The following is a 72,089-nucleotide window of genomic DNA, read 5'->3' as shown; positions in this document are numbered from 1 at the left end:
ATATATTTTTCTTCCATACTTTTCAGTAAGAATATACAGACATATACAAACTTATCAACCTATTAAGAGAACTAACAGAATTAAATATTAGGTACTATCCAACACTTATGGATACTCAGCCGTTTGTCTGCAAAGAGTGATGTCACTATTTTGACCAAATCGTTTTCTTTAGAACACCTAAATTAATGGCTATTTCTAGAGAGAAGGAAGCTTTGATTTTACACTGAATAAGGCTGTGAATTCTGGTGTCTTGTGAGCTCTGAGGGTCTCAAGAAGGCTTCTCCCATTAAACTCAGTGAACCATACTCGGTGAGCAGAAGTGCTGGTGAATATTAGACTATCTATCCTACCAATTATACTACCTAGAAAAGTCTCTAAACAAGGAACAGATGGGCATTTTTGTGGCATGGCTTTAATAAATGCCACTATAGGCCTCAAACACCATGCAGGGATACACACGCTGTGCTGACTTAGAATAACATTCTCTGATACATAGCCTATAGCAGGCTAAAGGTAATATTTTTAATGCATTGCAGTGGTGAGTGCCTCATATAAGCCAGAGGAAAGACTCCTTCTAGTAATATCAGGTTTGGCATAAAGATGCAATAAAACAATAAAAAGTTAACTCAGTTTTGATGAGCACTTTCAGCGTTACCATGTCAGTGAGCTGGTCTATATATTCTTCTGTACCAAAGAAAAATTACATTTAATCAATAATGGTTATTATATTGTGACTGTTATTTTAAGGCTTGACAGCAGTTGTTTACAAGAAGGAATTCCATACAGACAGATGCCACTGGCTGTTGATAATTCTGTTTGAGCCTCTCAAAACTGCCATTACTCATTTAAAATAGTCGCTGTTTAATTTTGTAAACAGTTCTATTGTTATTAGGTACATTTTAAGTTGGAATATATTTGTAATAGTCTAAAGGTATATGCACATTGCTCTAGTGAAATAAAAAACTTGGTGCTTTTACTGCCAGGGACATAACCCATGTTTTTGGAATTGTACGCTGGCTTCCAATGTTCTCTCCCTTGACCAAAACTGTAGCCATCCCAATAAATGCAAATTCCTGAAATGACAACAATGACAAAAAAAAAGGGGGTCAACCAGAAGTTTTGAAACAAAATTAATTTTTTACAAAACACATTAGTGCTTTTATAAATTTGTATTAAAAAATCAAATTCTAGCACACCTCTGTGCAAAATAAATACATAAATTATTTTTAAGCTGTGTACACCCTAGCATATGTGGTGTATACCTAGCTACACCAATGATTGTTACCACTGATGGTGTGACTGTTGAGATCTGAACAATACCTTTAAATTTAACATGTTTTATTGTTGAGCAGGTACATAATATAGCTCAGTGAGGTGGAGAAGAATGAATGCCTGATTTATTTAGCTTTTGTTTCTTTTTCCTTAAAGAACAATATTTTTTGCCTGCCATTGTTGGAATAATGGTAGCAAGCTGAAATTTATTGTTTCAAGCTGTTTTCTCTTTGCTCCCCACTATATTTAAAATAAAATTAAACGCTGTGACTCACCTCAAGCAGTCAGAGTAAACAGAATACGTGTTTCTATCCTACACATTCTACATCATTGATTGTCTTTGGTGAAAAAACATCTGAGCGGGCAGAACTACATTCCATTGAAATACCTGATTGCCCCTCCCGTCAGCTCTGCTGGTATCCAGCTAGTATAGCTAGTATAGCTGATGTGGCTCCAATTTTAAAATCAGTGTTGGTCCCACAGATTTTTACCCCACTTGCTCAGCTCTTCAAGTGAAGACAATAAAAAAGAGACTTCTGCTTACTATAGAAAGGCTTCTGGCTCTATACAGTAAAACCAGCCATGCATGCACCACCAAATATATGCCCTTCCCAGACGAGATAAAAAAGCAGTAAAGCAGTAAATCACACATCACCAATCCCCAGGAAGTAGATTGGATTCCTATAGTAAAGCAGCCAGTCATGCACGACCAAATGCACACTCCCCAGCTCTTATTGGTTGAGTAAAAAAATGCTGAACTCAGGTTCCTTTCTGTACTGGCACTTTGCACCCAAGGGAATTGCCCTCTTTGCCCTACCTTTGCTACATTATGCAAGCACCAGTCCCTGATCCAAGTGACTCTAAAACGTCATAGAGTGTTTCTGTGACAGGCTCTAACAGAGGACTGCCACCATATGTTTGTCCTCACTACCTTTGGATTCACTCTGCTCACCTATCCTACCCCCAGTTTCCACCCACCCACTATTACTATATCTATATTTCTATTTTTAATCCCAGCCATGTAAAACTTCACTAATCAGCAATTACCTATACAAGAGCTCCTCCCCATAATCAATCAACAACCCCACTGCCACTCAGTTTTTTCCTCCTCAGTTATCTTCTCTCCTGTGCATTAACTTGTTTTACCACTCTTGCCCCCAACCCAAACCCCACCACCTGGTATCACACCTCCACCCACAATTCCATTACTGTTTCTGTTTCCACAGTCACTTCCTTACCACCATATACAGTAGTTCTCTACATATCTTTGAGTTCACTCCCTGCTTGTTATAGGCACATCACTACATCTACAGCAATTACACCTTAGCCCTTTCTTCACTCTCTTATGACACCACCACCCAATAAACCTGTTATATTCACCTGCATTCCTTTGGCTATTACTCTAATGCTGCTCCTCCTCACACTTGTTCTTGTTCTTGCATTAACTTCCCACCTTGCAGACTGTCATTTCCCCTCAGACTTAATACTGTAAATCCAACATCTAAACTCCCAATTAACCAAGACTTTTACAACACCTATACTAGTATAGCACCCTGTCTCTTTAACATCTCACTCATCCTCTGACTTAAATATAAAATTCGCTACTGTCACTGCGCCTCATTCAGAGCAAAACAAATCATCATATCCATCATCAATATCCACTTAAAAATTACACTACACACAGCTCTAAAATCCCTATGAGTAGAAACATTCAACCCAATCCCAACCCTACAAGTCGAAAGTTAAACCTAAAAATGACCAACATAACTAAGCAACATAACAGCTCAGACAACTCTTCTACCTTAGTCAGTACATAACATTCCTGCCCTGGATCCTATAATACAAACATGAAACAATTCTTTACCTCAACAAACGCACATACCCTGCTATACATTACTCACACAGCCAACCTTAAGCCAAAACAATCAACTAAATCTAATAACGTTAAATCTCTTTAGTGTTGGCAACAAAATCACAGACTTGCATGCCAGGATCTCAGTCTATACCCCAGTTATCCTAGCCCTCACTGGAACTTGGCTTAAACTCTCTATAACTGATACAGAAGAACAGCCTCCCAGTTACAACATCTTATGTAACAGTGGACGTGGCTAAGGAGGCTGAGTAACGTTACTCTATCCCAGCTTCAACAAGCTCTCAAAAAGCACAAATCACACAACAAGCCTTCACCTCTGTTGAAAACTGGCTTCTCAAAGCACAACTACTGCTTAACCCTACAAAACAAAACTAGTGTTATTCCTCCCCAAAGCACAGCAGAGAGGTAAATCCAGGTTTAAAATCTTCTCACAAAGGAATACAGAGATAGAAAGGGTATCCCAAACAAAACTGAATGGAGTGATAATAGCCAACCTCAAATTTGAGCTCCATGTGCAAAATAATGTCAAAAAACTAGGCCTGTTATATAGCCACAGACATTTTATTACTAACTCCACAAAAGCCATCTTAGCAACAACTTGTCTCCTCTCTCTTTATTATATGGTGCCTCTATCCTTACTAACCTGCAGGCCCCTGTTAAAGCCAAACTTGAATTATGCTACAACAAAGTAGATAAATTAACCACCAATAAACAGTATTACACACATCACTATAAAGCGCTCAATATCTTGAACAGGCTCAAACTACTCCAGAATTCCATACATAAACCCGAAAATGTCCAACATTAAACTCTATTTTACCTATCTGTCACCTAAAAGATCCCTTTGTTCATATGCCAAGTAACTCCTCAATATCTATAAACCTCATAAATCAACTAGAATCATTCTCTACTCTATTTTAGTCACCACAAAATGTAATTCTCTTCCACACATTTATTAGATTATCAAGCAACCATCCTTCCTTTATACACCTTCTAAAAGACCACTGATCAGACTCTTGACTCTGTTCATGCCCCTCTTCTGCCTGAAATGTATTCGTTATCACTGTTATGATTCACTTTCCTCTCTAATCTCTCCTTGCTGTCTGTAAACACTAATACAATACAACACTCTCTTTTGCATGTACCTCACCAGGCACCTGCAGCAGCTGGAGAGACCACAGAGGTTTCTCACCAAGAAAATTCAGGGCCAACAAAACATAATCTACATGGAAATACTTAAAGGCCTGTCACTGTACTCTGTATCCTACAGGCTGCTGAGAGTGGACTTGTACCTGACCTACAGAGCAGTCTCTGAACCTGTCCTAATGGAAATGCTGCACATCCACATATCAAATGGAATAAGTGTCACTCACTCCAGGGATCTCATCCTAGCCTGTGACATTAACAAAACATGCTGGAAAGACAAATATATCTCTCAGCGATTCCTGCTCCTCTGGAATAAATTACCAGATCACGCGAAGCACAGCTCCTTAACAGTGATATTCAGGCGCCACCTAGACAACTGCTTGGTAGACCATAAATTCACCCTTGGGTTGGCATGTTTGTCTCTCATGGACAGTGGCAGTTGGTGCTGATCATAGACTCGATCTGCAAATAATAACCATCTAACCAAGGTCAATTAAGGAACACGGGTATAACATGGCTAGGCTCGTAAAAGCCCTAGGGCCATTAGCCTAGTAATCTCCTATGAACCTATGAGCCTATAAACTCTAAGCAATACTTTCCAAACACTGTTGTTATTGCCTTAGATAATTATGCATACCTAGCAAGAATTGCAAATATTATACCTCAAGCTAAAAGTCTAAAATTTTTAAATATTTTTTTCACTCAAATATGTGTATTTTTTCTGTCTACAACACTGTAAATAACTGATTATGTATCTTAACAAGATCATTATTTTACTTATATATTTTATCTAGATGTTTACAGCACTGTAAATAACTGATTGTGTATCTTATCTAGATGTTTACAGTAAATAACTGATTGCATATCTTACCAGGATATTTTATAACTTAGAAAATCCAAAGAAATGCACTGAAATCACCAAGACCGAATGACATAAATAAAAGTTCAATTTTAATAAAACTTTTTAAAAACACAGACCACAGATTGTGTGATCTGTGTTTTTAAAATTTTTTTTATTAAAATTGGACTTTTATTTATGTCATTCGGTCCTGCTGATTTTAGTGTATTTCTTTGAATTTTCTGGTTTGATGGTCACTGTGGTTGCTGATGTAGCTTTTTCGTGGTTATTTTATAACTTAGATGTTTAAATGGAAGCTTTTCACCCTGTGTCTCTGCTGAAAATGGGCTCTTGTGACACAGTCAAACTTTCCTAGTAAACATATGTCAATAAATAAAATAAATAAATAAATAAATAAATAAATAAATAAATAAATAAATATTGCCCACTCCTTTATTTTAAAGAGAACATGATTCCCTTGGTAATGCTTGATTCCTAATTCTCAACCAATCAGGGACAAATCTCTTCAGAATCAATGACAAATTCAGAAATAACCAGGGTTAATCCGGGCACTTTAAAATATTAATACTATTAAGTTGAAACATTGACAAAATAAGAGAATGTAAATTAATGTACATTTTCTTTAATAAATGAAGTGTAAAACTCTTAATTTTTGCCATTATTTATTAATTGTAATTTACCACCTTTCTCCAAAAGTCACCAGTTTTATGACAGATTAAGAGGGACTTCACTAAAATGTGAGTCAAAATTAGGCTCATTCCTGAAATCAGATGTGTGGGGTGGTTTTATTTAAGAGATTAAGATTAAAAGCCTCATTGAATGGGAAATCTATATTTTGCCTAATATTGTTATATAGCTGTGAAACAAATATGTTTATATTTTGCCAAGTAAGTTATTGTCACAATGTCTTCTGAAAATTTACTCACAGCATCCAAGAATCGTAGAAAATCACTGTACTGACCCCTTTGCTGAAAGGAGTAGACATGGGCTTGCTTGATTAGATGTGACATGAAGACAGACCACCTCCCAGGTGGCAGAAGTTCAAAATTTCCAAGGTAGAGTTTTGTCCAAAGGATAACAATCCCTGCACTTGTCAGAACCTGCTTTAATTTCATAAGTAGTATCCCAATTTGTCAGTGAAAATCAAAGATCAGGAGGAGGCAAGCTAAAGTAAGGAGTGACTACTAATTTGTTCATCTAGAGAGTCGGTATGCAATGGTGTCTTGAACCTGTCTCTCCAACACACATACACATTCACACAGACACACACACACACACACACACACACACACACACACACACACACACACACACACACACACACACACACACACACACACACACACACACCACCTCTGGCCTGTCATTTGCCACTGCACTTCCCCTGTGAAACTGTTCTCAACACATTATGTCCCTTGCTATTGCTAGATGATAGACAGAAGTTAGTTTTTAAAACCTTTCAACAAAAAATAGTTAATATGCTATTTACTCCTGACCTGCCACAGCAGATTAACTTGGACAGCAAACCTGGTATCTGAAGCCAGGCTATAGCAAGATATGAGCTCCTGTATTTTGTATTCAAGTGGTTCTGGGATTACTTGACAAACAAAATTAACAGCAAAGGGAACAGCTTTTAACAAATGCATGTGCATGCATGTGTGAGCAAATACACACATGTGTACACAGACACAGACATACGCATACGCGCATAAATGCAAAAAACAGAAAGATCATCACCATGCATGCTTATACAAATGCATCTATATGTGGATACACAACACTTTTTAATGTTATTTACAAAATACACTGAACAGAATAAAATATTTATATCAACAATTTTGCTTTCAAAATAGAAAAACAAAGAAAATTAATTTTGGACTATAGAATTTATTCTGACATGTTTGATATTGCAGAATTGTTCTAGGAGTTTTTTAAGCAAAATTCACAAAATGAATGTAACAAGATGTAATTCAAACAACACCTCACTACGAAATATTATATTTCATTCATATAAAGGATGTATTCAGTAAAAATATGCAGACATTTTACAACTTGCTTTATGTACTAATGACTCACCCTGTTTAATCTCTTCCTTTCCTTGGTTTACAATGTTACATCCTGTTTATAGCTCCAAAATTAGCCTTCTTAAATTACAGTTTGTAAAACCAGTTTGGGTTTGGCATATTGTAACCACAGTCGGCATGTACAGTATTTAGTTCTTCTAATCTATTCATAGACTGTCTCGTCTCTCATTCTCTTCTGTCCTTTTCTCATCAGTTCAGACCTGTGCAGCACTTTGTAGAATTCTGCCTTCATCTCAGGCATTGATGCCGATGCAATCAAATCATCACCAAACAATAAATAATTTATAATGCTACACCTGAGGAAAAAATGAGGTACAGATTTAATTCGGCATTGAGAGAAGACTGCAAATATACAGTGCAAGCCAGTGTTCTCATATAAATGGGAGCACCTATCTGCATGTAGAAAACAGTAGTGCATTCAGATGATATACCCACATGGTCAAAGATATTTAATATTCACACCCTATAGTCTTAACAAATGAGTATAGTACTGTACTAATATGCAGTCCCTGTCTCGGAGCGCATCTCATGTGTGGTTCATCTTCCTATAAATCATATATAAAAGTGTATTCTGTTTAGCATTTAACTTTTTGTAGTGATCTTCTCCACTATGTAGCGTTTCTCTTGCCTTTTATGGCCTTTCAAGCTATAGTTAAATATACAATGCTTGACCATGCCTAGGGATTATATGCCATTGTACTTTTAAAAAAAAGCTGCTAAATGTCACATCACTGTACAACTTAGTGTGTGATATTTTTTTCTACATCTCTGCCTTTGCTCCAAGAAATAATGGTGAAGATTCAATAAAATCTACACAGTATGCTAAAACTGTGTGCACTCAGTGCTATTTTGTATTCATTAAGCAGCTCTGCATAGTGGTAACCACTGTAGCATGTTAATTACAACATAAGCAGCTGAATTGCATGTTAATCAACAAATCCAAGATGGAGGAGCTATTCAACAAGCTATAAAGCAAACATATAGACTCAGTGCTGGTTTTCTCTGTGAATTCCAAAACCTATTAGAATATAGCCATGGAAAGGAATCTACACAGAAAGAATTGTAAGGGCTGCTGTTGCTTTAATTCATGGGTATGTGCAACAGGATGAAGTCTATGCTGCTGCTGCTGCTAAGAGACCATGGCCAAGAAGAAGAAGAGTTTTCAGACCTCACTTAACTCAGAACAATCTGCATGAGGTCGAAATTGTAGAGCGCTACAGGGTGTTTAGAGACACACTACAAGAACTCTGCAACCTGTGTTGTCCTCAACTCAGACCAAGAGCAAACAGGTGGGACCCAATACAGTGGAGACAAACATATGTGGGGCACTCAGAATTTTAGCTACAGTACCCTTTCAGAGACCAACAAGGGACATTCTGGGGGTGTCCAGGCATCAATATCCAGGATCCTCCATCAGTTCCTGAATACTGTGTTCCAACATGCCAGTAACCACATATATTTTCTCCATACACCTGAGGACAGGGCCACAAATATGCAGGAGTTCTACCTTGTAGCACACTACCCTGAAGTATTGGGTGCCACAGACTGTACGCATATAGAAATCAAAGCACCACTAGGGGAACAGGGCACAGTCTGCATAAATAGAAAGGGCTTCCACTCCATTAACTGCCAAGTCATGTGTAATGCTAAGGGAATCATCTTGAATGTGTGTGCTGGCAACCTATGCAGTTACCATGACTCACATATCTGGCACACCTTCCAACTGTATCAGATGTTCACTAGGTAGAATATCACACAAGGTCTTTGCTGGGGGATGCAGGTTATGCACTGGAGCCGTGGCTGATGACGCCCATCAGAAATGCACACATACCCACTGAAAAACACCATGATGAGGCACATTCTCAAACCAGAAATATCATCATCGAGCATATGTTTGGGCTGCTGAAGTCCTGGTTCTGGTGCCTAAATACATGTGGGGGTGCCTTGCATTACAATTCACATACATGTACTGAAATCTTCACTGTCTGTGCCATGCTTCACAACATCATCCTGAGAAAAGAGTTTCAGTAGGATTAACAAGGGGAAGGGGCACACATCTCATCACCACTGGCAAGGTCACCACAGCCTCACATAGGTGAGGAGTCAGAGGAGGAACCAGCAGCTGCTGTGGGTGTAGGGAGATGTAGGTGTGCTCAATGTGCCCTTGGACTGGCTAAGAGGCAATGCATAGCACACTCACTCACCACCTGAGGGACTAAAACCTTCCTCCTATGCACATACATATAGTAACATTGATGTTAGGCAATGCTCACCACCTTTACCTGCCCATGTAATGGCTGTGTACTCCTAGCATCAGACAGAGTCAGTCCTGAGCTAAAAATGTAGCAACTGCTAGATTTACAAGGTAAGTGCTGAACTTAGAATAGAACAAAAATGTGCAATAATACAAATGAATGGCATAGTCATGAATACTGTTACTTGGTAATGTAAGTAAGTATATGGTTGATTTTTAAAGAAATAACATCAAGATGTGACAGCAGTGACTTATGTGAATACCTTGTCCTCTATCAAGTAATAGGCCTCAGGTATCAAAGATTCACACCTTCATACCTCTCAAATGTAGTGACGATTAGCGAATATCCTCAGTTTGGCCTTGTACTTTTGTACTGGCAAATCATTAAAGAGATAGGTTAGAAATTAATGACACATATTTTAGTTTCAGACTTCATATCCTCATAAAAATCCTAAATATACTTATGTAAAAACTGTATGATTCTATCAACTGTCTCTCACTTGTAAGTCCAAAATATAAAAAGTCTCCCTATTGTTCAGCCCTTGTCCCACATTTTTTATGACTTGATCCACCTTTTTTGCTGTAAGAGTATGGAAGGCATGTACACATTACAAACACCTGTAAGAAAGCAGTACAGTTAGCAAAACAGCATCACAAACACAGATATCCCTAGCACTAAGTCAGCTATATACCCTGAGCATCAGACACAATGCATCCTGATAGAAAACAGGTATATGGCACGATTATCATCATTTGCACGGGGTGTTATGGGGGGGGGGTGCAAGAAGCCTAGGCTGACACAAAAGGTAAGTGAGTGCATGTGACAAAGAAAGAGAAACAGGCAGAAATGAAGATAAAGTATCAAATGGCCACTGAGACAGAATGAGCTTTAAGCCTTACAAGTGAACCATGTAACTGTTGTGTATGTGTCTGTATGGGCCCTCCAGGTGAAATTGGTATGTGAGTGTCTACATGAACACAGCAATGTTCTGTGGTAGCTCTACATCTTGGTATGTCAGACAGGAGTGAGCTATGCATGGTAGAGGTAGAACTTCATTGTTGTTATACCCAAGCACAAGATCAGATACACTGTTGATACCTGACTGTGATTCATGTCTGCTGGATGAGCTTTCCTCATGAGTATGCCCAGGACCATGAACCCATGACCTGCCTTGTCTGGATGTGAACACCTCAACCACTGATGGAGCAGTAGAAGTAGTGCCACTATGGGATCATGATCGGGAATTGCCATGTCTGCTAACATCAGATTATGTGGGTGACCCATGACCACTCAAATGCCATCCCTCTCCCAGCAAATGTTCCATCACAGACACTGCCCTTTCCAATGTGTCATTCATCTGATCCACTGAATTGGTAACACAGTGGAGGCATTTATGCTTGTCAGCCTGTGCCACATCTACAACCCTAAGCATTTCCTTGGAGACCCTATTGAAATGTTCCTGTGCCTCCTTGAAAGCCCTAAACATATGTCCAGTGGCATAGAAAAACACACCTGGATCAGTTGGAGGATGGGCAGCAGGCCTCCTCCCAGCAACCCTAACAACCCTGCTGCATGGCACTTTGCCCACACTTTGGCTACGGTCAGGTTCATAGGCTCATAGGTTGGTACTAGGCTATCAGCCCTAGGGCCTATACAAGCCTAGCAATAACAATTCCCTGGCCATTTCTTCCCACAGTCAACAGGCACTGAAGCCGCAGTGACCAGACTACCCGGATTGAGTGTCTCACCCTCCACCTATCCAATATCTAAGGGCTGACTAGAATGGGTTGGCATACGCCTACTGGCTGTGTCCAATGGAACTGCAGGGAATGGCTGAATGTCAACCTCCAGTGTCAGATTCAACTTCTGCCCCCCCCTGACTGTGCCTCTTTTGCCCATCATCATCAGAGTCTGCCAATACTTTGACATCAGGTGGTAAGAGTCCTGCACTACCACTGTTAAGATCACCTGTGATAATAAGCAACAGACACAGGAAATAAATTAATAGCTACACTACTACATTTCAATATATGCTAACAAACTCCCAGTGGTGCCACTATTACAGACAGTACAGCAATACACTGGCACCCATATCACACATACTGCTAAAATAAATATTTCTGTGATCTGCTCATCAGAATTGAAATAAAAATATTTGGCTTACCTTGTGCAAATGGTAAGGACACCATCATCACAATTAATAGTAATACAGGGGGAAACAGTTTTGTCTCTTTAACAATACATGTAACAGAACCTTGGATGACATGTCTATGTGTATTGAACCAGAATGTGTTGTTAACTATATCAACCATGTCACCCCCCCAAAAAAAAATATATAGTAAACATAAACAAACCTAAGTATTGCTGTCAATATTTTACTTTACAAGAAAACATTTCACAATTGACCATAGTTAAACCTACCTGGAAGCTCCTTCTTGTACACAGTTGCCCTCCCTGAAACAGCAGCACCAACATCAATCATATGCTGTTGTGCACTTTCCATAGAGCTCTCTGGATCTCTGACAATGGACGTTTGGTGTCAGTGGTGGTTCTGTATTAGCCCTACACAGTAGCCATCTGTCTACAGGCCAATGCCGATGCTCTCCTCTGGGCTGATGAAATCATGTCAGTGGCCCTGAGATGCACCTTATCATATGTTTTGCTGTGGCTCCTAAGTGCATTCAAATTGTTCACTATCTGCTGCCAAATTTGCATTCTTCCAGACATATCCCCACAGCCTCTCTCAAGCAGAAAGCCACCATGTTGCCTTAAGGCTTGTAGAATTACCTCATTCTCAGGGTCACTGAAGGGGGTTTGAGGGGATTGGGATACTTGGGTGCCATAGTCCTAGGTGAACATAAATAAGAAAAGAAGAATAATACACATAAATATCACATAAATAAAAGTCCTGTTTAGATATAGCACATAAGGAAGTAGTTTTTCAGTATTACTCACCGGAGGAAAAAAATCAATTATATTCAAATATAAAAAAAACGATTTATGTGGTTTTAACATATTATAGTCAGACAAAAAGCAAGGTTAGATCCAAAAATAGGGGAGTAACAATAGCAAAGCAACCCTCTCTACAAACAATTTTCTGTGTGCTAACACAGACATGGAACTTGGCTCCCCACCCCAAAACAACAAACAAATTACATTTTGTTACAAAACAAAGACATTAGAACTATCAGTGAATTGCTATAACTGCTAGTAAAGAAACTGTCAACATTTGTACACATTCACCACAGAAAATCAAATTTGATGCAATTGACAGCCACCTCTACCTGTGGTCAGCACTCCCCTAGAGGTGTCTATGAGTCATCCTAGAAGGCTGACACCTCTGCTTCATTTACAATATAGGATTTTTACATTTCATAGAAATAACAACAGAAGAGTTTGAAGAGAAACAGTGGTAATATTTAACAGTTGGGATGAAAGTTAATAAAGCTGTGCATCTGTGAAAATAATATGCCCTCCCAAAATGCCTATACCCATCAGTAAACTTCTAAAAAGTGCATACAGATAAAAGAAGCATTTGCTAATGTATATTTAAAAATATTTTTCTAACTGACTTCTGAGGATATTCAGTATCTAACTGAAAAATGCAATCATACCTTATCAAGGTAAGTAGTCTTCTGTGCAGATAAATCCAAAGTAATAGCAATCTTCAACTGTGTTATCCACATAAACGAGTCTTCTCACCTACAGGTTCCTTAGCTACATGGTGTAGATTCAGGGCTGTGAGCACAGTGAAAATGCAAATGAGATGTGAACTTATTAGATTATTAGAATTACTGAATCCCAAATTCTTGGCTCCATGTAGCTGATGTAAACATAGTGCAGGCACTCCCTCAGTGTTTGTCACTAATGGATTACAACTGTGAATGACTACCAGTAGGGAGAGAGAAAACACAAAAGCAATTCAGACTCCCTTACCTCCAGTGGGTATATCAGCCAGATTAGACTTACAAAGCTTAGAAGTAATTGTATCAATGTTTTAAAAGTAAGTAAGTAAGCAGCACACATTTCACAGTTTCTGTTCAGTAACATCTAACCTTCCCAGAATTGGTTGAAAACTATATATTATTGCCATTTAATATTCTCTGACATTTTAAGGACAATGATACAAAATGCCTTACAGACTGCATGTTTCAGATTACTGCACAGATAAGAGATGATTGAACACTTACCGAGATAAGATAGAGCTGCATTTCTCCAAATAATAGCCAGAACTGTTGTGTGATCACTCATTGCACTACATCTGAAATTAATCCATGGACAATCAAATCAGAAGTATACATGTGCCATATGTCTTGTTAATATTGTGGATGATTTTGGACTTGCTTATTTGCACAATGATTTTCATTCTCTGCTACAAAGCTGTTTCTGTGGCAAAGAAGGATAATACACCCTTACCCACACCTCCAGGTTAGTGGCAACGCACAAAGCATTGGAGACCATCCATGTGCAACTAACCGTAGGCAAAACTGCTATACAACTTGCAGCATGCTACAGACCACCCTTACAATCTCAGGACCACCATTCAGCCTTCCTGAAGACACTGGAGGATATGAATGTCTCACCAAATACCATCATATTGGGAGACTTCAACTACCCAAACATAGACTGTGTGCATTACTCAAGCCCCAGCACCCTAGCCCAAAGGTTCCTGGAATTCATCAACACAAATGCGATGGAACAACTAGTCACCTCCCCCACAAGGGGAAATAATATACTTGACCTGATCATCACAGACATGGGGACAAAATGCTCAACACCAGAAGTATACCCCTCACTAGTGAGATCAGACCATAAACTAATAACCCTAGATATTCATATCCCACCTCCACCCCCAGCACAAAAGACCACAGTGAGAAACTTCTCAAAAGCTGACTTTACACTCCTTAGGACTGAAATGGTATCCTTCAAGCCCCCTGGGCCAGTGGAAACCACATCCCACACTGCTGAATCCTTCACAAATGCTTTCTACGGGCATCTCCAAGAATGCATGGATCATGCAATCCCAAATAAAACCAAGACCCTTTCCACCAAAGGCAGGCATCCTATCTGGTGGAACCCAGCCATAAACAAACTTTATAACAAGAGAAGGAAGCTACTGCAAGACAGAGAAAATCCCATAAAGGGAAGGCATCCCTGATCAGCACTAGCAAAAAACTACATTCGCTAATAAAATCATCAAAGGCCAACTTCGAGAGAAAAATCGCTAAGGACACTAAAGATAATCACAAGGCCTTCTTCAGTTATGTTAGAAACCTGGGCGGAAACCCTCAGATATGTGCAGAGTTAGTTCATAACGGCGAAAAATACACTGAACCCACAGATATTGCCAACAGACTGGCAGACAGGTTCAGTGCAAATTCCCCCCCCCCAAAAGACAAAATAAATATCTCAGCTGAATGCAACCTCCCTGAAATCTCAGATGTCCAGGTGAGAGCTGCCCTCAGCAAAGCTAAAAATACAGCATCCATGGGACCTGACGGTGTCCCAGGTTGCATGCTACGTGAACTCCTAGAGGAGCTAAACCCGCACATAAGAACGCTGTTTAATCTTAGCCTTGCTACAGGATACATCCCTGAACACTGGCATACAGCTACAGTGGTCCCACTCCACAAGGTGGCACCTCTACAGACACTGGAAACTACCACCCCATAAGCTTGACCAGCCTGGTCTGCAAAGCTATGGAAAGGATCATTATGGAACTCATAAACAAAGACATCGGGGACCTACAGACAATTGACCCTACCCAGTTCAGCTTTGTAAAAGGCAGATCCTGTCTTTTAAACCTGGTGGACTTTTTTGAAACAGTCACTAGAGCCATCGATGAAGGCAAAGCAGTTCATACAGCCTACCTGGATCTGGCAAAAGCCTTCGATACAATACCCCACTCAGGTATCATCGACAAGCTCAACAGCTTAAATGTAAACCCGTTTGTCACAAGATGGGTTGCAAACTTGCTAAAGGACAGAACTCACAAAGTCAGAATAGCTGGAGCTATGTCGGACTCTAAGCCAGTCACAAGTGGAGTCCCACAGGGCTCTGTCTTGGGACCCCTCTTGTTTGTTCGGCATTTATTTCTCAGATGTGCAGGCAAACATTGGAGGGTTGTGGCTGACAAAGTTTGCAGACGACTGCAAATTAGGCACCATAATCAACACACCAGCTGACACATGCATCCTCCAGAAGGGCCACACAGAAACAGATGACTGGTGCCAGAGTCATGGCCTTAAACTAAATGCCAAAAAATGTATAGTCATCCCCTTTGGAAAAAACAAAGTCCCCACAAATTACCACATAGGTGGTAATCCATTAAGTACGGAAAAAGTAATCAGAGACCTGGGGACCCAAGTTGACAGTGACCTCTCATTTGACACCCACGTCGCCAAAGTGGTTAGAAAGACCTTCTACCTTGCCCACCTTATCATGAAGGGATTCACATCCAGATCAAAGGATGTCATTGTACCCTTATATTCCTCCCTTATCAGGCCTATGATTGAGTACAATGCCCCATTTGGTATGTACCTCACCCGGCACCTGCAGCAGCTGGAGAGACCCCAAAAGTACCTTACCAAGAGGATCAAGGGTCTCCAGCATATGTCATATGCTGCCAGACTGAAAAATCTCCAGCTCTATTCAGTAGCATACCGCCTGCTCAGAGGTGATCTGTGCCTTACGCACAAGGCCATGTCCAATTCAGAATTAATGGACATGCTCCACCTCAAAAAATCCAAATCCATCAGAGCCACAAGAGCTAAAGATCTAAACCTCAGCACAAATATGAATAGGACATGCTGGAGGGACAGATTCATAACCCAGAGGCTTCCTGCACTCTGGAACAGGATACCTGTCCATGTTAGGCAGAGCCCCTCACTGACTCACTTCAAGAGAAATCTGGATGAATGGATGGGTGATCGTAGGTTTACCCTGGGGGTCATCTCTGTGTCATTGCTAGATAGAGGCACAGTAAACTAAATTTAATTTAAATTGTACACTTTTGTATCATTACATGGGGTGGTGAAAGCCACATACACTTTGGCTAGGCTTATAAATGCCCTAGGGCAGATAGCCTAGTACTATACTATGAAACTATGAAACTATGGTGTTTTGAAGGTTCATTGGTGTCAGAGTTCAAATCCAGACTTGTGTAAAAATCTTTCATGCATACTAACCTATATTTTGTAGTTTTTTTTTTATTTTATAGATTTCTTTTTTTTAATGCCAGTATTTGTGAGGTGTGTGGCTTAGTGCAAACACGGGAAATGGATAAGTACAATAAATGTCATGTAATGTACTTTTGTGATAATCAATACATCAACTACACCTCTGAATCACCTGTGTGTGTAGCACATCTGGTACACACATTGATCCAGACAGCATATACTGTCTGTACATCAGGGTTAAAGTCCCACCTTTGTCTTTTAAGGATGACGCTTAATAAACACTGATCACAAGGCTAAAACAAGTTAAACTTTGCTTATCTTATTTGTGTGACTATTACATTGTTGCATGTTTTGCTTTCTATCACACAACACTGCTAAGTGATGTTGTGTGGTGGTTAGCAATCTTCCTCAACACTTGCAGGCATAGAACACCTGCAGAGAGGAAGCAGTTAGTAAACAATTTAAAAATGGATAAATTGTGTCAAGACCATTGGGCACCTTGCAAGCACGCTAAGTGGAGTTGCGTGGTGGTTAACACATAGAAGTTAACAATGAACAGGGAATATCCAAAACTGTATTCCTCTTTGTTAGGCACTGTTATTCCCTGCTTAACATCGTGCAAACACAGTTGGCATCATTGCTCGGGATTGTGCAATACCAGTAAATGCAATAACATGCATTGGTGGGAAATCATTATTACATATTGCTGGGTGTTCTGGTTAGACATGTCTGGTGTTAGAAGAGAAGCTGCCCAATTCAGGGTGCAGAGGTACCCCACTCGCTATTCAGGAGTCAAGAATCTTTTATTAGACTCCTTGTAAAGTGCCACAGCCAAAGGTGTTTGCAGGAGGACTATACCAGCTCCATACCTGTCAACCCCTTAGTGCAATAAATCTGGACAAAGCCCAAGAAAATGGGGGACAAAGGACCAAAAATAGGGACATATTTTAAATATTGCTCTTATAAACTTAGAAAGTTGCTAGAGTAACAGGTTTTGTTTTGACATGCATTTTCTGAAATGATTTGAAGTTTGAAACTGAAATGTATGTCATTATTTAGTGATTTCAATCCTCAGATCATCCCAGTGATTTGTCAGAAAACCACAAATTTTATTAGAAATAGACCAAAAATATGAGCCAAAAATATGGATATTCTGCGAAAATCTGGACAGGTGAGATGTATGACCGGCTCCCACTGCAAGTCTGAGGCTTGGAGTAATTTTGCCAAAGCTGTAACCAGTATGGCTGGCATTCTATGCACTGGAGAACAGTGTAGGCACCACTTTAATGATCTAAAAAAGGGCAAGAGGGATACCCTCAACCAGTGGCTGGAAGAGTTCAAAACTAGCAACATCCCACAGTTGTGTAGTATACTAATAAAGAGAATCTATAATAGACAGAAATCTAAATATAGGCAAGACTGGTATGCATAATGTTCTCTTTTTTTGTTACACAACTAATGGAGAACTCATTGTGGATAGGAATGTCCACGCTGAGCATCTAGAGAGACTGAGAGAAGCAAGGAGCATGTATGTAGCACAAGAGAAATATTATTGTAGCTTTTAAATGAAAAAAACCCTTTTTTTCTTTATTTATACAGTTGTAGCAAGGTATGCATGCATATCCTAACTGTAAAAGCAAGTATGCATGCTTCAGTCTGTAGCACAAACCAACTGTAGGAATCAAGTGTAAGACTGTAGTAAGACTTTATGGGTTCAAATACCACAAGTAGCAAGTATTAAAGTGTGCAGTCATTTAGAAATGTTGCATAAATTAAATTCTACACAAGTGGCATCAATGGCTTGCTGTTAATTTTAATCTGTATAATTGGTCCAAGCATATATGCAATATCTACATTGCAAAGATTACTTTCAGCAAGCCATAATTATAGTTTGCAGTTTTTACAAAGTATACTTAAATATACACTTCCAGATAAAATAGTTGTATTATTGTGGTAATGCACTGTACATCACATATGATGGTGCTAATTTTCTCTTTTTTTTCCCTCTCACACTAACTCTTATCTCTTTTTTTTTCTATGCTTCATCAAAATATTCCATGTCATCCATCTCTAACCAACCATAAAATGCTTTACAGCACAGAGAGGTAGGCCAACCCCAGTGGCTCAGCTTGCACTCATTTCACTGGCTCTGGCATCGATGCCCAGCACATCTGTCACCCAACATAGCAGTACTACCTCTGTTGCCCCTGCACTGCCTGCCTCCTCAAGTAGCTCTACCCTGGTAGCTGGTGCTGTGGTACTCTCTGGGAGTACTGTCAACGGTGGGGATATTCTCAACCGGCAAGAGATGGCAGGGTTGGTGCGTAGGGTAATGGACAGTACCATTGGTGCACATCTATGCCAAATGGAGAGGCTGTTCTTCCTCATGGTCCATTGGAGGAGAAAATATCAAGCACTCCAGCAACTAGCAGAGTAAAGGAACAGTGATGAGAGTTCTGCAGGTAAGAACTAGATTTGCACTGTTCTCATGTTTGACATGCATGGGGTTCTGTTGTCCCCTGACTTACCCCAATCGTTGTCTGCCCCAACATTTTGTTCTCCTCACACAAGGTAGAAATACCTATGTACAGTATCTTACCCAACACTCCTCTCTTAGCAAAATTAAAAAAAGGAAAAAAGGCACCAGTTCCAAAAAAATATTATCCCATACATAGATCTCCACTTCACACACATGCCTTCTTGACACACTTGATTTGGTCCAGTTGGCTGTACATGACTGCATTGTTGTCACTGATCTTTGTTGAGGTGACAGTGCAGATCCAGATTAATATTCTGTAACATATATCCATGTTACATTGTTGAAGAAGTGGATAGCTATGGTTCTATCCTTCCTCCCTCCTACACATTCCTGCCCCCACCTTATTTCACCACTTTCCTATCCACACATTTTAACACATATAATCTGGTCAAAAAAAAGAATCACACACAACACACACAAAAAAAAGCAATGGAGCCCTTCACTTTTTTGCCTCTATGTTTGTGTGGAGTTTGGCATCATGCACTAATGCCATGTGACAGTGAATGGCACTTGTTTGGTGCAGTTACCTCTGCGCAATACCACTTAAACATACTGTGCTGAGGTAACACATGGTGACTGTAGAATAAATAATTATTTCATTGCATTATAGCTACTTGTTTAAAACTATTTCATACACCTGGATTTGAATCTTATATCATCTGGGCTCCAAAAGAAATGTGTTAATGCATTTACATCTGCTGCCACAGAGTCAGCTAAGCAGCAGTTGTTTTTCATGCACTCAGTACTGAGAATCCTCATAGGTTCATAGAGGCTAAGCTAAATGGCCTTGCGAGCCATTTAAAGCCTAGCCAACTATCCATTGTGAGATTCAAACCCTGCACCTTGTGTTTTGTAAGGCAAACACCTTAACCATTAGGCCACCCTCTCATAATTTTATCCCCAATTGCAAAAAAGAAAATAAACTAAAAAAGCGACTTAAACAAGCAAAACCACCAAAACTTTAGTGGTTTGGCTTGTTTAAGTCACTTTTTAGTTTAACCATTATAATTTTAGCAATGAGGCTTGTGTTTGCTTGCCGCTTAACTATGTGCAGACAGGGAAAGCAGTAGAAATGTGTATCTTGCATGTGCAAACACTTTGCCATCCATTGCACAAACCCACTGCTTGGTGGTGCACTATGCAAAATGGACAATAGCATGTATTACTGTTTACTGTATATTTTGTCTTCTAGATGTGGGACCACAAGCCCGGTTAATGCAATATGTAAGAAAATAGCCTATATTTGCAATGCAGCCATCTGTTACCCCCCCCCCCCCATGCACTCCAGCCCTGGTGTCTCATTATTTGTTCACAAATATATCAACTACACTACAGAAATAAATAACAAATACTGTATTATATATCATGAACATATTTATAATAATAATATACATTCATATTTTTCAGTACTTGTAGTAATGTGGACACCTGTTTGTATATAGTTTTAAAGCTGTCTCTTAAAGTATACCTGCACATTGGAAACATAACACCAACAGTCCAGTCATCAACAGATAAGGTTCACATGCCTGGGTGTCTAGCCCAGCTGCAGTTGTTCTTCCATACTTCTCACATGCATGTTTACACACACCTATGGCCAGTTTAGAGCGTCCAATCCACCTACTGCATGTCTTTGGAGTATGGGAGGAAACAACACAATCACATGAAGGACATGCAAACTCCACACAGAAAACACCCGAGCCAAGAATCAAAGCAAAGAAGCTCTTGCTGTGAGGTGACAATACTAACCACTATGCCACTGTGCTCTCCTTTCTTACTGTAAAAACAGAAAGATCAACTCTCCTGAAATGCAGGGTGATGTGTAAAATACTTTGCCTGGTTCTAAAATGAATGTGGTAAAGTTTTATTACATGGGGTGGGTCTACTGGTAAGTAGCAGTGAAGCTCTGACTACAGTGCTGGTGACTTGTGGTCAGTTAATGGCTTCCCTCCCATCTGGTCTTTGTGTAAGGAGTTGAACATGAGTGTATTACTTAATACTGTTCATGTACCATTTAGAAGACACCAGGATGGCAAAAAGAATAGGCAATCTAAAAGATACTTAGCCAGTGCCTGCATGCAGTGATGTGTGTACACAAGAAGGCAGATGCATTGCATGTCAGGTATTTCAATGGAGAAAAATATAAAATCTTCACAGCAAGGTGCAAATTATGAATTTATCCATGTCCACCAGCCACTGGCTGTCCAACAGCATCCATAGGTGGCACAGTGGTCTGTGTGATGGCTGTAGGTGAAGCAATATGAGTACCAGAGGAGATAACAAAAGGACTAACAATGTTGGAAAAAACTGTCAAAAAAATGTAAAACTGTGACTTCTCACTCTTACCTCTAGGTTATAATATATATATATATATATATATATATATATATATATATATATATATATATATATATATCTATATATATAGATAGATATATATATATATATATATATATATATATATATATATATATATATATATATATATATATGCAGTATAAATGCAGAAGCATACATTCAGGACCTATGTTTGGTTGCATTTTGAACATTTAGAGGTATTCTGTAATAGAGCGGCCAAGGTGGTGCAGCGGTTGGAATTGCTGCCTCACAGCAAGAGGTTCTCTGGTTCAATCCACAGCTGGGGTGCCTTCTGTGCGGAGTCTGCATGTCCTCCCTGTGGTCCCGTGGGTTTCCTCCCGATGCTCCGGTTTCCTCCCACATCCCAAAGACATGCTGTAGGTGGATTGGACACTCTAAATTGGCCCTAGGTGTGAGTGCATGCATGTGTGTGCCTTCTGTGGAAGGTTGGGTGCCAGGCTGGCAACTCGACACCGTAAAACTCCACTGCCAATCATGAGCGGACAGGTGATCTGCTGTGGCGACCCCTAACCAGGAAAAGCCAAAAGAAGAAGAAGAAGGAGAGGTATTCTGTAATAAATCCCATGAAGGCCTAGAATGATGACCTAGTTAGTCCTGGAATTAACAAATTAACAATTATGACTTTACCTTTTATACTAAAGTGATTATAATGTTCTATTTAGCTAAGGAAACTACTGTATGTCAACACCCTTACAAAAAGCCATATAAAAAAAAAAAAAAAAAAAAAGAATGAAAATCCCATAAAGACAGCAATTTCTGTCATTCTCTCTGTCTTTTTATATATGTACACATTATATATATATATATATATATATATATATATATATCTGTACATGTACACATAGATGTGTACGTACTTCACAGCACACTGCTTCATGGCTCAGGATTTTCTGTATGCCCTTTATTCATTATTTCTGCTCTCTCTTGAGGCTGGCACTCCATAAGGAATGCATGAAATGCTAGTCTTTGTGTGTGAATATGTGCTCTTACATACTGTCATTATCAGGGAATGTGTGCATGAATGATACTCTTTATATCTAGCTCTAATACTTGGAGTCTAGAAAAGCACTTTTGAGATGGAGCCCTCCCTCACTTTCCCCCCCTGAAGACTGATATGTGAAAAAATGAGCACTATTTCAAATCCTAATGGTCATTTTCACCATGACTCTAATCAGAAGTTCATGGGAGAATATTAGGATAACTGTCCTGAAGGGCTATTTTAATCCTACTGATAACAAGAGGTCAGAATCAAACCCTGTACATTGTATTTATGAAGTGAAGACCTAAAGCATTATACCAAACCCACCCCTAATGTCAAGTCAACCCGGGCCACTGCTGTTACACTCACAGCTTCATCTTTGTGTATCATGTAGCCAGTTTGCCTACTCGTATCATTTACATTTCCAGAATATCTTTTTATAGAACAAAGGAATATGAAATAGATAGTAAAATTATACCTTTCAACCTCTTAGTACAAAAAAATCTGGAAAAAGCAACAAATAATGAGAGACCAATGCCCAAAATCTGGGAGAGATTTTAAATAACTGCGGTGGTGGTGCTGCGGTAGCGTTGTCGCCTCACAGTTAGACGTTGCCCGTTCAATTCTAAGTTAGAGCGTCTTCTGTGTGGCAACATGCGTGAGTGGGCCTTCCTTCATTGAAGGTTGTGCGTTAGGCCCGGCAAGCCAGTACGTAAAAATCTACTGCCAATCATTAGCGGACGGGAGTTCCGCTGTGGTGACCCCTAACTGGGAAAAGCCGAAAGACACAAACAAACTCTTAAACCAAGAAGAAACTTTGCAGTGTAGAGGGTGTGATGTTCACTAAATGAATTATGTTAAGCACATAGTTCATTAATAAAAATTGAAATGTAAAATACGTACTACAAAATAATAAAATAGAAAACAGTAGGTAGTCCACAGTTGAGTTAAAATGGTAGGTAGTTGAGTTAAAAATGGAATATATTTTATTGAAATACAGAAACAAGCAATCCTAGTTGAGTATAATGAAAAGCATCAGAAACATTCCTTACTTGTATATAATTAGGTTATTTGGAGCAAGGGAGTGGTCACAGAACGTGGTTCTCTTCTGAGCAATCAAAGCATTGCAATCATTTTTTTAACTAAGTCCCCCATTCCCCCTTAACACCATAGTGTAATCAGAGACTGCACTACCTAAAACAAACTAAAAAGGTAGAGACATTAATTACTGTATAAGACCAGCTTATTAACACTTTATGTAGGCTAAGAAAATAATCTGAACTATATTAATTAAGAAACTAACTAACTTACAAAATGATTAGCTTACTAACAAAAATATCTACCACTAGACATCTATCAGAATAAATATTAATAAATATAAACTAAGACACTTTTAATAAAATATCACTTTTGTACCAAATAAATACTTTATCAGGTTTGTGTGTCAATAACAAATTATAAAATAAATGAACATGTATAAATTTACAAGTGAAAGACCTAAGTAGGATGAAAACCAAACTATAATTGCTAAGGTGGAAATACAGTGATAAATGTTAAAAATAAAGCACTAATGCCACAGGGATCTGTTAAAGTGTGGCATCTAACTAGGAAAGCACTTAGTTTGAAATATTACTCTTATAAACTTAGAAAGTTGCTAGATTAACAGGCTTTACATTAGCATGCATTTTCTGAAGGATATGAACCTGAATCTCAAATGTCTATCATTACTTAGTGACCCCTGTGCTCAATAATTTACTAGGAAGTCACAGATTTTCTGAGAAGTTTACCAAAAATAAGAAGGAAAAATCTGGACATTCTGCAAAAATCTAGACAGTTAAGTTGTTCTTCTTTCGGCTTCTCCTGGTTAGGGGTCGCCACAGCGGAACTCCGGTCCGCTAATGATTGGCAGTAGATTTTTATGGTGCCGAGGTGCCAGCTTGACGCTCAACCTTCAACAAAGGCATGCCCATTCTACACATGTCTTTCGAATGCCACTTGACCTAAGTGGCGTGCAAAAAGCATTTACAATAAAATAGGAAAGATGAGCCTACATTTATATTTCTTTGGAAGGAAGAAATGAATGCTCATGCAGTTACATGCAAAGGACAAATTGTATGAAGCTGAGAAGGTATTTAACTATACGGGAACTTCCCCTGTATGGAAAATCACAGAAATTAATTCATTCTTTTCCTACAAACAAATCCCAAAACAATCCAAATTCTTTTTAGGTTATTCAATAAACAGTTTAGAAAAATGAAGGAAAATATGATTAGTTAAATCAATTTAGTTAAGAACAACAGACTTGTGACACAAAACAAAGCTTTTACACATTTTTTTGTAGTAAAATGACTGCCTGAATTCAATTCCAATTAATGTTTATGTTTTTTTCCCCAGTATTCTGACTTCAGTTTTAGGCAGGCTCACAGTTTTACCTCCTAACAACCTTGAAATGAATTTCTAAGGCAAAGCTCCTAATCACGACAGCAAGACAACGTAATGTAAATTAAGCTTTGTGCAGTAAGGTTTGGAAGCAAATTATGCTGACATATGACAGCAGAGATGGAGGAGGGTAGAGAACTTGCACAAAGGGACATAATTACGTGAATAAGCTTACATTCTGTCATACTATTTGTAAAGCCGAGATGCTGAAAGATTTAATTTTCATTTTATTTGTTTGCTGCCTTTTTCTATTTATTGAATTCAGCGACCATCTCAGCTTCAAAAGAGCTGTTCTCATATCTTACATCCTGAGCTGAAACTTTCCATTGCAGTCATTCACGAATGTCTGATGGTTATCAGTTTTAGACGTCTCTGGAGGAGAAGCAGAAAATAGTTCATCATGCCAGAGACTCATCCTGAGGCTAAAAGAAAAATAATATCAGCTTGACTATATTTCAATAAAAAGGAAAAAGCAGAGGAATAAGCTTTTTATCATACCTTTTGTCTGTTTTGCTGTACACACTACATTTGCACAGGCAATTAAAAGGAAAGTTCATATATGATATCAAGACATGAGGCTGTAGAGCAAATGCATAAAATAAAGGAGGACATTTTATATTATAAGCTACAACAATTAATTAATGTCATAAATGTTATTTAAACTATACTTCTAGCTGATTTATGTGCTAATCAGTCAGGGCAGAGTAACGTATACATTTGCTATTTATGTGAGTTATGTTGTATTAGTTTTTATTATACACAATAATTAGTCAATAATATGAATATTTTTAATAAACAAATAAATAAATACAGCAACTCTGCTTGACTACTATACCATGTAGCTTTGGTTTGTATGTCTTATGCATAAATAAAATTTACAGCAATGCATTGTGCTGCTGATCTGCTTCCTTACGACTTGAATGATTTCCCCAAGTCTGCATTGCTAATGATGTGCATATACTTGTTTAATGAGCACTGTGCAGAGACAGGCATAGAAAGAGAGAGTTAATTAAAGATGAATGAAACGGAGTGCATGCTTCTGTCTCAAGTAATATAAGATGTACAATGAGAAATGAAGATGGAAGGGGTGACATCATTCTATGACTTCTGAGCTCACCATCGTACTGGTAGTGTGACAATTGAGCTCACCATTGTACTGGTAGTGTGACGACTGAGTTCACTACCATACTGTTAGTGTGACTGTTGAACTCACCATCGTACTGATAGTGTAACGATTGAGCTCACCATCATACTGGTAATGTGACGACTGAGCTCACCATCGTACTGGTAGTGTGATGACTTATGTAAGGTATGCGTCAGCTCTCTCTGCATACTGTACTAAATGGCATTGGGCTAGGGACATGCTAATAGTCGTTGGTTCAGTTTATGAATCCATTTAAAGGTGAGTATTCCATATGAATGTTGTATCTTGTAGTTATCTGCTATTTACAGGAAAAATAATAGGGAAGTAGATCACTGATACACAAGAACACGGCTGGCATTCAGCCTGGAAATACAAGCTATTTCTAAATTGCAACTTAAAGATCAGGGTTTGTTTCTCTTATTTTTGCACTATTAACTACACAATTCTAATTGGTCAGTTAATACCCAGGAAAAAGAAGAGGGCAGGGGTCATTGAACTGTCTACATGTATCAGTCCAATATGATAATTAACTGGTACCCACCTTTGCAAGAATCATTATGCATGTTTTGTGTTTTCAAAGCCCTTCCATTTTTTAGGTTCACAGACTATTACTAGGCTAACTCTCTGAATGGCCATTTTAAGTCTGACAAATAACCCAAGGTCAGAATCAAAGTCTGCATGTTGTGCATATGAGGTGAACACCTTAATCATTATGCCAACCTCACCCCACCTCTGCAATTATTTACTTTTGCCCAGTACTGGGAAATTAGCTCCGCTTCACCATGTTCCCTTTTGTCTTTGTCCTTTGGCTTCATCTGTCTTCTCATTCAGATTATAATAAAGGTGGGTGCCCTGCTTGACTTATGGAGTATTTGTTGGATGATGGACCATATATTTATCAATGCCTGCATTGATCTGACTTATCCCAAGTTCTTCTTGTCTTCTTCATCTTTCCTTGGCACTGTCAGGTTGTACCATGAACCTCACCATCTTGAGTGTTAGTTGCTTCTCCAGCAATGTTAAAGTCCTTGTTCTGCAATTCCTTTCTAGGTTGAGCTATTCTTCACCCATACAGCACTCTTGGAATAATTGGTTTGCCCTCAAAGTGGATTATTATGATTTGCACCATACTGGTAGGGGATATGAACATTTTACTGCAGGTTTTTTTACTCACTATGTTAACTCCTTCTCCTTTCATGTTTTTCTTATTTAGTTCTTAACCCAGTAAGCCAAGTAGTCACAAGAGGCTGCCTTTGGAGTTGATATGGGTACACTGTCTAGCCAAATGACTTAGTGGTAGAAAATATGCAACCAGAGACTGTAAGAATGAAACTCAGAGCTACAGGAAGGTCATTAGCAGCTCACACAATTATCTGTTGTATCCTTAACCCTTTGTACAATTAAGCAGGATATGTCTGTAATGCATTTAAAAACACAAGCCTTCATGCAAAAATACTGAGTTACATACCTGGACATTTAACTTTTCCTGAACATTTAAAAATTTTAAGTTGCATTTTGGCCCCAGTTTCTGCTCTTCAACATTTGGTTTTAAATTTTTAAGTTTTCCTGTTTATTCCACTGTCTGTCACTTGGCTGCATACTTATATTTAGCAGCAGATCAGCTGATGTGGTTATGAAAACTACTATAACATTAATATCATCATAAAACCATTATCGTGACATCATACCCTTTTGCATCTGCATTTAATTTGAAAAATATTTTATTAACGTTTACCTGTGAGATTCACAATTTCTCATTTTATTGTGTGTGCCTGTGTACCCCCGCCTTAGAAATAGGGGATTCATTTTTTATGGAGAATTAATTTTTCAGTCATTTGTACCTGCGCTAGGAGTGACACACAGACCCCAAGAACCAAGCATTCTGGTACAGCACCTCTTCTATGTAATGTCACTTCCCATTTTTCTAAACTTAAAGAGCCACCGTGATGTCAGCTGGCCTTTAGCAAAAGCTCTCACATATTTCACCTGTGTCAGCTTCTATTATAAGTCATTATTGCCTTGTTTTTGTACCCTTAGAGACTATCACCTCCTGAAGTATCTGCATGAATTATCCCTACAAGGAATACTGCTGTTTTTTTCACTAACATCTTCCTGTAAGATCTTATTATTATAAATGTGTCTCCAATAACTTTGTTCTTCTCCCTAAATGATGCATAATTATTATTTTATGGTAACAGTGTGTTCCTCTTAGAACCTACGTGTGAAAGAGATCCTCAACTGCCTTACTGAAAAAAAATATCAAATTCTCAGGTGTCGATTAAAAAAAATGAATATCAAATACAAATACTTTTTGAAACCCTATCAGCATAGCTGTACTCTGTTGTAACACACAGAAAGTAAAACTATTTATTTATTTATTTTCTATTTTACATTTGTTTACTGGGAAATTCCGACTGGGAACAAAGCTCATTTTCAGCAGAGGCCCTGGGAGAAAAGTTCCACAACAGTTTAGAAAATACACAATATTATAAAAACGTACAACAATAATGTAGTAAGTAAAAATGTACAACAATAATATAGTATACAAAAGTGTATAAGGAATTTATGAAACATGAAATTACAGAGATTTACAATGAGAAGAATAGAAGAAAAAAAATCTGGACAAAGCTAAAAATAATGGGGGGTAAAGCTTCAAAAATAGGGACAGATTTTAAATATTGCTCCTATATACTTAGAAAGTTGCTAGAATAATATTTTGCATTATTATGTATTTTCTGAAGGATATGAAATCTGAAACTCAAATGTCTTTCATTATTTAGTATTATTTAATGACTTCAATTCTCAATGATTTGACAGAAAACCACACATTTTATGAGAAGCAGACCAAAAATATGAGGCAAAAATCTGGACATTTTTGTAAAAATATGGACATTTGAGAGGTATGGTGACTTGAATGCACATATTGGGACAGACAGAACAGGATATCAAGACTGCCTGGGTCCACATGGGTGGGGCAACAGCAACAGGAATAAAAAAAGGAGAGGCTATTCTAGACTTCTATCTGGCAAATTGTCTTGATAGTAGTCAACACATGGTTCAGAAAGAGAGACAGTCACAAGATCACATACAAGAGTGACATGCAGCTCAGGTAGATTTCCTCCTAGTAAAGAATGGGCGATGGGGTAGAATTAGCAGTCACAAAGTTATCCCCAGTGAAACAGTTAGCCCACAGCATAAACCACTGGTTGCCACAATCAGCTGCAAGTAGAGGTCAGAGTAGGCTCTAAGGTCAACAGAGACCAGGCTGAAGAGCTGGAAGTCGACTGGAGAGAGACCACTATAGTTCAAGGAATTACTCAGGGCTGTAGCACCTCAAGAAGAGGAAGAAATTTGTGCAGATGAAGAAGAATGGCAGCGCCTCAAAATAGCATGTGTGAGGACTAAGAACAAATATGCAGCCAAGCCAGGTATGGAAATAAGGTACATAAGGAAAACTGGTTTTGGAATGCAGAAATCAGGAGGGTCATCTAAAGGAAGAGGGAGTGCAGGAAAAAGTGGGAGATAGAAAAAATGGACCAGACTAGGAAGGAATACTGGTTGGCTAACAAACAGACTAAGAGGAATCTTCAAGAGGAATCTTGATGAGTGGATGGGAGATCGCAGGTTTACGCCGGGTATCACTTCTTTGTCACTGTTAGACAGAGGCACAGTATGCTAACCTCGAAAAAGGGCATAGCAAAATTAATTTAAAATGGGTGGCAAAAGCCAAACACACTCTGGCTAGGCTTATAAATGCCCTAGGGCAGATATTCTAGTATGAACCTATGAACCTAAGAGAGCAATTGCAATAGTAAAGAACAAGGCATCAGAGTCACTCTTCCAGGTTCTAGAAAGTAAGTTAGTAGATGGCACAAAGAAACTACATGCGGTTGCAATGCAAAAACAGAAAGATAAAAAGATAGTCAGACACTCTTTATAAGGAATGCCAACAACCTGCTCACCAGTCCACAGGACATCAAAGGCAGAGGGAAGGAGTACCTCCATCAGCTTCTGAATGAAGAAAGCCCCACAGAAGTTGTAGTGTCTCAGACACAGCTTACAATGAGAGAAAAAGAGGAGCAGAGCATAGACTGAGTAAGAACAGTGCTAAGGGAAATGCAGCCAGTGAAAGCAGCAGGCTCAGATGAAGTTACAACAGATATGATAAAGATGGGTGAGATAGGGGTGAATTGGCTCCTGTGGGTACTCATGGCAGTGTGGAGAGAAAGGTGTATCCCAGATGACTGGAGAATAAGCATACTAGTTCCAGTGTTCAAGAACAAAGAGGATATCCACAACAGTGGGCAGTACAGAGGTAGCAAACTCCTGTTGCATTGCATGAAAGTTCTGGAGAGGGTGCTAGATAAATGAATATGCAGAGGAGTAGAAAGTAAGATGGTAGATGAGCAGTTTGTATTCAGATCAGGATGCAGCTCAACTGACCCAATGTTTTCAGCGAGACAGACAGTTGAGAAGAAGCTAGGAGGAAAGAGTCTAACTGGGCATTCCTAGACTTGGAGAAAGCATATGACAAGGACCCAATAAAGCTGATTTGGGCAGTCCTGTGGAGGTTCAAGGTCCCAGAAACATTGGTAGAATTAGTGCAGGCGATACAAGGACCCAATGACTCAAGTATGAACAGTGTTTGGTCTCAAAGAGGGGTTCCCAGTGGGAGTGGGTGTGTACAGGGGTTCAACTCTGAGCCCACTGTTTTCCATACTGGTGGTAGGCTACATTAGCAAGTAGTTTGGAGGGGACAGATTAACAAAGTTGCTGTATGCAGATGATGTGGGATTACAGGCAGACTCCGAGCAAGACCTTTAGCAAAAGATAAGGGAATGGAATGCAAAACTGAAGGCACATAGGATGAAACTGAGTACCAATACGATAAATGTAATGGCAGCAAATGATGGAGTTCAGAAGAAGCTTCGAAATGAGATAGAAAGGAAAATAGTAAACAGGTCAGCAGCTTCATTTATCCGTGATGGTTGTTTGAGGAAAAGGGGACTGTGATTGAGGAAGTCAAACCTCAAATGAGAGGGGCTGTGGCCAGTGGCACAGTGTCAGGTGCAGTATGTGACAGAAGAATGCCAAAGACACTGAAAAGTAAGGTGTACAAAAAAGTGGTCCAGCCAGTACTACTACATGGTACAGAAACCTGTGCAGTAAAAGCAGAGAAGTTGAGGAAGCTAGAGGTGATGGAACTGAAATGCCTGAGAAGGTGGTAGGACACACACTTTGGGACAGATGAAGAAATGAGGACATCAGAGTAGAAGCCAAAGAAGCTGCAACTGCAGAAAAGGTCAAAAACAGATTATGGTGGTTCAGGCACATGTGCAGACAAGCAGAAGGCAATCTGGTGAAGATGATTTGGGAGGGACATGCAGAAGGCAAGAGGAAATAAGGCATCCAGAAAAGAGCTGGATGGATATTGTGAGAGATCTGTGACAGTCAGGCATGAGTGTCAAAGAAGGAAGGACAGTGGAATTGAATAGAGACAGAGATGGCGACAGCTAACACAACACCCCAACCCCATGTATAAAATGGGAAAAGGGGGTTGATGATGGTGATGATGATGATGATGATGATGACTATGATGATGATGTCTCTTGATGACAGCTGCACTGTGTTCCAGAAGTATGGAGTGTGGAAACCACCATGCTATGCAGTCTGCCTAAATTATAATAATGATGTAATATGGAAATCAGCCAACATTATTCTATTCTCTTTCTTTCTTTCTTTTGGCAGGACCATGTCTACTCTCTGCTACCATGAAAGAAACTCTCATGGTGTGGCATTACCTTTTATGGATTCAACAGGTACTGGACACATTCATCTTTAAACAGGCTGCAGACTTGTTTTCCCACCTGCTTTTTCTGCCATATCCTCCACTGTTCCTCGTATAATCTGCCACACCAATAAAGTTAACTGCACTTGTGGAATTTTATTAATTAAAGTATCATCCTTTCAAATACTCATCTATTTTATCTTCATATTGTTTCCAACACTTGCATACCTGATATAAGTCCTTATATTTCCTCAAGTTGTTTGCAATCACCACAGAATGTCTAGCATCTACTTATCCAGTTTCTTACGCAACTCTATTATTATCTTATTTGTATGTCTTTCTTTAATCACACTGTCAACATCCAGTTATAAACAGAAGAGTTACAAAAGTATTTGTCTTCAAGGACTCACTATAAAATTTTAATTTATTTTTTGCATCACATGTTGCAACTCCTTTGCCTCTCAAACATCCTGCCCTATAGTTCCTTGGTTTTCTTCCTTTTGGTACACATTTCTCCAAATATTATCTGTATAAAGTTTAGCAGTATCTTATGTCATTCTTAAGTTTATCCAATATGGTTGTAGATAACTTGTGAAGTAACTCTGACACCTCTAATCTTTGATCCATTAACTATTTAAACCATACAAAAACAAATGTTTCATTTGTAGTATCAGGAAATGTCAGTGGTTGTCTGTATAACTTCTCATTATAAAAGATAGCAAACACTACAGCGTTCCATAATCTGAACAAAGAATAGGACGGTCCACAATCTCTTCTACTAAATATGAATGAGCTACAGTTATGTTTATTTTAACAGTGTTTGACCTTGAGTGAAATCTGCCAGAAAAATATGAAAACTAGTCTCTAATATTCTTTAACTTTACAACATTTATAAGGGCTATTGCTTTTGCATGAAATCTAACGTCTTCCCAGTCTGAAATAGTCAACATTTAGGGGTATGCCTGTCAGCTTCTGATTATGTATAACTGTATTCCAATCACCCATAAATAGGGACACTCGATCACCAAATGCTGTCACCCCTCCCCCGACACATGATCTCTAAAACTCTTCTGCATAATCCTCAGTGGAAAATGAACATTAATGTATGTCCTCCTTCTAACTCACAATTAACCCATAAGCCAAATGCAATGATCTTGTTCATCAGTCAGTCTGTCTTCAACCTTCAAAGAACAGGTATTTGCTGCCAAGAGCATCACCTCTCTGCCGGCCACCCACCATGAGGAAGCAAACTCTTTGGACCACCATCCCTATATTAGTGCACTATGTCTTGCACTTTCAAATGCGTTTCTTGCAAGGCTACCAACAATGGCTTCTGACTGCACAAACAGTCCATTATATAGTTTAATATAGTTCGATTGCCAAGCTGTTGCATTGCAAGAAATAAAGATTATTCCTTCTCATTAAGGTGATTCCCCATACATACCCTATGTGGCCTCATATAAATAAATGTAGGTACCAGAACATTATAAATAAGTTTCTCTACCCTCTGTTAACTTTACCCAGTATAGCATACAACTACGTGCCTATCATGTTTTCCTGAATAAGCAGTATCAGGCTAGGTGTCAAGTATAAAATTCCCCTCTGCTTCCTACACTAACTGCTCTCAACATTTTAAATACATTAATTGATATGACTATTTTATTCAAGTAGTTTAATTGCAAGTGAATTATTGGCATACATGCATAAAATCATATTTTCCTATAGCAGCACATAGCCTTCAGTGTTCAAACAATATTATTTAAAAACAATCCTGCTTAAGTTATTCACACTCATCAGTCAGATTAATTGCTCAAACATTCAAAAATACATCCACCCATGATTGAGTTTTTATATTTTTTAAATTTTCGTATCCTTTAACACATCATATCTAAAACAAACTATTTTTTCTTTTCTTTGTCAGCAGTACAGCCACTTTCATTTTGACTGTCCACAACTGTTAAAATTTGAAAAAAAACCCCACTTTAAATCAACATAGTTCCACATGTAGTATAATCTCACAGAAAATACCCTTCCATGAATACACTTAAATGAACATCAGCCATTTGAACTGAATGTAACCAAGTCTACTGAACCAGCATAGCTGTATATAAGTGTCACACATTTACCTCCTTCCACCTTATTAGGAACGTCAGTAATTTGAGTGTTTTTCCAATGAGCCCTGTCCTCTTGAGACACTCCTTTCTCTCTTAACATTTCAGTTTTCAACTGCAAACTAAGATTTTGGTAATTAAGATCCTCACAACAGGAATGCAGTTATTCAGTAGCAGTAGCATGTGAGTTCGTAGTTTCCACTATTTCTGTGTTCTTTCTATTCATCAGTGTCATCAAACTGTCTAATCTCCCTTTAGTCTCAGTGAATCGCAGCAATAATTCATTTCATTGTCCAATCTGACCAGAACAAACCCGGTTACATTGACATTCCCACATATATCAACCACTGCCATGGCATGGCCTCCTCACTCACTGGTATGCTATTAGCAACCACAGATCATGTGAGAAAAGGGAATGGGGAGGCCAATGAGTAGATGGAAAATAAGGCACAGGTGCAGAGAGCAGTCTAAGGTGAAATACATTGTTTCAGCAGATTCATAGTAAGTGGGTATCATCAACATGTAAGACAATCAACAGGTAATTCATATGAGTATGAAGACATAGCCCAGTGCTATTTTCATGTTTTTTGGGAAATGACCACTGCGGTAAACTTTGCATTTACTACACTTTGCGCTAGCTAACAAAGCACCATGGTTCTCCTGAGGTTAAAAAGTTTATGCAAATGGGTGCATCATGCCAGATGTACTATATATTTAAAGGACTTCTTCCTTATGATATACAGAAATACAACACACTTTGCCTTCTCAGACATCTCAGATATTTTGCTCACTGTCTGGATTAAATCACATTTAAAGATTAACATTTTCCATTTCTGAAAAAAAAACTGCCTGTAGAGAATGATTTATTTGGAACAGTAGTTCTCCTACTGCATTATTTCTCAAAGGAAGCTCAGTCAGTGTTGTTCGCTACACTTTTAACAGAGTGTAACATCTGCTTTTAAAGATTTGAAAGATTAGTGCCTGGATACAAGGTTCAATGCTTCCAACTCCATCAGCTTTACTTTCAGGAATCTGGAACACACAACTTAAATATTGTTACTCTGAACAATGCTAATACTGACAAGTAGTTTAAAACTATACTTACATGTTGCAGTTTGCACACACTGACATTTCTTCAATTGTTTTGGGTTTCAAGTTCCATGAAGAGAATGGAGTCAATTCCTAAGTCAGGGTATGATTAGATTTCATAAAATTAGTATAATTTCTGTCTTTATGTTAGCCAAGAGTGCTCTTCTCAGCACCGACAATGTACCCAGAATTGCCTCCTTCTGCACTTACATATTACACGTATGGTAACATATTTAAGTACGATTGTAAATTTATTTTTGTTAGTCCTGATTGTAAATTCTTTTTTTTATTAGTCCTATTACTCCTCCAACTATTGGAATTGTCTGGGTATCTTTATTCTACATTGCTTTTATTTTTGCTTTGCAGATCCCAATATTTACTTTAATATGTAGGACACCATAATGGCTGGGCATAGCAGTTTCAATTATTAAGGCTACTTTTATGTTTTTTGTTTTTCTTGAGCTATTGTATTTGGTTTTCTTCTATTTCTTACCTGCTAGTACTGAGAGATCCCATGTGATCTGAACTTCATCATTGTTAATAATGGTATTTGTTTCATGTTTCCAATGCTTCTCAGTTGCTTGCATGTTGTAGTGCTTGCACAATCCTCCATTTAACTAGAAAAGACAAAACTCCAAAGTTGAGCATAGAAGTTCACCAGAAACGTTAATGATTAGTGCTTTTGTCTGTTCAAAAACAATTGGACTTCATCAGATCTGATGAAGTCCAATTGTTTTTGAATGGATGAAAGTGCTAATCATTAAAGTTTCTGGTGAACTTCTACGCTCAGCTTTGGAATTTTGTCTTTTCCAGTTTGTGTCTTGTGTTTCTTGTGGAAGTTTCCTCCATGTAACTACCTTGCCATAGTACAGTATTGTGCCTTTTAGTATACAGATCCGCAAACATGAGTGTACCCCAAACAGCAATGCAATGTGCAGCTGTTTCTAGTTTTGTTTTTTAGAACATGCATTTGTCTGTTTCTTACAATTTTTCTGTAGACTTTGAAAAGCAATATACATGTAGCCTACTATCTTGGACCATCATTGTTAGCCTTTCATCTTTTGGTTTAAATTTGCCTCTCCTTAACCATTTCTGCATCAAATTTTGGTCAGCATGTGGTTGTTCTGGGAGTTCCCTACACTTGGCACTATATTTGTGGACTTTCCAATTTTTTTCTTTTCTTTTCTTCTCTTTTGATCCCTTTATATATATATATATATATATATATATATATATATATATATATATATATATGTGTGTGTGTGTGTGTGTGTGTGTGTGTGTGTGTCTACTTTAAAACATTGACTTACCAGTACGTCTAGATTCAAAACAGGGAGACCACAATGTTAAAACTTCATAAAGCTGAATTCCCAGAACATCGCAATTTAACTCTGGTAAAATAACTACCGGGCCACCAATCACTATAATACAAACAGAAGCAGTCTCAACCCAGGGCTTCACCCCCCCCCCACACACCCCCCATGTGGGAGATGCATCCCCACACCCCCTCTAACTAAATATACCAACTCTGAGAGTGCACTACAGTGGAGAACAGGGCAAAGGGAACCATGGTGGCCCAGTGGTTATTTTCCCAGAGTTAAATTGAGATGTTTTGTGAGTTCGGCTTTGTGAAGTTTCAACGTTGTGGTCTCACTGTTTTGAATGTCGACATTATGATAAGTTGACATATATATATATATATATATATATATATATATATATATATATATATATATATATATATTGTCACTTTCAGTTTCCGTTTGATTCTTGTCCACTTCTGGTTTGATTTCCATTCCAGCTCATTTCCAAATATTTCATCTAACCTAAGCAAAATGTCATCTTAGACTTCTTATCTTCATGCTTTAGAACTTTCATTATGTTTGGCTCTGATAAAGCCAGCAAATATTTATTTATTTTATTTATTATTTTATTTTCAGTTTGATTACCGGGGAAGTCCACTGGGCCAGAATTTGCCCATTTTCAGTGGAGGCCCGAGGAGAAAATCTCCATAAGCAATACAATAATGGTTACATAATGTTAAAGGTAAAATACATGTATAAAATTCATACAGTAAGGAAATGCAAATACATAAAATGTAAATCATAAAACACAGTTAACAGATAATAGAGAACACAGTTTACAAAATAGCCAGGGAATTGTTATGGCAAGGCTTGTACAGGCCCTAGGGCTGATAGCCTAGTACCAACCTATGAACCTATGAACCTATGAACAGGTATTTCCATTCAGAGCAGCATGATCAACTGTCTGTAAATAAAAGCTCTAAGGTTTCTTGTGTTTTTACACTAGAAGGAGCGGGACAGTTTGCATGCAGATGTTCTAATTAAGTAAGGCAAATACTTACTGTGCAGACAATAGAAATACTGTGATATTTACAATATTTGCATATTTGGAGTCAGGTGAGAGAATTGCTTAATCAGCGACTGTCAGCTTAAGTCTGTTTTAGGAGAACAGAAATATTAGGTAGAGGGAAGAGTGGAGCAAGGAGTATGAAGAACTCATTGGGGAATTCCCTTAAATTTAGGTAGGGTGTAAGCAGGAACATTTCTGTTTGGATGACAGGTATGAGAAAAGTTGTGTCTTGAAGGTTTCTGAGTTTGGTATAGTCCTAAGTGAAGGAGGGAGAGAGTTCCATTTCTTGCCTAGCGATAAAGAGAGTAGAAGCTGACCAGCAGGTCATTTGAATTTGTGGATAGAAATTAAATTTTGGTGTTCAGATCTCAGAGATCTGTTTGGGATGTATGGGGGAAGGATGTTTGTTAAGGGTGGGTATTTATCTGGGTAAAATATTAATTTGTGAACGGTGGTTAGTTGAAGATAGTCTAGGTGGTAAGAGAGTTCTAGCCAGTTCAGTGATTGTAGGGTAAGGCAGTGATGAGTAGAGGTTTTGGATTTAGTTGCAAATTTAGAGATCTTATTATAGCAATTTTCAAGTTTGGATGTGTTGGAAGAAGACAGATTGGTTAGAAGAGGGGCTCCATATAGTAAAGAAGATAGAAGGTAGGTAGTTGCCATGGTATGCATAGAGGAGTTGGAGAGAAAGAGGTTATTCCTATAGAGCATACCTAACTTTTGGTGGGTTTTCTTTATGTTTTGTTGTATGTGGATATCGAATTTAAGGTGTTTATCTATGGTAATGCCAAGAAGTTTTGCAAAAGGGACCACTTCTATAGCAGTGTTGGTTTGTCTTAGGACTTTGAAAGCGTTTTTGTCATAAGAGAAAGCCCTGGAGGGAGGGAAAAGTAGCATTTTAGATTTATTTGAGTTGAGAGAGAGATGGTTTTGGTGCATTCAGTTCTCAGTGGTAGAAAATGCTACTTGGGTTTTAGTCAGTATTTCAGGAAGGTTAGAGGTGGCACAGACTAAAGTTGAGTCATCAGCGTATTGTATAACTGTTGTGTCAGGGATGACAGTGTGAAGGTTATTAATGAAGAATTTGGAAAGCATGGGTCCGAGGATGGACCCCTGGGGAACGCCGGTGGGTGTTGGTAAGAAGGAAGATGTAGAGTTCTTCCATCTGACAGCTTGAGATCTGTCTGATAGGTAACCAAAGAACCAGGATAAAATATTAGGGGAGAGATTAAGATTGGCGAGATGAAAGAGAAGGTAGTTGTGGGAAATGGTGTCAAATGAATGAGATCTAGGAGTACTGTTGATACTTGGAGTCCAGATTCTCGGGTTCGATTGACTGTTTCTAGGAAGAACAGTAGGGCAGTTATGGTGCTGTGGCCAGGGCAGAAGCCATGTTGGGTGGGTGTTAGGAGTTGATTCTCGGTTAAGAAAGGCATAAGTTGGTGGTGGACACATTTTTCTAGAATTTTGGATATTGGAGAGAATAGGGTAATGGGGTGGAAATTGGAAATCTTGGTGTTTTTGCCTCCATTGTGAAAAGGAAGAATGTAGGCTGAGCTCCAGAGTTTGGGTACATATGACTCTTTTAAGGATCTATTTATTAGGATACTGATTGAGAGAGCAATACCATCAGCAGCACATTTGAGGAAGGAGGAGGGTATGTTATCAGTGGCATTGGAGCATGGCTTTAATTTGGATATGAGCCTTTTTATAATAATGGCTGAAATTGGTTTGAGCTGGAAATTAAGGGGACAGTCATTAGGATTGTTGGGTGTTGAAGAATGAGAGTTGTGTGGATTGTTGTTCAGGAAAGTTTTGGTTAGGTTAGCTATGGATTATGTAAAGAATGAGTTGAAATGTGAGCTCAGTTCAATGTCAGTTATACTTGGGTCAGGGCAGGGATTATTCCTGGACCCTGGATGGAGAAGGAAATTAACTGATTTGTAGAAATGTTTTGGGTTCTTATTATTGTTGGACTGAAGCTTATTGTAGTAGATTTTTTTGTCCATAATGATTAGTTTTTTTACATGGTTGCAGAGTTGGGTGTATTCGAGCAAGGTAGTAGGCATTTTATTTTTCTGGTAAAGCTTCCAGGATTTGTCCCTGTGGTGCATGATTTGTTTTGTTTCTTTGGACAGCCAAGGAGCAGAATTAGCTTTGACTCATTTATTTCTTAGAGGGGCTAGGGAGTTAAGAGTATTTAGGAAGACAGAGTTGAAATGTTCTACAGCTTTGTCAAGGGGAAGAGTATTTAGGATTTGCCAATTCATTTGTTGAAAAATGTTCGAGAAAGTTGAGGGGTTGAAGTTGCTAAGATTACAAGTGGGAATGTAATGGTGTTGATATTGGGTGGAGTTAGCTGAGCAATGAATGAAAGCAAGGAGATGGTCACTAAAGGTGTCTGGGATAGTGCCAGAGTGAATTATTTTGTTTGGATAGGAGACTAGGATCCAGTCTATGATGGATCCTGAGGGGTGAATTTTGTTAGGAGGGGTGGTTGAATGGATTACTTGGGTGAAGTTGTAGAGGTCAATGGATAGGGAGGGAGAAGGCGTGTTGATTTTATTCCAATCAATATTAATGTCACCTAGAATGTAAGTTTTATACTTGATTTCAGTTGAGGACCAATGAAGAATATCTTCAAGGGTAGAGATGTTGTCATCTGGGGAGATATATAGGGAAATAATGCAGATATTCTTATGTTTATTCAATCATATGTGGTTCCACAACTGCAGACATACACATGATTGCAATTTCTAGGAGGCCTACACCTCCCTGGAGTGAGGTATATGTAATCTTGGTATTTATTGTTATTATTTTTATATATCATTTGATTAAAATATTTTTTTCCTGTTTTCTTGTCCAACTGATCAAATGTTTCGGGCCAGTCTATCACACCAAAGTCATAAGTTAAAACAGGAAAAGCAAATTGATGTATAGCTTGGACTTTATTCATAGATATCAGTGTAGTGTTCACTATTAGCGTTTGTCTTTTGAAGTACTAGGTTTTGTTCTCATTTGATCATGTTTTATTGAAACCCTTCATCTATTCCCAAATTGTTATACATTCCCTCCTGCTTATTATTTAGCTGAATGCTGTATAACTCTGCTGCTGTCTGACTGAATTAGAGTTTGGGCTGAGTTTATTCATTTAACATTTGAATAATTCTATTATTTATTTGCTCTTATATTACAATTTGTTTTATTTTTAATTTTGTTTTACCTGAAAAGTTTTTTTCTTCTTAGAGTTTTAAAAATTCTTGGCTAGGGTAAGATAGAAATAGAATTGCTACCTTTTCAAATTTCCAACAAGAGACATTTTATGTGGAAATGTGGGATTTTGCAGGACAAACCATACCTACAGCCTGTGCAAATCACTGAACTTTATATTTTGCTAGAAGAAAAGCTTATCCCTGTAGCTTTTGAGATGTTTATGCTGTTTCATATAATATTTAAGTGTTTCTGATGCAAAATAATTTTTACATAACTATTAAAGGAAAACTTTGGAAATATTTTTGTCCTAAAATGTCAGTATATTTGCCATTTGTTTTTTCTGTAGGCCACAAGTGGTCAAAGAGGGATTGTCCGGGGGGAGCAGAGAGGGACAGGTGGTAACTCCACATAAAAAATAATTCCTTTTTCTATTCACTGACTGAAAAGGAATCCAGTCTAGCTAATTAGTGGGAGGAGTTGAGAAACAAGGTTTCTTATTTAGTTTCAAGTATTTAGTTGCATTATTATTTAGCTGAAGTGCTGTGTGACTCTGCTGGTATCTGATTACTTTTGGTTTTCCCATGCACCTGACCCATCTCTAGTGTTATTTTAAACTTGGTGGCTTTTCTGTTGACTGTCATTAGCATAAATTTGACTTTGGACATTCTCCTCTCATCTGCTCATTCTACCGGCCATTGAGAGATCATCCTGGAAGACCCTCCCCTTAGGGTCTTAAAGTTAGACTTACCTTCTAGTTCATACCTTTCTACTCACTTAGTAAACACTGCAAATGTCAACGTATTAATCCTTTTTTCCATAGGAAGCTTTCAGACATTGGATCCAACCAAGCTTGGTTTTATCAAGGACAGGTCATGCCTACCCAAAATGGTGAACTTTTTCAAGAAGCTCACCAAAGCAATGAATAAGGGTAAGGTGGTGTGTATTGCCTACCTTGACCTGAGCAAAGCATTTGACACAATACCCTATTTGGGCATTGTAGACAAACTCATGAAATTAGGTATAACCCCTATGTCACTTGCTGGATAGCCAGCTGGCTCAAAGACAGCACCCAATAAGTTAGGATAGAGGAGTATACCTCCGCAAAACAACCAGTCACTAGCAGAGACCCTCAAGGCTTGGTACTAGGGCCACTCCTTTTTGACATGTGTTTCTCTGAAGTCAAGGCCAGGATTAAGGCCTTCTGTCTGACCACTTTTGGGGACAATTGCAAACTAGGTCCAGTCATGGAATCTCCCCAGTACACAAATACCCTCCAAAGTGGCTGGCCCGACACAAATCTGGTGCCAGAGCCGTGGTCTAAAACTTAATGCCAAGAAATGCATATTAATATCCTTTGAGAAGATGGCTACACCTGGAAACTACAACATTGATAATATACCCCTAAGATTAGAGTCAATGGTCAGGGATTTGGGAATGCATACAGACAGTAATCTGACATTTGACCATCATGTGTTGACGGTAGTAAAGGTAATCATTCTGTGTTGCACACTTATGGCTTCTAGGTTCAAGGATGTTACTGTTGCACTGTACTTGGCCCTCATCTTCTTTCTTCTTCTTTCGGCTTTTTCCCGGTTAGGGGTCGCCACAGCGGATCACCTGTCCACTCAGGAGTGGCAGTGGAGTTTTATGGTGTCGAGTTGCCAGCCTGGCGCCCAGCCTTCTACAGACCAGTTATTGAGTACATTGTACCCTTTCAGTATGTACCTGACAAGACATATGCAACACCTGTATCATCCAGAGAGGTTTCTCACAAAAAGAATACAGGGCATAAACAACATGTCCTATACAGATTGCCTGAAATCCTTGTCACTGTACTCAGTATCCTACAGACTGCTGAGAAGCGATCTATACCTGGCCTACAAAGCATCTTCTCATTTCACTTTGATGGACCTGTTGCACACCTGCAAAACAAACAGCATTAGAATTATATGATATAGAGACCTAAATCTCATCTGCAACATGAATAGGACATGTTGGAGGGATAGGTATGTGTCTCAGTGACTACACATTCTCTGGAAGAGCTTTTTTATGAATGTGAAGCAGAGTTCTTATCTAACCTGGTTCAACCGTAACTTATACCAGTGAATTGAGAATCACAAATTTACCTTTGGTCTTACTTCTATGTCTCTGTTAGAGAGGGGCAGCCTGTAATTGCTTAATCAGCCATGCCCAAGCCTACATATACCCCCTAAAATAACTCTAGGGTATCAAAACTCATGAGATACATTTAAGAAGCATGGTTAGGCTTAAAAAGACTCCCTGGAACTGTTGGTCTAGTAATTACCTATGAACTTAAGTCCATTTATTTATTTATTTTATTTTACATTTGTTAACCGAGAGTGTCTGACTGAGCCGAAAAGGCGCTTTTTCAGCAGAGGCCCAGGGAGAAAAGCTCCACACAGAAAAATAATTTCAGATACATTTAGATATTTAGACATGATCAGTATACACACAAATTACAATAGACATGTTTTTACAGTGGTATGCAGCACATCAACAGTTACAGTGGAGAGAAGAAACAAGAAAACATTAATTTAAAAATCTAGGTAATTAATAGATCTGTGGTGTACAGATGAGATTTGGAACATAGGTAGAATACATACATAGTACATAAGTACAGTACATACATTGTACATTAGCCAGTGTTTGTGAGTAAGAGTGAAAACTGTTATCAAGTACTCTAGGCTTAGTATGCGTACCTTATCTGCTTTCACTAGCCTGGGGAGCAGTCATTGCACTGCCAGCTTTGCTTGAGATGTTGTCTAATGAGGTTTTTAAAGGAGGCTATGGACGATGTGTTTTGTATGCTAGTGGGAGACAGTTCCATTTTTTAACCACTGAACTACTATATAGTGTGTCTCCATAGCTATTATAGCTGGTAGTGACTTCTAGTAGTAGTTTGCTTGATGATCTAATAGGCCTTTTGGCAGAGTAATGTTGTACTAGGGTTTTGAGGGCAGGACACGTATTGGGGAGGTAATAGATAGAGTAAAAGAGGCAGAGCTGATTGTAGGTTAGGAGGTTGGGCAGTTCAAGCCAGTGGAGCTGGCTCAAAGCAGTACAGTGATGAGTTCTATATGAGCAATTTGCAGTAAAGCAGGCAATTCTGTTATAGCAGGCTTCCATTTTGCTTAGTTCAGTTTTGTTGAGATTATTCAGAATGGGAGATGCATAGAGTAGGGTGGATAGAAGCTGGGAGCAAGCAATGGCTACTCTTGTGTTGTTGGTAAGAAACAGTTTGATATGGCAGAGTGATCCCAGTTTGGCATGTACTTTTTCAATAGATAAGTTGAGATGACTATCAAATTTTAGGTGGGAATATATGGTTATTCCTAATAGCTTAGCTTGTGCCACTGGAATGATTGGAGTAGCATTTGTGGAGTAGATAGTGAATTGACTGTTATTAGTGATTTTGTTAGAACTGGTTATAATCCTAAAATGAGTTTTCATTGGATTAAGGATAAGTTGGGCTTAGGTAAGGTAGTTTTCAATGTCAGAGAATGCTAGGTGAGTTGTTTGCAGAAGGGTTGGAATATTTTGTTCAGCACAGATTAAGGTAGTATCATCTGCATACTGAATGATAGATACATGCTATGTGGAGGTATGGAGGTCATTTGTGAAAACTGTGGACAGTAGTGGTCCTAAGATAGAACCCTGTGGGACTCCTGTAGTTAGGGACAGCTGAGGAGAGAGAGAGAGAAATTTCCCATTTCACAGCCTGGTACCTGTCAGTTAAGTAGCTTTGGAACCAGGTAAGAGTGGAATTTGATCAGTGATATTGGTTTAGTTTGTTTAGCAGGATTTAGTGTGAGACTGTGTCAAATGCTTTGGACATATCCAAAAAAAGAGTTGACAACTGCAGGCCTTCATTTTTGAGACAGTTTATTGTGTCTGTGAAGCAGAGGAGGGCTGTAGTGGTACTATGGGCAGGTCTGAAACCATGTTGAGTAGGTGACAGGATGTTGTTGTCTAGGAGATATTTTAGCACCTGGGTATGGATGCATTTTTCTAGGATTTTGGCCAGGGGGGAGAGTATAGCAATGGGTCTATAGTTATTAAGTTCGGTGGAGGTCCCACCTTTATGTATGGGTGTAACATAGGATATTTTCCAGAGTTTGGGCACATAGTTTTCAACAGTTTATCTTTTTATGAGAATGGAGATTGGGATAGCAATAGCATCTGCTATGAATTTCAAGAAATAGCTGGGGAGTAGGTCGGCTGCTGTTGACAAGGTTTTTAGTTTGGAGAGCATGCTTTTGATTGAAGTGGTGGAAACTGTTTTGAGGGTTGTATTAGTATTATTTGTGTTGGGGGTGATAGTGAGGTTGGAACTGTCCTGTGATACTAAGGAAAGAATTGAGTTCACAAAGTGGGAATTGAATTGTGTTTTGATGGGAACTTTAGTGTCAGGGTGGTTGGTTTGGGGGTAGCCTTTTGGGTGGGTTTTTATAGGTTCATAGGTAGGTACTAGGCTATTGGCCCTAGGGCCTATATAAGCCTAGCCAAAAAGGTACCCTGGCTTTCGCCACCCAAAAAAATGATTTTCCTGTGCCCCTGTCGAGCAGAGCCACAGAAGTGATCCCCGGGGTGAATTTCCTATTTCCCATCTAATCATCAAGATTTTTCTTGAAGAGTGCTAATGAGGAGCTCTGTTTGACATAGATAGGTAGTCTGTGCCAGAGTATGGGAAGTCTCTGAGACAGGAATCTATCCCTCCACCATGTTCTGTTTATTGTGGTGACAAGGTTTAGGTCCCTACAGTGTGTAGCTCGGAGGGATTGGGATTTCTTTAAGTGGAGCATGTCCAACAGCTCTGGGTTTGACATAGCTTTGTATGTTAGGCAGAGATCACCTCTGAGTAGGCGATATGCGACGGAGTAAAGCTGGAGTTTTTTGAGACGGTCTGCATAGGGCATCTGTTTGAGGCCAGTAATCCTCTTTGTGAGGTATTTCTGTGGCCTCTCCAGTTGTTGTAGATGTCTTGTGAGGTACATACCAAAAGGGGTGCTGTACTCTATAATGGGTTAATGAGTGATGAGCAGAGGGGAACAATGGCCTCTTTTTTTTCTGGATGAGAAACCTTTTGTGATGAGGTGTGCCACGTAGAAGGATTTCCTGACCACTGTGATTATCAAAGGGGAGACTACTGTCCACCTGTGTCCCAAGGTCTCTTATCACACTTACAGTGTTAAGTAGACTACCACCTATGTGGTAGTTCATGGGTACAGAGTTTTTACTAAAGGGGATGACAATGCACTTTTTGGCATTGAGCTTCAAGCCATGGCTTTGACACCAGGCATCTGTTTCAGTGAGGCCCTTTTGTAGGATGTCTACATCATTAGGAATTTCAGTTATGGCTCCCAGTTTGCAGTCATGTGCCAACTTCATTAGCCAAAGACCTTCTGTGTTAGCCTGTACTTCAGAGAAGTAGATACCAAACAGGAGAGGACCCAGGACTGAACCCTGTGGTACTTCACTTGTCACTGGTCTGAAGTCGGATTTGGAGTCTGCTACTTTCACAGTGTGGGTTCTGTCCCTGAGCCAGTTGGCAACCTATCCTGTGACATAGGGATTTATACCTAGTTTAGTGAGTTTATCTATAATTCCAGAGTGGGGGATGGTGTTGAAAGCCTTGGCGGGATCTAGATAGACTGTGTGAACCACCTTACCCTCATCTATGGCTTTGGTGACTGCTTCAAAGATGTCTATTAGGTTTAGGAGACATGATCTGCCTTTTACAAACTCGAACTGGGTGGGGTCCAGAGTTTGGAGATTACCAATGTCTTTGTTTATGAGTTCCATGATGATACGTTCCATGGCCTTGCAGACCAGGCTCATCAGGCTAATGGGGGCAGTAGTTCCTAGGGTCCATCAAGGATCCGCCTTTGTGGAGTGGGATAACCATCACGGTGTGCCATTCAGTAGGCACAAAGCCTGAGGTGAGGCTATGATTGAACATGGTACTTAGGTGGAGTGCCAGTTCATTCTGTAGTTCATGTAAAACGCAGCCTGGGATATTGTCAGGTCCCATGGATGCTGTGTTCTTGAGTGTGTTTTTTTACCTGTGCAGCCATGATTACATGTGATTTTAGTAGCAGGTTTACATTTTTCCAAATTTTTGGGGGTTGTGTTGGTATTTAGTTTATAATGTCATGTAGTAGGATTTTTTTTTGTACAGCCTAATGCATTTTGTTGCATGTTTGCGCAGTTCTCTGTGCCTAGTTAGGCTTTGTGTTTCTTTGGTTCTTTGATAGTAAAGCCAGACAGTGTCTCTGGACTTGAGGATTTGTTTGGAAAAGTGAAAAGTGAAAGGTTAAAGGCTCGTAATAACTATAATAACAATCAGCTGAGAGAGAATCAGCAAAGAACCACTTCCAATTCCAGACAGAGTTTTCTGAAACGGAACCAGAGAAAGAACTGGAACAGGAGGAAGAACCACAACAACAGGAGATAGTACATTCGAGTGTTCAATACCCATCATGTGAAGTGGTTAAAAATAAACAAGGGGATGTTTTGGTCTATAATTTTTCATCCTTTGATGTTACAGAGTGTTTAGCAGATATTTTATCCAGAGGATCAACATTTGTTCCATCTACAAGAATGAATTTAGAACAAACCATATGTGATGTTAAGATGTTCGTGAGGAAACTGAATTTGAAACAATTATTCAGTGAACAGTCAATGTTTGACAGATCACTGAGAGTTTCTAGTTGTTACAATCCACCATTGCATAATATGTTGCATTTATATGAAAGAATATGCAAAGTGGATTTGAGAAAATTGAGCAGTACAAAATTTGATTATAAATTTAACCTGACTAATGAAGAAAAAGAGGAATTCAAATTAATGTTGTCGGCTAATGTTAGAGTAATGAACCCTGACAAGGGATGGGGGTTAGTTGTCATGGATACACCAGACTATATAGATAATATTTTGGAGATTTTGGCTAGTGATACATATGCATTATCTTCTATGAATGAATATAATAAGTCTATGCAGTTCATAAAAAGTTTTTTTAATGAGTTATTCATTGAGGCAAGAATTGATATACATATGTATAATTATTTGGTGATGGAAACTCCAAGGGTACCTTATATGTTTGGTGTTCCAAAAATACATACGTGTATTTTAAACCCCCCTCTCCGACCTATAGTCGATGGAAGGGATTCAGCTACCTATCCATGTGCAAAATTGGTAGATAGTATTTTGAAGAAATATGTAAATGAAGAGGAATGGATAATCAAGGACTCTTGGGTTTTTTTGGATAGGATCAACAACCTCCCATACTGTCATGATAATAATTTTATGACAGTTGATATCAAGGAGTTATATACTAGTATTCCACATGATATAGGAATCGAATGGGCAACCGATAGAATGAGGCAAAAGGGAGCGCCAGCTGATGAAATCTCCTTGGTACAGGAATTACTTGATGTTGTCTTATCCTATAACTTCATATTGTTTGAATGACAGTTTTACATCCAAAAGAAAGGTCTTGCCATGGACTCCCCATGTGGGGCCAGTTTTGCCAACACGGTCCTATCTTATTGGGAGAAGAATTTTTTATTTAGGGACAATACCTTTGTTGGTCAGATTTTATGCCAGATTTATTGATGACATCTTTATTATAGTTGAAGGGGATGGTGAGACTGGCAAGAATTTATTTGAAGTGTTGAACAATTCTATGGAATTCTTGAATTTTACATATGTATTTAGTTCCACTTCAATTGCTTTTCTGGACATCAAATTAACCAATAACGTGATTCTAAAACAATATGAAGCAAATGTTTATAGGAAACCAACCTATTCAAATAAGTTCCTACATTATTCAAGTGCACATCCGATGCATCAAAAAAAGTCCGTAGTTAAGGGCCAATTGGTCCGGGCTGTACGGATGATTACATCAGATGAGGATTTCACTGAGGAATGTGAGAATTTAAGACATATGTTTATGAATAGGGCTTACCCAATGGCATGTATAGACAATTTAATAGAGGAAGTTACATTTAAAAGGAATGTGGGTATTTATCATCCAATTTTGAAAAAACAAAAAGGGATAATAAACAGTGAGGATATGATCAATATTATAAAAAACGAACATAATAATGGGGTTGATTTCAATGCAGCTTGTATTTTAAGATTTTCCTTGGACTATGGTAATATAAGGAAAATTTTAGAAAAAAATTGGTCTTTGATATATGAGGACAATACCTTAGTAGGAAAATTAGGTTCTTCATTGAAAATAACATGGAGAAGGGGTACAAACTTCAAAGATTGGATGCAAAGAAGTGGTGTAAACATCAATGTAAGAACGAGTGTGGGTATGACACAATGTGGTAGTTGTTCTTATTGCTATTTAATGGCATCAGGAGCCAATGTAGTAATCAATGGTTCAAGAGTTTCTACCAGAGGTAAATTCAATTGTAACACAAAAGGGGTAGTTTATTTAGCAACCTGTCAATGTTGCCCATCATTTTACATGGGGAAGACTGAGAGAAAGTTCAAAGAAAGAGTTTATGAACATCAAAGGGATATAAGGTTGCATAAAGAAGATAATGCATTAGCTAGGCACGTTATGAATTTCCCTGAGCATAGATTTCAGTGCAGGGTTTTGGATCAAGTTAAGCAGGATAGTAGGGGAGGCCCATATGGTTTACTTCTTGAAAAGATGGAACTGTTATGGCAGATTAAGCTTAATGCTTACACGAACCCGGGTCTTAATGAAAAATGTTCACTTATGTGTTTGCTGAAGTTAGAAAGTTTAGATAGATGATGACATGTGGTTGTTTACTAAAGTTGGATAGTATTTGATTAATTATTAGGATGCTTCATTAATTCATTCAATTTATCTAAATAGATAGGAAAAGTTTTGTTTATTATGTGTGTATATATATATATATATATATATATATATATATATATATATATATATATATATATATATATATTATGGTAGTTTTTATGCATGCAATATTATATTTTAAGGTAAATATACCCTTAAGATTTGCTGTTGTGACAATTAACTTTTGGCGGTCTTTTTAGAAATTAGTTTATAAATAGAGGATGTATCTTAATATAGTTGTAGTTCGAGTTCTGAAGAAGTCTGATTAATTTGTTTGGACAAAAAACATTTTTAATATTTTGGAGTTTAAATAAATTAGTGTGTTTCACGAGCGGTTGCCTTAGCGTTTTTCTGTACTGATTTGTTTGGTTTCTTTACTGAGCCAGGGGTTTGTAGAGGTTCTAACCTTGATTTTGTGCAATGGAGTGACAGTGTCTAGGTGTTGTAGAAATGTTTTGTTGAAATATGCTACAGCCTGGTCAAGTGGGAGGGTTTTTAGGGGAGTCCAGTCACAGTTATAGATTAGAGTATTGAGGACCTCAGGAGAGAAATGTTTTTGTGTTTCTAGTAGATTTATAGTTAGTGGTTTTGCATAGGCTTGTTCTACTACGTATAAGGTATATTATGTTGTGGTCACTTAAGGTATCTGGGAGACTGCCTGTGTGGGGGTATGGTGGAGCTAGTGGGTGTGGTGTAATGTCATCTGACTTGAGAAGCTATGATTGGTGGAGGTGATGTGAGGTTGAAGTGTGGGTGTGATTGGGATTACTATAAATGTAGAGGTAGTGGGGAATTGGGGGCAGTGTAGGGGAGTGGAGAGAGCCCGAGCATTAGCGAGGGTGAATGGAGTGGGGCTAAGCCTACCAGGACAAAAGTAATGGGCGGCAAAAAGTAAATGTTACTTTTCAAATCTCAACACTTTAACAAATTCCTGAGGTCTAATGGCTTACCAGCAAGCGGAATTCAATTGCTGAAGAGCACTTGTGTCCTGGTGGGAGACTAGTAATTTAAAGATGGCTCCATGCACAGCAAGAATCTAATATGACTTAGTATTGGGGGAGGGGGAATAGCACAAGGGGTGTAAACCAGGTGCAATGCAAAGAAACCAGCCAAACTAGAGAGGCAAGCAGTGGAAATCAATCAGTGAAGGCCTCAGAGAGGGTGAGTAATAACTTGAACTCTACTTATAACGTGAAGGAGAGAAGAGACAGCAAAGTTTATTAAGGTTGGGAGTGTGTCTTCACATTGACTTGCTTATTAGTAGCCAGTTTGTGCAGAGATTAGAGTAGGGCGATACATTAGCAATGAAGGGGAATGTATAGAGATGCAAATAAACAGGTGTGGCTCAAGTGATACAAACTAAGGCAGACAGCACTGAGAGGGCTGCTTGAGGGTTAATTTAATCACAGAGAAAAGGAAGGATCTGAATTAAGTGTATACTGTCTATTGGACAGTTAGGATTACTGCACTAGCTGGGTGGGGGAGGACACCAGGCCACAACAGTCAGTTTTATTAGCAAGCTGTGAACTACTAAGTAACACTGCTAATGTTAAAGCTTCACTATCATAACACATACAAGTAGAATGCTTGGGTGGACTGAACCTGCTCTTGAGGCTCAAAATGTATATCTTTATTTAGTTTTGCAGTACTGATTCCTTCTTAGACTGTATGGGTGGGGTGGTAGCTGCAGACTGCAGAGTTGCTTGAGTGTGCTCTGAAGACAGAGAAAAAGAGAGGGTGAAGCTAGTAGAATGAGACAAAGATAGGTTAAAGGTTAAAGGAAGTAATGAGGGGATAGGGGGGTGTAAAGGATACAAGTCTGAGGATAGTGTGGAGAGAGCAGGAGAACAGATGCTACTGCTACAGTTTGAGAGTACTTCAACAGTTACCACATCACAGTGCCATAACTTAATTTTGAAACAGGTTAATAAATCACGCACAGTACATTTATCAGCCAATTAGGTTCCTTCTCTAGTTTGATATTTCTTTACTGCTGCAGCGTTTCTTTTATAAATATTGCTTTTCCACATTTGTCAAGTCCAAATACCATACTTACGTAATCTGAGAAAGTTTTATCTATTTTCAGTTGTGCTTTTAGATCCTCATCTGATGAACTATACAATTTTAAATCATCCACAAAAGTAGAGGAAATGTCTTTGAACAATCTTGATTTTTGGAAGTTAAGCTGTAACCATATCCTAAATACCTTAATGGGTTAAGGATAAGAAAATAACAGCAGTGGTAACAAAGAATCACTCTGGAGCATCCCCCTTTGATTTTGTACCTCTGGGATAATAATTAGCCCTTTATCATCAATGCTGTAAAGTGGTTTGCCACTGTTTCATAGTCACAGCAATGTAATTAATCAGTGACATGGTGGATCTTATACATTTGTAAGTATTCCATAATCCATGAATGTGGGATACTGTGAAATGCTTTTTTTTATAACCTACCCATATAATACTTAGATTATTCTGTTTTTTTGTAGCTCTCTGTTATGGCTCTATGGAACCACACATCATCCTTTGTTCCATACAACTTTGTTTTATTACCTTTTTATTCTATTGTCACGTTGATTACTTTTTCTAGATGGCTATAAACCCTGTCTGCATCATTTCCTGTATATAATTTATACTGTATATTGACTGGAAGGCAAGTTATTGATCTGTAGTTCTTAAGATAGCTTGTTCTTAAAGATGAGTATGTTTTTCCTTTACTGTTGCTCGCTGATTGGTGTCTATTAAAGATGTACATCAAAGTAATTTTTACTCAGAGCCAAATCTTTGTGTAAAGATGTTGGGTACTGCAACTGGAACTGGAATTTTCTGTTTAGGAGCTTTTCTTAATTTTGTCTCAGTTTTTGGCTGTTACTTTCTCTCTTTTCAAATCCTTTATATTAGAAAGTCTTACCATTTATTTTAATTCTTATATCCATTCAGCATATTTCAATATGTTCAACAGGGTCTTCACAAATGCTTATCCAAAAAAAAAAAAAAAAAAAAAAAAAAAAATATATATATATATATATATATATATATATATATATATATATATATCTATATATATCTATATATATATATATATATATATATATATTTATATTTGGTGGTGTATCTACTACTTTTGCTTTGTCTCCCAATTCTCTATAAAATATTTTGGGACATCAATGAGTTCCTGGATTTGTACTTTTCCTTTTGTATTTATCTGCATAACTTCCAAGTATTTTTTTCCCATTCGTGATTATAGTTTATAGGTGGCACCTCACAATTCGACAGTAATCTGTTCCGGAATGGTAGTTGAATTGCAAAATGGTTGCGAGATGCCATTTCCTAAACAAATGTATAGAAAATCATTTAATTTGTTCCTGGCCCAAACAAAATTAAAAAAGACACTAAAAAAAAAATTAAAAAAAATGTAATTCACCATGATTAGAAGTGTAGGACATCACTTAAATGGAGAAGAGGATGTGGAGAAGGGATGGAGGAGGAAGAATGGAGGACTACTGTACATTCCTAAAACTATGACTCACATGTCGCATACTAATTTATTTGATGTTAAATTTTTTATTATTTATTTATTTAACATTTGTTGACCGGGAATGTCCGACTAGGTTCCACAGAGCCTGTTTTCAGCGGAGGCCCGGGGAGAAATGCTCCAGATGCATGTTTTTGAAATGTGGGAGGAAATCGGAGTAAACCCACCCGAACACAGGGAGAACATGCAAACTCCACACAGAAGGCACCCCAGCCGAGAATCGAACTGGAGAACCTCTTGCTGTGAGGTGACAACGTTAACCGCTGCACCACTGTGCCACCCATCCATCTAAGAATGCAGGCTAACATGTTTCCTGTCCAGTTAAAATGCATATTAATTACATCATTGTGCAACAGCAGTTATGAAATGAATATCTGTTGTCTCTGATAATGATTAATGTTTTATTTAGTTCATTCTAATGTGATAAAAATTATGACTTAAAACATCTTACAACAGTTTCCTATCCACACACACAAAAGAAATAATAACATACAATACAGTGTATACTGGTGTGTCTGTTTTTTAATCCGTCTCTAGGACTTTGCTCAGAGGCTCCACTACTTGGCTCATTCATTCAGGTGAGTTAGCATCATACACTTGTGCCCATTCTTTCTGCCCAGCCCCACCAGTGTCCATGCCAAAAAACTGAATGAGTCGCCATATTTACACTATTTACAGAGTCCACTTAGTCTTTAGCTGTTTGAAGGGGAGTCTCCTTCACCCTGTCCTGCCTATTCCCTCTGTTTTTTGGCAGGTGTAGGTGAAAAAAATTTGTCCAGGGTGACTTGTGTCTCTCTTTTTCAGGATGGTCTTGAAGTGGTGCATGATTGTGTTGTTAAACAAATCCATCATCCTGTTGACGTCACTTGTGTTGGGGTGCCACTCTTAAGACTGTAGCCTGCACCTCCTTCCAGTTGGATAAAAGTTATTTAATGCAAGCTGTTGGCATAGGTCCTTTTTCCCTGACGTCCTCATCTTCAGAAGAAATTTGCATTTCTTTTTCTTTTAACTGCTCAGTGCAAAGTGCTGTAAGTTCCTCGAATGTGAGCTCATTGTCACGGTCTTGTAGTACTTCCTCCACATCCGCTTCATCCACCTTCCCGTCAAGGTCTTGTAGTACTTCCTCCACATCCGCCTCATCCACCTTCCCTATGTTCAGGTGCTCTGCTGTGGAAACAATGTCTTGCAGCACTTCAGCTGCTTCATCCACAATTTCGTCCTGGGAAAAAGAAGGAACCAGTTTCCTCCACGTTGCATGAAGGGCATTCGGAAACATTCCATCCCAGGCACTTTTGATGAATGATATGGCATGAAGAATGTTGAGCTCAGTCTTCCAGAATTCCTTCAGTGTTTTATCTGAAGAATGGGTCATGTCAAAGAGCCTTAAAAAGAGGGCTTTTGTGTAGAGCTTCTTGAAGCAGCCATGACTTGTTCATTCATAGGTTGAATGAGAGAAGTTGTATTGGGAGGCAGGAACTGAACCTGGATGAAATCATAGTCTATCTGAAGAATTTCCTCTAACTCTCATGGGTGGGCAGAGGCATTGTCCAGAAGCAGAAGAGCTTTCATTGGCAAATTATTTTTTGTCACGTACTTCTTGTCACTTGGAACAAACTCCTCAAAAGTCAAATCTTTGAAAACTGACTGGTTTACCCAAGCTTTGGTGTCTGATTTCCACATTACAGGTAATTTTGATTTTATAATCTTTTTTCCAAAGCATCTTGGTTTTTTTGAGAGATACACCAGGAGAGGCTTCAGCTTGAAGTCTCCACTGGTGTTTCTGCCAGGAGGAGTGTGAGCCTATCTTTTATGTGCTTGTGACCTGGAGTCCTAGCATCCTAGATTCCTTGTGGATTATGTAAGTCCTACTTGGTAACCTCTTCCAGAAAAGCCCCATTTCATCACACTTAAAAATCTGTTCTGGCAGATAGCCTTCCCTCTCGATCAGTTCTTCAAATTCCTTGACAAATTTCTGTGAACCTTCTTTTGTCAACACTAGCTGCCTCTCCTTGTCTCAGAACACTGTGGATGCCACTTCTTTTTTTAAATTTGTGGAACCACCCCCTACTTGCTTTAAATGTCTCTGTTTGCTGTGAGCTACCTCCTGGAGTTTTTTTTGTAGGTCTTCAAAGATGAGCTTAGCTTTCTGACAGATCATAGTCTGAGTTATTGGATCCCCCTTTATCTGCCTCTCCTGGATCCAAACAAGAAGCATCTTCTCCATATCTTCATGGATTGTTTTTCTGTGTTTGTCCAAAACCATTGTTGCTTCTTTTGACATCTTAGCATCTATGATGCTGTTTCTATTTTTCCAAAATGTTGAGATGGTTGACCTAGATGCGCCATACTGTTCTGCTATTCATCTTATGTTACCGCCTCTCTCAATTTTACCTATGATTTCTTTCTTCTTTTCAATGCTCAGCCACTTATTTTTCCTGCTAGTATGACTCTTCTTTTCAATCTTCTTTGGCCCCCTTTCTTCACTTCTTCGCAACACTTAAAAGAAACAACTGCATTACATAAACAACACAACAACAGCAGGAAACAAAGAACAACTTTTCAGCCTCCTTTCCAGGTTGAATTGAAAGATGGCGATTGAATTGTGGGACGCCCAGGCATTGAAAAACGCAGCTGAATTGCGAAATGGTTGAGTTGCGAGGTGGTTGAATTGTGAGGCACCACCTGTAGTTTATTACTGGAAATAGTGTATGATAAATGAAGGTCTGTTTTATTATTGTATATTGCTTTTACCACCTCTGTCTTTCTAAGATGTTTTGATGGACTGTTCCCTTTTCTGTATACTTCTAACAGTGATACTTATTGTCTTGGTTGCTTTATAGTTTTCCTTATTCAGTGTCTCCATGGTGACAGTCTACTTGCTCCCCTCCTTTTATTTCTTACTCTACTTTTTTGTGGTAAGGCTTTATCTGTTAATAGTTTAACTGCATAGTACTATATCCTACATATTTCTGTCATGTGGATTTCTCTTAATAGTCCCAGTTACTGTGCTCATCTGCTTTACCAATCTTCTATTATTTTGGGTCTTATTTACTTATTGTAAACCATTTATTTCATTGGCATTAATATTTCTGTTCAGCTCTATTAAATCAAGCAGCTCTTCCTTTAGGTAATTTTCTTCTGGTCTGAAAGCATTCTCGTTGTTGTCTGTTTCCTGCTCTTTCTCTTACTGTGGAATTCTAACTGAATTTTCACGTGAGTATTCTACAGTGGATTCTAGAACTCTGCATGTGGCGTATCCTCTTCAGATGCGTTCTTCTCTTTCTGCTGCTCTTTCATCTGTGATCTCATTGGCCCATAATGTTGCAGTATTGCCTATATCAGAGTTTCCACTCTAAGTTCATCACTACAAAGATGAGCTACTCTTCAGTTTCTAATGGTTTGATTTTTCACCCTGCAAGACTTCCTTATTTCAATTACATTCCACCTTTGTGATTTTATTTTTTTTTTATTGTAAAATTCACCATATCCGTATGTCTGGATTTCTCTTCAAATATTTTTGAAGCTCCTTTTTTGTATTGATTAGATTGGCTTTCTTCTCTGTATAAATATCACGCCATTATTAGATCTCTTTTTCTTTCCTATGTCCATGTTTATTTTTGTACCTATCAATAATCTCTGTTTTTGTTCCTTTCTCTTCTTTCCCTTCCCCTGTTGCTTCTTTTTTCCAGGTGACTCAATGTTTTTCATCTATATTATGTTTTGTTCTGATCTGATGCTGAAAAGGGGTTCTACACCTAGTTGGACTTCCCCTGTCAAAAAATTAAAATCAGTCAAGGATCTTAAATTATCTGTGGCTTTTAACAGTTTTTCTTGTGCAAGTATTTTCATTTCTTGTCCATAATTTCTCTCTTACTTTTATATCATATCCTCTGTCTGGAAATTCTGTATTTTTTGCATAAGAGAAACAATACATAATCTATTCCTTGTCACCAACAGTGCTTTTTATTGCCTCTATACCTCTTGCTTGGCCTATCATTTTTTTTGTGACTATATCTTTCTACTGTTGTGGGGGTGGGGTGTCACATTTGACCTCATCCTGGCCTAGCCCTGTTTTAGGAATGTTTCCATAGTCTGAGGATTCTGTGCTACCTTTTCTAACAGTCCTGGCACCAGTGCCCACACCAGGATTGGGCCCTTTTTTATAATGGGACCTGGGCACCCTGTCTTCTTTTTTTATTTTTTGGCCTACCTTTCTCCATGATGTATAAAACAAAGTCTGTATATCACTATTGTCTTGGTGAGATTTTGTTAAAACAGAGTCTACCATGTGAAGGTACTGTGCCAGACTTGAGGATGAATTTAGTTACAACATACTGCTTAGCTGATTGCATTTCTCCATCTAGACCCTTTCTACATTCTTCCTTTGTGAAGACAGTAATGAAACTTTCATTCCTGAAATCTTCTGGAATTTCATTAGTGTCAATAAGCTGATGGACCTTCAGTATGTATTCCTCATATACACCTTTACAGAGTACAGGCAGTACACCATTGAATCAGACTTGGTGACACTTCTAATTTGTTCAGCTGTTGCAGAGCCAGTGCCACATTTGCATAGAAGCTGATGAAGGACAAGTTTGATCACATCTCTTTTACAGAGGTATCTCCAAAATGTTCCTTCTCTCTTGCCTGAATAGTATAATTTCCTTTTAGATGTGTCAAGCCAGCTCTGTCTTTTTTGATCATTTGTCAAACTGATGAACTGAATAATGCAAAATGGACTCTTTTGCCTATGACCAAGGCCAAATACAGTAAAAATGCATTATGGGTTTGACCATTCAAATAATTACCAAATTATTCTACAGCCAAAACTAAATGCGTTCCCTGTCCTGAGCTTTTCATTTTAGCTGTGATCTCTTACATGCATACTTTTTTGTTGTTATCATTACAAGCATGTCATACTATGATATAGCATGACATGCCTGTATTTGATAGACTATCTATCTATCTATCTATCTATCTATCTATCTATCTATCTATCTATCTATCTATCTATCTATCTGTCTATCTCTCTATCTAGTTATACCTCTCTTCCACAGCACACATCGGCCTCCATCTCGCTGTTTACATCCACTATTGCCTCCTATTATACTCCTTTTTAGCATTTTGTTCTCATTTATATATGTTATATCTCTACAGCTTTGATTTTTCTCTTCTGTCAGTCTTCTCTCTGCTCCACATTCTTAGCATCACATATTCTACATACCTATTCAAATTCCTACCTTATTCTTTATGATTCTTTTTAATTTATTTCTAATTATTTTTATTATTTTTATTTCCTTCTATAATATAATTATATATACATATATCATCTATTCTCCATCACTGTCTTCAAGACTCTTGTTTCTAATACCCACCATATATGCTCCTCATCTTTCTATCTACACATCTACTCCTACTACTATCATACCTTACATGCTATATGATACCTATTGCACCTATTTCTTAACCCCCCAACCTTTATTACACTGCCTATGTCACTTGCCATTTGTTCACTATTACTATTGCTTCTGACTTATTTGGCTTACCCCCAGTATTTTGTTTTCAGATGTAAAATTCTTAAACCTTCTCCCAACCCATATAAGGTAAAATTTAAATTTAATACTAACATATCTAAACCCTAACTAGTGCATGCATACTGTAAAAAGATCGTATTATGTGGCAGTGTCCACCCAAACCCAGGTCTTCTCCACCCGCTCCCTCTTCTACTGTAACAACATGTACTAAAAGTTTGAAAATCATATCCATGAACATTCAAAGTATAGTAAACAAAGTCTGAATTTCAATCCTGTATCTCTCCTTACTCCTCGGACATTATGTTTCTAACAGAAACCTGTCTCAAACCACATATAAAAGACTGAAATTCTCCCATTTGGTTATAGTATTATCCACTCTGACAGATTAAATAAAAAAGATGGTGGGGTAGCAATCATGTTTTCTAACAATATCTCTGTCTCTCCGTCTTCTATTTCTCTACCTAAAGTCCTCTTTGCTGAGGTCCTTATCTCTCACTATAAATTAAATGAACATAAAACTCTATGTATAATTGCCCTATATATTACTCCAGGAAATAACTTCCCCATTCTGGAAGACATCCTACACTAGGTATCTAGTTCCATTTCTGATGAAATAGTAATCTTGGTGATGTCAATATTATCTGGCAAACCGTCACAACAGACTATCCTTCCATTAGTATCAATCTATAAGGTTTCAAACAACTGTTAACTTTCCATACTCACTTCAGCGAAGCTAATAACATAAGCCTTACTCCGGACTGGAGCCAAGTCTCAAATCCAAACCTTTATGACTCTTCAAAAACCCTCCCAGAGTCCCTCAGTGATCACCATACCACCTATGTTCAGAGAATAGAAACACACCATATCAGACAACATCTTTATAAAGACTGTCGTAACCTTTCAAATTTCAATTCAAAGATCTTTAACAACACCCTTAATAGCATTAATTGGTCCATCCTCTATTCCCTACCACTGGATAATGCTGTTCTAAAATTGAATACAATATTTCCTGACATTCTCAATAACCTTGCTCCTATAATAAAAAAGAGAGTTAAATTCTCTCAGTCACCCTGGCCATCCCCTTCTAGTAGGCAATTCATGTATAAGAGAGACAAAGTTGGAGAAAATAGAAAAAATACAAATCTCAAGCTCACCTACAGACTTCAAAACATGGTAAAAAACAAGCCACATGAAAGCCAAAATGCACCCCCCCCAAAAAAGTTTGGTCCACTATCAAGAAAATATTATACCCTGGAACTTCTAGTACCCATAACCCTTGTCCAGAAATCTTGCCCTTAGAAAACTGCTTCTAAATTTACCTCCCACATTATAGACTCTATAGCCACCCTCATCCAAAACCCCCTACAGAATCCTGCCTCCTCTGAAAAACCTCAAAACTCTAACAATGCCATTTTCAACTTAAAATCTGTCCATCCTTCCTATATAAAACATTTATTACACAAACATAAGCACTGCTCATCCTCCATAGACAACCTGATTCAAGGCAGCAGAAAGCACCCCTTCACTACCAGGCTATAAATCATTCCACACCTTTTGGCCCTAGAACTTGGACCGAAGCTCCAAAGGCAGTGGTGTTTCCATATTCATAAAGGATGCACACACCTCCAGACTGGTAGATCAACATAACACATCAAAGATACTTCATGTGCAGCTAACATTAGGTAAGACAATGATTCAGGTCGTAGCCTGCTATCGGTCCCCAACCATGTCCCAAGACTCACACTCCACGTTCCCAAACACCTTGGAGAATATTAGGGTCCAACCTAACACTCTCTTACTAGGTGACTTCAACTACCCCTCTATTAATTGGGAAAACTACTCATTTACCAATACACTTGCCCAACATTTCCTGGAGTTTATTAATTCCAATGCCCTGGACCAGCTCGTTCTTACCCCCACTAGAGGTAGCAACATCCTTGACCTGGTCATTACTAACATGGGCAACCATTGCTCTACACCAATAATCAGCTCCTCCCTGGTTAGATCAGACCACAAACTAATCACCTTTCAAATCCACATCCCTCCCACTCCCCTCCCCCCCGCAAAGGAAACCACCATGAAAAAATTCTCCAAAGCTAACTTTGGGCTCTTAAAAACAGAGGTGGCGAACTTTATGGCACCCATGCTAATGGAGAATAGTTGTATGACTGCTGAATCATACACCAATGCACTGTACAAATACGTACAGAAATGCATGGATCTCTCTATATCCATTAGAACCAAGATGCTCTCCTCCAAAAAAAGGAAAACCAATCTGGTGGTCCCCTGCCATAAACAAACTCTACAACAGAAGGAGGAAACTGATGCAGAATAAGATGAAGTCCCATGGCTGGAAAATCTCCGTTATCAGCCTCAACAAAAAGTTGCGATCCCTCATCAAATCCTCTAAAGCTAGCTATGAAAACAGAATTGCAGCAGATAGTAAAGACAACCACAAGGTCTTCTATAGTTATGTAAAGAATCTCCATGGCAATACCCGGATTTGCTCTGAGCTACTGCACAATGGTATCTCCTATTCTGAGCCAACAGATATTGCCAGTATACTGGCCGACAGATTCATTGTCAACTTTACCCCCCTCAAAGGACCAATCACAATACCAGTAGATTGCCAGGCACCCAATATTACTGCTGCACAGGTTAAAACAGCACTGTCCAAGGCCAAGAATACAGCTTCTATGGGACCTGACAATATCCCTGGCTGTGTTCTACATGAACTACAGAGTGAACTGTCACCTCACCTGTGTGCACTGTTCAGTCACAGCCTCACCTCAGGCTTTGTCCCTACCGAATGGCGCACTGCTACAGTCATCTCTTTCAACAAAGGAGGAGTGACTACAGACCCTGGGAACTATTGCTCCATTAGCCTGATGAGCCTGATATGCAAAGCTATGGAACGCATCATCATGGACTTAATAAACAAGGATATAGAGAATCTCCAAACTCTGGATCCCACACAGTTTGGTTTTGTGAAGGGTAGATCATGCTTGTTCAACTTGGTCGACGTCTTTGAATAAGTCACCAGAGCTGTTGATGAAGGAAAGGTGGTTCATACAGCCTACCATGATCTGGCCAAGGCGTTTGATACCATTCCCCACTCAGGAATCATAGAAAAACTCAGTAAGCTAGGCATGAACCCCTATATCACTAGGTGGGTTGCAAACTGACTCACAGATAGAACCCACACTGTGAAAGTAGCTGACTCCAAGTCAGACTGCTGACTAGTCATGAGTGGAGTCCCACAAGGGACTCCTGTGTCTTCTCCTGTTTGGTATCTACTTCTCTGAAGTCCAGGCCAACACGAAGGAACTTTGGCTGACAAAGTTCACAGACGATTGCAAGTTGGGAGCTATTATTAGCTATCCAAGTGATGTTGACATCCTACAGAATGGCCTCACTGAGACCAATGGATGGTGTCAGAAACATGACCTTAAGCTCAATGCCAAAAAAAGTGTCATCCCCTTTGGAAAAAACCCGGTTCCCATGAATTACCACATTGATGGTAGTCCACTGAACACGGAAGGTGTTATAAGAGATCTGGGAACACAGGTTGACAGCAACCTCTCTTTGGATCACCACATTGCCACTGTGATCAGAAAGTCCTTATATGTGGCACATCTCGTCACTAAGGGTTTTGCATCCAGGAAGAAAGAGGGCATTGACTCCCTCTACTCTTCCCTTATTAGGCCAATCATCAAGTACAATGTCCCATTTGGCATGTACCTCACTAGACACCTGTAACAACTGGAGAGGCCACAAAAGTACCTCAAAAAGAGGATCCTAGGCCTTAAACACTTGTCCTATATAGACAGACTCAAAAAACACCAACTATTCTCCGTCTCATATCGTCTACATAGAGGTGATCTCTGCTTGACTTACAAAGCCATGTCTGACCTAGCTCTGTTAGAAATGCTACATCTAAAGAAATCCCAATCCCTCTGTACCACATGCTCCAGAGACCTCATTACCACAATTAATAGAACATGCTGGAGGGAAAGGTTCATAACCCAGAGACTGCCTATGCTATGGAATAGACTTCCCATACATGTCAAGCCGACCAACTAAGTGGCCCTCTTCAAGAGAAATCTTGATGAGTAGATGGGAAACAGAAAATTCACCTCGGGGATAACTCCAGTGGCTCTGCTCAACAGAGGCACTGTGAGCTAAGGTCAGGTGGCACTATGCCAGGGTAATCCTATGGCTAGGCTTGTAAAGGCCCCAGGGCCATTAGCCTAGTACACACCTATGAACCTATGAATATCTAAAGATTGCTGTTCCCTCTATTGCCTACCCAATCTCTGTCTTGATCCATTGATCCATTCATGGGTAATATGTTTCATACCTCTAGAAAAGATTTTATACAATTCCTCTTCATAAAGGGGGAAACTCAACTGAAATAATAAACTTTAGACCAGTTGCAGTTTTGTCCCCTCTTTCCTAGATCTTAGAAAAATGTATTCATAAAGAGCTTTTAAAATACTTTCTCCAAGAAAATCTATTAACCTCCACCCAACACGGCTTTTGCCCAGGTCATAGCACAACAACTGGCCTTGTTGCCTTTTTGGATCATGCCATTAAAGCCGGGGATAACAACAATTTAGTTTCTTCCCTATTTTTAGATCTCTCTAAAGCTTTCAATACAGAGTCACATACCAAACTACTGTCGAAAATGTCTGCTTTAAGATTTTCCAGTACAAATGTCACTTGGTTCTCTAGCTACCTATCTAACCAGCTACAATCAGTTAAATGGCTTTCTACTTACTCACCTTTTCTCCCAGTTAATACAGGTGTCCCACAAGGCTCCATAGTTGGCCTTCTCTTTTTTAACATATTTATAAATGATCTACATACATCCTCCCAGCAAATTACACTATACAATATGTAGATGACTCCACTGTCCTTTGCTCATCTTATAATCCCTCCCAGTTACAATCTATCACTCAGCAGGCTTTCAACTCTATTGAAAACTGTCTCAATGACCTATCAGCGTTTCCTAAATCCAAATAAAACAAAACTGCTCTTATTTCTCCCCAAATGCCAAACACATATAAAAGACACCTTAAAAATATCCTTTCTCAACAATACTGAAACTGAAGTTATACGTCACACAAAGCTACTTGGTGTCACAATAGACAATCAACTGAAATTTGATCTTCATATTCAAAAGTGCATAAAAACAACACACTAAAAACTGGGCATGCTCTATAGATCAAAAAGATTCCTTAAGGTTTACTGTAGCCAATACATACTTTCATCCTTCACTGCTATAAGCCTCACCCATTTTCAACAATATTCAGATCTCCCTAAGATCAAATCTTGAACTTTGCTATAACAAAGTAGCTGGATTTGTAGCCAGTCAGTCATACAACTCCCACTACTACTCCACCCCTACATACTTAAACTGGCTTGAGTTACCTCACTACCTCAAGTTCACACAACTCCTCCTTGCTCATAAAATGGTACATAAATCCTCATCCTGCCCAGCAATCAGAACCATTCTTAACCATCACCTCCCTAATCACCCTCTTCACTCTTATGAGAAACACCTCCTTGAAATCTATAAACCAAAACAATCACTGCCTATATTCCTGCTCAGTAGCCAATGTCTGGAGCAGTATTCCTACACATATTAGAGCACAACCATGTAGTCACATATCCAGTCTCTAAAGAGATTTCTCTTCAACTCCTATCTCTGTACGTGTCTTACACCAGGCTGACACTGCCTGTTACTCCTTCCTTCTCTTCCTTTCTCGACCCTCTCTTCCATCTTCTTTCCTTCTTCCATCTCTTTTCCTTGCTTTTCTTTCCCCCCTTTCCTTTCCTCCCTTCTCTTATTATCCAAACAACCAGTTTCTTCTCCAATAGCTCCCTAATTTAACTCCATTTCTTAATCTCCCCAAACCGCAAAATCTCTTTCCTTTCTGTTAGTCTCTTGCCCATATTTAAAAGGCTTAACATCTTTTATCATTGGTTATCACTACTGATTGTACTTTACTACGTGTTCATTATCCTAGGATTATTTTTTAAAATTCACTCAATGATTTTCTGATTTGACTTTATTTATCCTGTATGTTGATTCTACTATTTGTTACTATACTTCATGTGATAAGATTATGTAGTTTATTAATTGAACTATGTAAGTTGGAGCTTTTCTCCCCAGGCCTCTGATGAAAGCAGCATTCATGCCCACTTGGACTTTCCTGGAAAATAAATGCCAAATAAAACAAATAAAAACAAATATTACTAATGCTTACATTTTATCTGACAAAAAATAAATTGACATTGAATACTTATTTAAAATTTTAAATAAATGCTCCTTTTATGTCCAAATCCTTTACTTCCTGAGAACAAAGCAAATGGTTATGGTACAGCAGATTATCTTTTTAATTACAGAAATGCTTACAAAACATTGTTTTGGCATCACAAAGAAGGACCTAGCCCCCTAGCTGACTTCATATGATAGAAAACACGGCATGACCCATAATAAAATATACTAGTCCTGGCAACTAAAATGCCACAGCAATAAATCTGTGGTAGTCGGCTTTGGCAGAATATTTTATTAGGCTTCTCTTGTGACTGACGGTGGCATGTACGGGAGGGAGAGAACGAATGAGCAACTGGAAAAGTAAGACAACCTGGCTTATTTTATTATTTAAAAAGTGATTTGATTCTATTATCTGTATGCTATGAAGAATGAATAAAACAAGTCAGTCAGGGAATAAAACTAATGCTAGAAGTTACAATCTACAGTTAAACTGGACATTCGTGCCTGTACCTCTTGTAACTTCTTCTTGAAATCGAGAGTATTAAGACGGCGGTGTATGTATGTCATTACATTTGTTACCTGACATTTTTGCATAATTTATGTGTAGTATTGGAATAGACTACAGACAGTAAAACAGAAAAACAAAAGCATGTGCCATTGTATTTATAACATGCTGCGCTAATGGTCACTTAAAAGCAGAGTGCTGTAAAAACTGCTCCTCATATTCAGAAAGGCATTTGTCTAGGCCACTTCACTGTAATGATTGGAATAAATTTGGTTCTTATTTATTTATTGATCGATTGTTTGCTTGTTATCTGGGTATGTGGGTTGATACAAGACCCTTTTCATTACTACACAGTCCAGGTGGCAGAAACAACATTTTACAGTACTGCACACAGAATAATCAATATAATCCTAGGAAATCAAAATTGTATAGGGTAGCAGGTGTCAAGGCAATAAGGTAATACATTAAGAGTATACAAAGCAAAGTAAAACATATTCATGGATCACTACAGTCTGAGGGTGTGTGTGTGTGTGTGTGTGTGTGTGTGTGTGTGTGTGTGTGTGTGTGTGTGTGTGTGTGTGTGTGTGTGTGTGTGTGTTTAAATTCATATATAAAGTTTACAGAATAACTCAGTGGGAAGTTACACAATTATAATGACTTGCCATACAAGAGCTAGCCAAACGAGTTAAACAAAGGAAAAAACATTAAGAAGCTAAATTGTTAATCCTCTTCTATAAGCCATGTCATCTCTTAGCCTTATCTGCTTCACATAACAGTTCATCACATTTTGAATTAAGTTTTGATTAGGTGTATAAGCACTCATAAATTAACATTCCTTACAAAACTTTATGCAGAGAAAAAAATCAGAGGGTCACAAAATGTTTCAAATACATTCACTGCTATTAATCTCAAATGTGTTTTGATATTTCTGTCAGTTGTTATGCATTTATACTGATTCTAATTAATTTCTGCATTGAAATCATATTAGACAAAATCAGTACTGTCTACTAAACAACATCTTGGACAAGTGAATGAGTACAATAATTAATCGTTTCAACATATAGAAAGTAAAGCATTTTATAGCAGCTGTCCTTCCTCATGTTTTTATGTTAAGAAAATGATTTTGAAACTGACTATAGGCCTAGCTTTTGTAATGAAACAGTTAAAAAAAGGGGCAAAAATTGTTATTATCTGAATGCTTCACTGAGCACAGAAGTAATTTGGAAAGCCTTATTTTTTTCAGAGGCATATCACTAAAGGATTTGGCATACAAAGAGAAAAAACCCATCTGCAAATACTTCCTCAATATATGTCCTTTTCAGCCTTCGAAGAGAGTGAAATCAATACACAGCTGCAGATTTGTTGACCTGCTCGTGAGGCTGAAAATATGGTGTGGTAAAATGAAATCCTTCCCTGCTGATATTGTTTTCATTCTCTGACTTATCTAGTGGGAGCAACATAGGGACTGCAAAGACTTTGCAGGTCTTTTGTGCCGTGCTAAAGAATGTCATGTTGTGAAAGGGCATGTGCTCTCTAACACAGTACAGATTAGGCTTCTGCCAAGTGAGTGTGTCCCCTCAGAGCTGTACTCATTTAAGTTTTTGTCTGCTGTTTGTTCAGAAATGTATTCTTCTTTTTAGGCTGCATCACAAAATATGCCCTCAGATATTAACAGGAAAAAATTTCTGGAGGCGAATCAATATCAGGCTTTTTTTTTGCTAAGTAATTCTATATTGTTCCATTGGTGGTCTTTGGCATATGTTCCTTCAAGCTATATCTTCTTAGTACTAGTTACCAGGAGAGTTGGGATGCCTCAAGATACTTAAACAATACAGATCACAGAACATTTTATTCATGACATCAAAATATTACTCAGCTTAAACACACCTCACTTCATATAAGTCTATAAAGCATTTATTTACAATATTGAAACAAATAGCAATCCTCTGTTAATATTACCAGCACTAGCAATCCTCAGCCCATTGCAACATTACTTGCGGTTTTGTAAACTGTCACATCTGCGGGTTGGGGACATCATCAGTATCATAACTATTATCGTGCGATCATTTTCAAGTCATTATGGGTACCTTCTTCAGCTTATCATAACAAATAAGCAGCAATAATAAAATAACATTTCGACTATTAATAAATGAGACAAAAATCAAAGAGAGCTTAACAGAAAGGGCATCGCATTACTGACTCTACTCTGTTGCTAGGCAGGGAAAGTAATAAATAAGGTTTGATAAAGCACATTTGGAAAATTACAATAAGATGTGTTGAATGATTTAGTCGCACACAAATAACAGAAGATGCTCTGGAATGTCTACATCACAGTGTTTTTTTTTTTTCTTTTGGGAAGCTATAAAACTAGATTGCCTGGTAATAATGCCCAGCTTGTCAACTATCCTATGAAATGCAAATGTATGTAATCAATACAGCAAAGTTTTTTGACTTGGTAAACCCATTATTAGCGGTGGTGCAGCAGTAGCATTGTCTCCTCACAGCAAGAGGTTCTCCCGTTCGATTCTCGGCTGGCGTGCCTTCTGTGTGGAGTCTGCATGTCCTCCCCATGGTCGAGTGATGTTAAAGACATGCAGGTAGGTGTGAATGTAAATGGGTGTGCCTTCTTTGAAGGTTGGGTGTTGGGCTGGCAACTCGGCACCATAAAAATCCACTGCCAATCATTAGCAGACCGGAGTTCTGCTGTGGTGACCCCTAAACATGAAAAGCCAAAAGACATTACTTTTTACATATAAGACTTTGTACTTACAACATCAGTCTCAACTTTTTTTATATCACAAATTGGCAAAGTTTTCTTTTTTATTCAAGTCTTATAAATTTATTGTCATGCAAATCTTATTAGGTTTATCTAAGTAACCACTCACAGATTTGGTTCATTTTCTTTAGGAATTAATCTGTGCTCTCAGTTTTGCCTTGTGTCTTCATGATTCTATCCTTTGAAGATGTTAAAACTTCCCTTGGAGTGTGCATAACTGTCAGCATAGGTGGATCAGTATGAATGTGATACAAACATAGTATGCATCCCGGGCCAATAAGTAGATCTTCAAAATTTCACATTTCATAGCATTTACCATGTATAATCCAAAACACATGGAGCCGCTGGATAGCTGCAAACTTAGCTTTACTGGTGTTCTGGTACCTCAGCTAAATATCTTCAAAGGAATAACCTTCATTACACCAAGCAACCATTTAAATAGAAACATAAAACAGAGTAAATTAATTAACTGAAACAATTACAAATATTAAAGTAGCGACTTGTGATGAAGCAAATAGTAGAAAATTTGTGGCCTTTGGTATGTCATGATGAAGCAGTAGGTGAGCTGTTCCCAAAAAGGTGACTTTTTCTTATGGGAGATTTAGTAATTTAAAGGACATTTTGAATTCTAAATGTGTAGCAGTAGGGGGGAAGGTAGGTATGTATGCTTGTGGGAAATGTAAGGTATGTAAAGGCGTTAAAACATTTCTGATATGAGGATAAATGGTAGGAAATATGTTTCCGTTAATAGATTTAACTGCTGTTTGTGTGCGGTAGTTTATTTAGTGGGATGTGGTTGTGTTTCTACCAAGTGGTATTTAGGACAAACCAAAAGAATGGTATAGGTTTGTATATTAGAACATCTGGGAGACATTAGAAGTGTTTGGATAGTCCAATTCCTGACCTTTTTCACAGGGTGCATAGGTGACAAGATGAGAGTCATTTTTTTCAGTGTTTTGGCTAAACCACACTTAGAAGGTGGGGGTAATTTTATACATAAATTGATGTAACTAGAAAATAGGTTTATATTAAATTTTAGGGCATTAAAATCAAGAGGATTGAACTTCAATATATTAATTAGAATATTTGAGTTTAAACATTTTGTATAAACATTACGTTTTTTTAATGTATTTATTTTGGATCAAAAGTCACCAGCACTTTAATATTTGTTTCAGTTAATCTATTTACTATATTTTATGGTTTCTGTTTAAATGGCTGCTTGGTGTAATGAAGGTTATTTCTTTGAAGGCACTTAGCTGAGGTACCAAAACACCATTAAAGCTAAGTTTGCAGCTATCCAGGGGTTCCGTGTCAGTGTGTTTTTTGGATTATTAATTTTTTTCTGTTATTATGTCTTTCACATGTATATCATAAATTCTTTTTGCCCTCATTTGCATGCCCCAGCTGATCATCTCCACCATTTTTCCTTAGATGGTACCACACTGATAGCAGTTTGGGCAGCAGAAGTGGTGTACAGCAGCTTTCAGTGTCCCATCATGTTTCCCATATGCTAGTTCTGCATGACATGGGATTTATTTGCTATCCAAAACAATAATGAGGTCTCTCAGAGATATAATAAAACCAGTAATAAAAAAAAACTCCAAAATCTGTCCTGGCTGTTGGAAAACAATAAGGCAGAGAATACTCCTTAAATTAAATAATATTTAATATAAGTTAAGAGCCTTCATCTCAATAAAGACTTCTTCAGAACAGTACAACAAACACTTTAAAACTAATTTATACCCTGAGTTCAAAGTTCATTAGTAGGTCACATGTTTCCTTTTTTTGAAATCATTTCCTTCAATGTTTATTTGCATAACACAATTCATTCAAAACCCCACAAACTATGAAAAACAGATATATAAAACATAAGAAGTCACTTGATTTTTTTTTTGTTATGCTGTAACACAACAATGATGTTATGAGCATCACTGCACATAATCTCAGTTATCTCCAGACCTCCACACAACCTGTAGCTTTACTGCCATTCTGCCTCATGATTATACCGCTCTTCAATCTGTTAGGATGTGTTTACATCGCCGGCATATATACCCCTCTTGCCCTTTGAGAGTGGTTAAGCCAATAAAGCTACTCTTTTCCCAGTCCTCTATCCATGACACTCCTCCAGTGTTGAAGCCACTAATCACTCTTGGGTAGTCAGTGATATACTATATGAAGAGCAAAAAATTAGAGAGGGATAGACAGGCCTATGCCTGAGGTGCAGCCTACCCTCCCCCTCCAGTTGACCAGACGTCATACTCTCATGGTTTAGTAGTAATTCTGATGATATAGAGGATGGACAAATCAACAATGGTCAGACCTCTGTCCCTTTAGACCCACCATTTGTCAGACTGTCTGAGAGAATACAGAATCAGAGGAAGCAGTATCAGAGTCTATACCCTAAGAGGAACAGGATAGGATGGAATGGGCAGAGAAATGGCTAGAACAACATGAGGAACCAAAGGTGACTGAGTGTGAAATAATGGAAATCAACATTATTTTCAGCCCATATAAAGTTGTTTTCAATTCTGTTCGGGATTTTAAGATATATAACTATAGCAGTGTTTCTTTTTCATGTGCTCATAGGTTCATAGGTTCATAGGTGTGTGAGGCTAATGGCCCTGGAGCCTTTACAAGCCTGGCCCATAGGATTATCCTGGCATCGTGCCACCTGACCTTAGTTCCTAGTGCATCTGTTGAGTAGAGCCACTGGAGTGATTCTTGGAGTGTATTTTCTATTTCCCATCCACTCATCAAGATTTCTCGTGAAGAGGGTCAGTGAGGTGCTCTGCTTGACATGTATGGGAAGTCTATTCCATAGCATGGGCAGTTTCTGGGTTATGAACTGGTCCCTCCAGCATGTTCTGTTGATTGTGGTAACGAGGTTGAGGTCTCTGGAGCATGTGGTGCAGAGGGATTGGGATTTCTTTAGATGTAGCATTTCTAACAGAGCTGGGTCAAATATGGCTTTGCAAGTCAAGCAGAAATTGCCTCTAAGTAGGTGATATGAGACAGAATAGCTGGAGTTTTTTGAGTCTGTTCATACAGGGCAAGTGTTTAAGGCCTAGGATACTCTTTTTGAGGTACTTTTGTGGCCTCTCCAGTTGTTGCAGGTGTCTAGTGAGGTAAATGCCAAATGGGGCATTGTACTCGATGATTGGCCTAATGAGGGAAGAGTAGTGGGAAAGAATGACCCCCTTTCATCCTGGATGCAAAACCCTTAGTAATGAGATGTGCCACATACAAGGACTTTCTGACCACAGTGGCAACATGGTAGTCAAAAGAGAGGTTGCTGTCAACCTGTATTCCCAGATCTCTTATAATGCCTTCTGTGTTCAATGGACTACCATCAATGTGGTAATTCAAGGGAACCAGGTTTTTCCCAAGGGGGATGACGACACATTTTTTGGCATTGAGCTTAAGGCCATGATTCTGACAACAGTTGTTGGTCTCATTTAGGCCTTTCTGTAAGATGTCAACATCACATGCGGAGTTAACAATAGCTCCCAACTTGCAATCATCTGAGAACTTTGTCAGCCAGAGTCCCATCCTGTTGGCCTGGACTTCAGAGAAGTAGATACCAAACAGGAGAGGACCCAGGACTGAACCCTGTGGGACTCCACTAGTGACTGGTTGGCAGTCTGACTTGGAGTCAGTTACTTTCACACTGTGGGTTCTATCTCTGAGCCAGTTTGCAACCCACCTAGTGATATAGGGGTTGATGCCTAGCTTAGTGAGTTTTTCTATGATTCCTGAGTGGTAAATGGTATCAAAGGCCTTGGCCAGATCAAGGTAGGCTGTATGAACCATCTTGCCTTCATCCACAGCTCTGGTGACTGACTCAAAGAAGTTGACCAAGTTGAGCAGGCATGATCT

This window comes from Protopterus annectens, chromosome 3.part1 (genome assembly GCF_019279795.1).
Source record: "Protopterus annectens isolate FY-2018-M chromosome 3.part1, PAN1.0, whole genome shotgun sequence".
Lineage (NCBI taxonomy): Eukaryota > Metazoa > Chordata > Ceratodontiformes > Protopteridae > Protopterus > Protopterus annectens.
The sequence above is the reverse complement of the archived record's forward strand: the minus strand, read 5'-3'. Positions refer to the sequence as shown.